The sequence below is a fragment of the Macrotis lagotis genome, chromosome 7, assembly GCF_037893015.1.
Source record: "Macrotis lagotis isolate mMagLag1 chromosome 7, bilby.v1.9.chrom.fasta, whole genome shotgun sequence".
In the NCBI taxonomy this organism is placed as follows: domain Eukaryota; kingdom Metazoa; phylum Chordata; class Mammalia; order Peramelemorphia; family Peramelidae; genus Macrotis; species Macrotis lagotis.
The window spans coordinates 103,298,301-103,363,162 of NC_133664.1; the positions used below are offsets into that span (position 1 = coordinate 103,298,301).

The window sequence follows — 64,862 nt, forward strand, 5'->3', positions numbered from 1 at the left end:
TCGAGCAATGGAGCAAGGGAAAAGGAAGCAAGAAGATGAAAAATGGCATGGTGTGTCATACCCCACTAGGGAACTAAGGTCAATTATGGGGTACTCATGTAGACAGACTGATACAACTCCAGTAGGTTTCATCACTTTTATTCAATGCTGGTTTGGGATTTGAGTGGTTCTAACTTTCCTAAACCCTTCTATTTTTTTATTACCCTAATAGAAAGTTTATGCTGCCACTGTTATCTATTCCCAAATGAAACAGTACTTCTATTTAAAGTAGAAGTTGCTTTTGGAAATAAGAGTTGGTATTTCCATGGTGACAGGCAAGTTGTCTTACCAGCTAGGAAAAAATAGGAGATGGCAGTTAAGTGATATGCTTTAAAGAGATATGGACATAGAATCAGAAATATGTGAGTTCAAATCCAAATTCAGAGATTAGTTGTATGATCTTGGGCAAGTCATTTAATCTTTGTCTGCCTGAGATTCATGTGAAAAATGGGGATAATAATAGGACTTATCTCCCAGAATTGCCATGAGGATCAAATGGACAAATGTTTAGAAGATATTTAACAGACATCAAAACACTGTATAACTGATAGTTATTCCCAAATTTCCACTGATAATTGGACCATAGGGCTGGGATTAGGTTGGACTTTTAAACTTCTATCTCTGGGAAATTAGAGAGAAAAATTTGGTTTGGGTCATAATATATTGTGTGTATTTTCCTTATATTATACTGATTTTCTAATTTAAGTAAATTGTCTAATTGTGTTTTGATTTATTTTAACCAATGCCATGTGATATTAGGTGATCAATAATAAAAGAGCTTATCTGGTCTCAGACACTCAACAATTACCTAGCTGTGTAACTTTGGGCAAGTCACTTAACCCCATTGCCTTACCAAAAAAAAAAAAAGCAAAAAAAATTAAGGTCTTGGCACTTGATCCCATCAATTCCTGGCGAATAGAGGGAGAAGAAATGGAAGCACTGTCAGATTCTATATTCCTAGGCTCAGTTTACCACAGATGGTAACTGTAGTCATGAAATTAAGATGTTTTCTCCTTAGGAAGATTATGACAAATCTGGACAGAACACTATTATAACAGAAATAACATCACTGAGGAAGGTCTGTATAGTCAAACCTTTGGTTTTTTTCTGTGCAAGTTGAACCATAAAGAAAACTGAGGAAAGAATTGACACTTTCAAAGGGTGGTTCTAGAAAAGACATTTGAGAAATCCTTGGTCAGGGAGACTAAATCATTCAATACTTAAGAAAGTTAATCTAGACTATTTCCTGGATGGTCAAATATTGAAACTAAAGCTTAACTTCTTCAGTCACATAATGAGAAGGCAGGAGTCCACGAAAAAGTCCTTGATATTGGGGTAGACTGGAAACAAAAGGAAAAGTGAATGATAGAAAACAATGTGGATAGAAAGTATCATGGAAGCAGTGACCATGAATTTGGACAGCCTTTGGGAAAGAGTAGAGGATACAAGGGCCTGATACTTCTTGTATGGTTGGACATGGTTCAACTACTGAGCAAGAAGACCATACCTTATCCAAGAATTAACCCCATTGCTTTGCAACCCCCCCAAAAAAACCCCAAAACACACAAAAAACAACCCCAAACTAAAGGAACAGAAAAGGAGAGTTCATACTTCCTTCTCCCCTTCCCTAGAGTAAAAAAGAAAAAAAAAAGCAACTACTAATTCATATGTCTACCTTTCATCACTATAAAATATAACAAAAAACTTCAGTTTGTTTATTTTCAATTTAGGTGCCCTAAACCATTCATATACTATAAGTTTCAATAAATATATTTATATTGATATAAAATCAAACTTTAATATTTTAAATATGGTATAATAGAATAATCTGATAAAACAAAATAGTAATTTCCTGATACAGGTTTAAATTTTTAAATTTGTTCTTGGCTTTACCTTTTACCCCACTTAAAACTCCCCAATTCGCATATATGCATTTGCATGTATGGATATGCACATATAGGCAGTCTATCTACTGTGTCTATCCATATATACATTTGTTTGTATGTATGTATGGGCAGCTGGGTGGCATGATGGATAGAGTTCCTGGACTGGAGTCTTAAGGCTCTTCTTCCTGAGTTCAAATCTGGCCTCAGGCAAGTCCCTTAATTCTGGTTATCTTAGTTCCTCATGTATAAATTGAGTTGGAGAAGGAAAAGGCAAACCACTCCAGTATCTTTACCAAGAAAAAACTCAAATGGGATCAGGAGTTAGGTATGACTAAACAACAACAAATACACATACATGTATATGCATATATATATATATATATATATATATATATATATATATATTTCATATGTATATGCATATATGTATAATTCAACTTCACTCATATTTACTTGACTTCATAACTTTTTTGTTTTTACCTTCTGTTCTGGTTTCTGAGGTTTTCTTTTTATGAAATTATCTTAGCAGCAACTGATCTTGGTTTTCTTGCTCAGTGTTGTTTTCTTTCATATCCTTGCCACTCCTCTCATTCCCTTCTCCCTTTCCAAGTGGTAATTGCTAGAAAGTTGCACCTGTGGGACTTTATAGCCCCATGATTTAAAACATACACCAGTGTCCCACATCCATCTCTTACCAAAAGAAAGTATAAAAGAGGGAAGATGCCAGAAGTTTCTGCCCTCAGATAGAAACAAATTATATTCCTTACTTACTAGTGCAGGTCAAGCTTATTTATTAATCTGCTGGTATCTGAATTATCTAGATACATCTATGGATCTCACTTGATCTTATTGATTTAATTTCCCTAGGTTTGATTGCTTCTTTTTTTCTAAATCTATGATAACCACTTAATTCTTCATAGCCCTGCCTCATTCTCAGAAACTTGAACTCATACTTCTGGTATTTGACTGATCCTTTTTGCCTGGCCTTGTACTGGTTCTCTCTCTCTGGACACACTACTAAGATGTTGCCCTCTTACTGACATGGCAGCATCCTAGAATGACCATATCTCATCTATAGCATGGCAGCATAAATATACCACCCCTCTACCATGAACATAGTACCAATACTTGACAAGCAGCCTGCTGAATTTTCATTTAATACCTGAATTAATAGATTCAAGAATCTATTCAAGAATAGATTCAACATACCAGAGAAACTGTCATTTCTAGAACCACTTCAATTTTAACAAATTACTACATTGGGACTACTCTTACCAGAGCCTTACCTTTCAAAGAAGTAATGTCTATTCTGAACTAAATAGATGTGCCATTGAATCACTCACTGGCATATTTGTGATGGAAATACAGTACATTTGAGGTGGCTCTTCTAATTCTTTTATTTCTTCTGAAGAGATAGATATAAACTTCATATGAAAAACACTTTTATATGTCCCTATTTGGCTCACTATACCTCTCACAACATTGGTTCTTCCAAACTCTCTTTTTTTAACTCTTCCATAAAGCTTCCATGGTTGACCTTCCCACCCCCATTTTTCTCAGCTAAGAATTTCAGCTTATACTTTACAGAAAAAAACTGAGTCAATTCACCAAGAGCTTCCTCTTCCCTCCAGCAACTCTCTCCTTCTTCACCCCCATCTCACACTGAGAGATGGCACTTGTTTTTAAGGCAAACTTCTCCAAATGCACAAGTACTGATATTCCATCCCATCTTCTCCAACAGAAGGACCCTTCTCCCATTTAGCATCCTTACTTCAATCTCTCCATGTCTTCTTGTTTTCTACCATTTGCAAATATACCCAAGTTATCCTGAAAAAACAAAACACTTAATACATTCATTCCTGCTAGCTATCATCCCCAACCTCTCTTCACTGTTGTGGCTAAACTTGAGAGGGTGATCATTAAAATGTGCCTTGCTTCCTTTCCCTTCACTCTCTTCTGAAACAATCCACAGTCTGGTTTTGGATCTCATCATTCAAACAAAACTTTTTTTCAAAAGTTCCTGATCTCTTAATTGCCAAATAAAATGTCTTTTTCTTAATTCTTAATCCCTCTTGATAATTTTGCAACATACTGTGGATTGTCTTCTCCTTGATAACTTCTCTCTAGATTTTCATGGCACTTGTTTTTTTGGTTCTCCTTCTACCTCACTCATTGCTCCTTCTCATACTTCTTTCCTGGACATTCATCCAGGTCAAATCATTGACTGGGTATCAAAATAATCTTCCTAAATTGGGGGTTCAACCACCTACTTAATCAAGTCCAGTGGCTATTAACCCTCCCCCCAACTTTAACATTTTAAATTCTCAGGAATTCAAATCCCTTCTACCATTTCTAGTCTTCTTATAAATTTCTTCTTCTCCAAGCACGTATAGTCTTCAATTCAGTGCACTGACCTCATTACTATTTATTCCTTGAATAAAACACACTATCTCTGGGGCATTTTACATTATCTGAAAGTGTATGAACTGAATCCTCATTTCTGCTTCCATTCAAGTTCCATCTAAAATCCTACCTTCTACAGTTAGCCTTCTCTGATTCTTCTAATTTTTGTGTCTTTCCCTGTTATTTACACTTAATTTTGTATATGGGTTGTTTTTACATAGTTGTTTACATGCTGTTTCCCCACATTAGATTGCACATTAGACTGTAAGTTCCTGAGTACAAGGGCTGTCTTTTTACATTTCTCTGCATCGCAAGGGCTTAGCAATGAGCAAGACACAAAGTAAATGTTTAATAAATATTTATTGACTGATAGATATTTGGAATAGCTCACAAATTGGCCTTCTTACTTTTGGTTTCTCTCCTTTTAGTACATTCTGTACATAGATGACAAATTGAAAGACAAACTTCAACTAAGACTATATAATACTCCCTTTTCCAATAACTGTAGATTCCTAGTTAGTACCTATAGAAGAAAACTTAAAATCATCAGCCTGGCATCTAAAGCCTTCAAAGTTTTTGCTCCCACATTTCTATTGTTTTCATTCTTGACTTATTTTGTTCTTCTTCATGCTCTGCTCTCCACACCATGTTCCCTCAGGGATATATATGGACCTCAGAACTTTTGGTATTATCAAGGGTGGTCCTTAAAAAGAAAAAAGAGAATTCAGGGTTTTGTTTCTCCACAGTGGCTCTTTGTATTATTGCCTTTTCTCTGACTTTTCATCTTGTAGTATTCTGCTGCCAATGTCTACTCCCAAAAAAGCACTGTAGGGCTTCTTAATATTCTTTGATGCTCCCCACCTTGATTTTCCTATGGTTCCTTATCTGCTTTAACTGTTAGTAATTATAACTTTCTTTCTGCTTGCTTATTATCCTATCACTCTCTCGGTTTTTTAGTTCCTACCAGACACTGTGGTGTTTCTAGGCACTATCATCTGTGAACATATCCAAGGTTGTATCCCTCTTATCATTGCTTGCATTTTTCTTATAGATACTCTTTTGTCTGTTCCTTCTCTCCAGAAAATAATGCCAACTCCAAAATCAGTGGGTGAAGGAAAAACTCTTTTAATCCTAGGGTGAAAATCCCTTCGGGTTCTTCAAGATTCTCAGTTCTTTCACCTTGATTCCTCAGGTCTACTCGTTCATAGGCAGCTTTCTCCTTAGATACTACTGAAACCTTATCTTGCTTGAATGGCATCAAATAAATTTCTCTTCCACTCTTATGTCAGCTCATAGTGAATTTCTCACATTTGCCTTTTCGCTCTCTCAAAGTTTGATAAATTTATCTCCCATTCATTTGGCAGATACTTTCTGTCTTTATGGAATTTAAAAGGGACTTACCCTCCCTTTTTATTTCTGAGCTTACTTCTTCTGTGGCAGTTGGATAAGGTTTTATAAATTACCTTCTGATTTTGATGGGAGGGGGATCTGCTTGGAAAGAAAGAGTAAAAGATAAATGGATAAGAAAGTGTGACGAAGATTTGGATGCTTTGGTTTTGAAAGGAAATATGGGAAGACATAAAAAGAAGAAAAAAAGAACTTGAGATGAAGGAAAAGAAAGATCTGACCAGGAGTAACCAAGGATAAAGGCTCATGCTGAAGCAGAAGTACCCTAGGAATAGGAAGAGGAGGAGAATAGAGTTTGACTCAAAAACAAGGGAAAGAAAATTGAAATGAAATTGATGAAAGGATAAGATTCATGACTGGAATAGAATTCTGGAAGAGGATATACAGTATTCAGAATGAAAAAGATAGATTAAAAGATAGGGCAATTAAGAAATTAGAATTTTATATTAAAATATACTCTTGTTATGAAATCCAAAAAATGATTGGGAGGTAATCAAGAAGAATGCATATTTGTTGTTTGGTTGAGAGTAGTAGTATCAATTGAGCAAAAATGTAGCAATCATACTCCATTTGGGCAGAAAGGGGAACTACAGGAGGTATAAGGAAAAGTGATCATATAGCTAGTTTAGACACAATATAGGGGTGATGGAGTTTCAATTTTCTGAAAATCTATTGGAGCTAATTTCATCTATCAGAAGCAGAGCTGAAAATAATTTGTCTAATTCTTTTTTTATAATGACTGTTCTCAGAGTTTATTGTTTTAATTTATCCACAGTTAGGCTTCATGCTCATAAAATCAATGTATAGGTCAATGCTAAAGTAAGGCAATACTACAAGTTTCTTCCAAATTAAAGGGATTTACAAAGTTCTTTCCACCCTTTCCTGCACCAGCATTTGCAATTATATTCTTGTAGCTGAAATAAAAGGAGAGGAAAGGAAAGATGATATATTTTGGACATGTTGGTAGTCAGGAATAGAGAATTTCAGATTGGATTCTAGGTTCTATTCTTTTTAATTTCTTATTCAGTATTTTTTTCAGCAGTTATATGCAAAAACAAGTTTTAACATTTTAACTTTGAGTTTGAGTTCTTGCCTTTCCACCCTCACCAACCATGCTGCCATGCAAAAGCATTTCCATAATAATCACATTGTAAAAGAAAATATAAATCAGTAAAAAATTCTAGAAAATATAATTTTGAAAGTATGATTCAATCTGTATTCAGGCTAAGCCTGTAGTTAAAGTGGAAAGTTCTCATTATTATAGTTCTGCAAAAATAAAAAAATTATACTTAGTAATTATTGTTCTGTCTTTTTTTGTTGTTTTTCTTAATAATTCAAGGTATCACCAAATAGCAAGAGAGTTGGGTTTCTCCTTAATGGAGTATTTAAGAAAAATCTAGATGATCACTTGTTGATTCTATCTTAAAGTTAATTGCTATTCAGCTATGGGTTGAAATGGATGCCCTCTGAGTTCTCTTCTAACTGTGAGCTTCTGTGAATCAACGAACTTCTCTAAAACTTCCAGAAGGGAAGGCAAAGGGACAGGATGGGTTCAATTGGTGACAGCTGTTATTCTGCAGTCTTAAATAGGACCAAAATGATATTGCTATGTGGAAGTTTAGGTACAGTATGTCCAACTATGGCTGATAAGACTAATACAAATTTGGAAGACTCTATCACAGGCATAGAACATATAGTAAATATGAAGATATGGAGTGACTGTGTCCCTAAATTTGTGTATCTCATGAAAGATGAAGGTTGGAAGAAATTCTTCTAGACTTTAACACCTTTATTTTCTCTTAAGATTATACCATGTAGTTTAAAAGGAGCCATTTTGCTTTTTGTTTTTCCCAATTCAACATTCTAGACATCTGATATTGAACAGAGTATTCTGACTTATCTGAATCATAGAGTCACATTTTCTGATGCATCAGTTGATAGAAAAGGAAACAAATCCCAAAGAGAGAGTTACACAAAGTCATAAAAGTAGCAATTAGCAGACCCAGATTTTGAACCCAGAGTCACCAAATTCAAACATAATATTATTTCCACCATAATGGCTCTTCCTTTTCCACAATATTTTGTGAAGATTAAATGGAAATGAAAACCAAAGAATTTAGCAGCCATCCTTGTCAACCATCAATAAGATTGCTTCCTAAAGAGAAAAGGAGAATTGAATGAGATTTTCCTTTGCACAACCATATACCTGAGATAGGATCTTAGTAGAAAGTAAGAGCTGACCTTACCATAAGGCTCCTTTGTCATATTGTTCCCTGTGCTTAAAATATTCCCTTGCCTTTCTTTTACTGTTAAAACTTTCTTTTAAGCTAAAGTCAGATGGGACCTTTTTAGGAAGACTTTCCTGATTATCCACCCTCTTCCACAAGGAACCACCTATTCACTCCACCCATAGACCTTGTATTTTGATATTTTTTATAAAACTCAATATTTATTGGGTCTGTATCATTTTTCTACATTCCATTAAAGCACAAACTTCATCTTTTCCAGACTCTATCTCCACCAGTTCCTTGCATATTACTTTGCACACTTTAGGTGAAAAAATTTGGATTGAATTGAGGTCACGTAAATTACTTCACAAATATATGCACACCTCTTTGCAATAACAATGCAAATAGCCAAGGGGGATGTCACTAGAAACCTTTGGGAATGCCCACTAATGAATCTCATGAGGTGAGACAACTTCATAAAGTTTCAAGTGTAGGTGAGGTCTTTAAGTGAGGGAAAGTGACCAAATAAAGTGAGAAGGGAAATAACAGAAATTTAACAGGTTAAAAAAATAATAATAATTGGCCTCTTGAGATTCCATCCCTGAGGTCAAAGAAAGTTGTTTGTTCTTATTTCAAATCTCACATACTGTTTAGTCCTGCCCTTGCTTCTGCTGCACTGGAAGTATCAGTTGTTTTTCAAGATTCATCATATGGCCATGGGGCTTCTTGGCTTACGAGTGCTTTTTTGTGAAAGGTGGTTTTATGGAATCCAATGCTTCTGTCTACTACTGCAAAAATGTCCAAGTTTGGTCTTCAGAGAGACAAGTAACATATTGGATACCTAGTTCTAAAAGATCATGGGTGCTTCTTAAGGCAGATTCTGACTGAAGAAGCAGGAAAAGAGTAGTCAGTTTGGGGGTACTACCAACTCAGTTACTTCTCAATTTGGAACCATGGCTCTATGACAGGAAATCTGCACTTTTGCAGTATGGACCAGATGTCAGCCTTGTGGTCTCAAGTTCCTTCCTAAATGATAAAATGAGAACACTGGCTCAACCAGAGGAAATTTAGTTACCTTTGCTGTACTGGGGGAACCTACTTTGCTGTGAATTGAGGGAGCAAAGGCAGAATCCTTGAACTGTAGTGCTCACCTCAGGAATGATACTTTAAGTGACAATGTTTTTCCTTTTTAACAAGATGTCAGCAGGGAGCTTGTTTCCTTTGCTTTACTTTGAATATTTATTTTTTTGGTAACATACTGATTTTGATTTCAAAATCTTAGTTAGAAGGGACCTCAGTGGCCCTCTAATCCAACCTATACAAAATAAAGAAATCCTTTTTTAAAATAAGGCCCAGAATTGGCCACCCAGCCTTTCCTTGCAGAACTTGAGTTAAGGAAAGCCCACTACTTGTCAAGTCAGCCCATTTCACTTTTGGATAAATCCAATCACTAACAAGGTTTTTCCTTTTGCCTGTTTGCAACTTTATGTCCCCAAAGGGAGTAAAAGGAGATAAGGCACAGAAGATATTAGAGACTCAGTAAAAAATATGGTCAGAGTGAAACTTCAATTAATATTTTAAACCTTGTTTCAGATCTCAACCTTTTTGGAGGAGTTCACAAATAGTGAAATCAGAATAAACATGTCTTCCTCATTTCCTTTTGGCTCCTGTTCTCCCTATACTGATTAGACTCTTCAAATGCAATCAGTTCTGCTGGTACCATAAGTGTGACAGTCACATCATCCAAAATAAAGAACATGGAATAAAACTGATTCAATAAGTAAATACAGTCATGTCATTCAAAACATCAAACTCTGCAAGCAGATGTGCAGTATAAAAAGTAAAGCAGTGACAAGTCCAAGGATCAAATATATTCAGTCTCTTTTATATTCCCTGCATAGTCTTCAGCAAAGTACAAAGCCTCTCTGATCCTGTTTCCTTATCAATGGAAATGAGAGACTGAGACTAGATAGCTCCCAAGGTTACTTTTAGCCCTGTTTGCTACTCCCCCATCCCTGTGTTTGTCACTACATGAGATTTGGATCCATATATACATAAGAGAAATATTTTATAATTAGATGCTAGACTGATGCTTTATCATTGTATTAATTAAAATGTTAATTATATCTTACTCATATAGTATCTAAAATTTTTAGAGTGCTAATATTTTTCACTGAATTCAATTTAATTTATACATAAATTCACTAATAAGTATCCAGTAAATGACTAACTTTTGCCTAGTACTGTGATAATATTAATAATTGATTGATATGCTAAAAGAACAAAATTGATATGCTAAAAGAAGAAAAAAAAAGGAAAAAAGTAAATTCAGGAAAATAACTGAAATAAAAAGTAACTAAACATAGAGAGAAATAGGAAGGGAAATGTGAGATAAAGAGATGGTCTCATCCTTAAAAAATCTGACAAATCAAACATCCATAGCTTCATTTTTCCCTTTCTCTCAATTCCTTAACTCCCACCTATGCTTTTTCACATTATACTTGATGATAAGTTGATACATTCAGCTGAAGGCATTTGTATGAGTGATTTCCTTCTTTCAGACTAAACCATGAAATCAAGACTCCAGTTGTCTTGTGAGTGAAGATTACTCCCCTTTCCATGTAGTCAATAAGCATGGCACTGGGAAGAGTGATCTTTTACCTAACATGCAAAGACCTGTGGAGTATGACCTTTTGAAAAAGTATATTTTGTTAAGTGTATTTCAACATTTGGTTTCTTTTTTAATTCTATGGATTTTATTTTATATATTTAAAATTATATTGAGAAAGAGAGAGGGAGCGAGAGTGAGAGCCAGAGTGAGAAAACTTAAGAAGTAAAAAACAAAATAAAACAAAAAAACTATGTATTAAAGCCCTTCCCAGGACACTAGGAGATTAAATAGTTTCCCTATGGTCCCATAGCTAATATGTTTCCTTTGCAGGAAAAGAATTCAGGTCTTCCAGTCTCTATCCCTTAAACCATGATATCATGTATTATTATCATCATCCTATACCTATTTTTTAAAGATAATAGTCAGTGAATTTTCAAAGATCACATAGCTAATTACATTTAAAGCCAAGTATCCTGATTGAGGCTAGGGTTCTTTTCTCTCTGCCACATAACAAAACAGGTGTATTAACATCTGTACCATAACCCTCATTAGATAGCTCTGAAGAAATTTTTGAAGGAATATAAAACACCATATAAGTTTGTTATTACTACTAGAAGTAGGATAGGAACACATAAAATGACTTCGGGATTATGGCTATATTTTAGGTCTTTCTTATCTTCCTACATTTCTTGTTTGATTCCTTCATTTCCTCTTTCTGCTTTTTTTTCTTTTTCTTGGAAAAATCTCTTTGATTTTTCATTTTCCTTCCTTTTTCTAAAAGTCATCTTTTCATCCTTCCTGTCCACCTGGCCCTCTGCTTTCTGCTCTTCCTACCAAATGCACACTTTACTTGACTTACTTGACTATGTAGACATTCCTTTATCCTTTTCTATGCTCCCATCTCTGCTTTTTTTTTACTCATTCTGTTTCATACATTTTCTGTTCTTTTTATATTTTCTTATTAATATGCATACCATTATCATTTCTGACTGTCTTCTTTGTGCATATTCTGAATTGTCCTGATTCAGTTTAAAAAAAAATTCTTAGAGGCAGGAATTACAAGGGCAATTCATTTAATGAATTTGCTTTGCATTGTGTTAATATGAAAGGTTAGTGGGATATACATGACTATAGGTGTATGTACAGCCTAATATATTTTTATATGTAGATGTTGAATAAATTTATATATATATATATATATATATATATATATATATGGATGTATGTATAGGTATACAAATACAGAATATTAAATGTAGGTAAGTAAGTAGAATCTATCTGTAAGTATGTTTTTAGGTGAAGAGTTTCTATATGAGGACATGTATCTATGACATCCAAGATAGATAGTCTGGCAATTCAGGACCTCCACAGTCTGATCCAAACTGCTTTTTCATGCTTAATCTAGTCTCTTCCTCTCCATGTATTTGGCTGCCTAGCCAACATGGATTTCTGTATTTTCCTCAGTTTTGTTCTACATTCTCCCACCAAAATGCATTTTGAGCATCATCCATTATGTGGATCCATCACTCAATCAATCAATATCATTTATTAAATTTCTAATCTGTGCTAAGCACTGTGATAGGCACTGGGGATATAAAGAAAAAAATAAAATAGTACCTACCCTCAAGGAGCTTACATTCTATCAGGAAGACAATATGCATACATAACCTTCATTTCTACCCAAATGTCCTACCAATGGCCCAGATTCATCATGTCCATCTTCTCTTTCTGATTTCAGTATTTGTGTCTTTGTTCCTACCATTCACTCAACATGCCCTATTTGTAACTTTGGGGTTATATTTGATAATTCACTGCCATCATGTTCCTATATCATCACAGAGTTGCTGTGAGGACCACATAAGAAAGCATGTAAAGTACTTTGCAAACCTTAAATTACCATATAAATATTAGCTATTCATCAGTTAGCAAGTATATTGTTTCCTTTTTCTAAATCTATTTTTTTTTTTTAGATTTTTGCAACACAATGGGGTTAAGTGGCTTGCCCAAGGCCACACAGTTAGGCAATTATTAAGTGTCTGAGGCCAGATTTGAACTCAGGTACTCCTGACTCCAGGGCTGGTGCTCTATCCACTGTGCCACCTAGCCACCCCTCTAAATCTATTTCTAACTCTTCCAACTTCCACTACGCTAAAACAAGTTCTCCCCATTCCCCAACATTGCTTTCATCTTCACTCTTCCTTCAATCCCTCCTAGTTACTATTTATCTCTTCTTTGTAGCAGTGACAAAATATTCTTTTGCATGCATAGATATGGTCATTTCATTCATCTGCTCAAAACACTACTACTATTTGTAAAATGAAAATTTTTCTACTTGGCATTCAGTATCCTAAACTCTCACTTCCCTCCTGCCTTCCATACGCATACAACCTTTTCATTTTATGACCTTATCTGCTGTTTTTCTCTTCCCAATATTTTATATTTTAAATAATATAGGTAACTCATTAATAAAGTTTGATAGGAATGATAGGCTCTCTCTCTCTATATATGTGTATATATATATATATATATATATATGTATTTATATATGTTGGAATTCTTACTAAATTTAACTTGCCTGTTAAAAAGGCTTCATTGAACTGATTTTGATCAATGAAGCCTTCATTTCATTGTGCATGTCATCCCTAGAAAATTTACTAGTGATATTTCTTCCCATGTTTCTCCCCCAAAAAGTTTGAGGATTTTTTCAGAATTTATCATTTAAAATTTTTCTTATAAGGAAAGAGACCTCTCAATGACTTCCAAGTTGAAAGGATGGACAATCAAACTTCCAGATTCTGACATAGAGTAAAGAGAACAATATGAAGTGCTTTGGGTGGCAAGGATGTATTCCATTAGGAATTTGGGTTAGTCTTATAAAAGAGTAGTGGAGACGATGGGATTCCAAGGGGGAAAGAAATAAATATAAAAATCCTACAATGGGACAAAAAGGGTCTTGGAAAAATTTTGAAAATTTACATTTTCACATATTGTCAATGGGAGAAAAATCAATCCTCCCTCCTGCCCCCCCCCCCCCCAAGTGAATGAATACTAGCTAGTAGTGAAAACTTGGGAAGCACTTAAAAATTTTGAGCCTCCATTTTTCTCACCAGTACAAAGGAAATAATAATTGTTTTCTCTTCCTTCTGAAGGTGATGTTATAAGAGAAATAATTTTATACTACCCAAATTGGGTTTTTAAGCTAAAACATGGAAATAATTTCCTTTCTTCTGAAGATATGTATGTATTATTTTTTGGTAATTTACAAGAAAATTTATTTTCTTCTAGAATCAAAGCACTAACATTTCAATATATTGCTCCCATCCTTATAGAACTACCCTCACATGGTCCATAACAACCAATCATGGGTGAATGAGTTCATCCTCTTAGGGCTATCTAATGCCTGGAAGATTTAGATTTGCCTTTTTTGTCCTCTTCCTGGTCATGACTGGTGACTATGCTGGGAAACTTCATTATTAGACTAGATACTCGACTCCACATTCCCATGTACTTCTTTCTCAGTATATTCTCCTTTGTGGATATCTGCTATATGAATAGTATTGTCCCAACAAATGCTCATACATTTCCTGTCTCCAAGGAGGTCCATTCCATTCCATAGCTTTGTCAGTTGTATATCTCTTTAAGATTGACAACAGTCTATGACCACTATGTGACAGTATGCTGTACTCTACACTACAGTCATCATGTATGGAGGGCTGTGCATGGCTCTGACTGCTACCTGTTGGGTTACTGGCTTCCTGAACTCATTTATGGAGACAATCATCACCTTTCAACTTCCCCTGTGTAAGGATATTATCAATCACTTTCCCTGTGAGACACCAGTAGTACTGTGCTTGGCTTGTGTGGACATCAAGATCATTGTGGTCTTCTCAAGTTTATGGTCCTCTTCTATGCTCAGATTGTTAAAGCCATTCTGCATGTCCATTCTACTCAGTAAGGCCTTTGCAACTTTTGCGTCCCATCTCAGTGTGGTTTTCCGTTTTTGTTTTTGTTTTTTTTGCATCCCCAGGCCATCTCCTCAGCTGAACAAGAAAAGATGGTTGCCTTATTCTATACTGCAATGGCTCTGCTGAACTCTATGATCTAAAACCTGAGGAATAATAAAGTAGTGGGTGATATTAGAAGAACCCTGGCAAGAGTCTCTGGAGAAACATGAAAATTCCAAGACTTTCCCATTCTCCTCCCCACCAGTCACAAGAAAGAGAAGATAAGTCAAGGAAGGCTAGAGAACTCTATTTTCTCATCAAAGTGCTCTACATATTTGATACTCTACATTGGTTAAGGTCTCTTATATGTTATTCTTCAGTTCAGAAGGAGGGAGAGGCAAGGTCTTGGGGGGTTGTTGTTGCAGTGCTTGACCATCAATATTGATATGGGCTGGGAAATGGGTTTGAATTTTATGTGCCCTGCAGGTTCTCCCCCACCCCCACCCTCACCTTCGTTTGAAAAGGATAGTAGGGAAAGTTTTCCTCTTCACAGATGTTGTCTGATGTTTATATCAGGGCCTTCTGTAGACCCATGTTTTGGGATATCTCTGATTATAGAATTGAATCATAGCATCAGAGAATCTCAGGGCTGAAAGACCTTGAAAATCCATATATTCCATCCCATACCAGAAATACAACCTTTTCTACAACATTTTATTGTTGAGCTTTTAGTCATATCTGACTCCTCCTGAATTCTTTGGAGGTTTTCTTGACAAAGATACTGGCATTTCCTACTCTGGTTGGTTTTATAATAGAAGAGGAAACTGAGGTGATTTGCCTAGGGTTACATAGCTATCAATCCAATCAGATGTTTAGTCTTTTCTTGGCTCTGTCCATAATATCTCTCATACCCATTCCATTCTCTCTGTTCATAGGGTCATTACCCTAATACATTAGATTCTTATTTCTTGTCAGGACTATTACAATAGCATACTAATTGTTTTTATTCTTCCAGTCTCTCCCTTTTCTAATCCATTCTCCATGTAGTTGATAAAATAATCATTCCAGGTCTTTTTGTATAATTTTCCCATTGAAAAATTTTCAGCAACTCCCCTTTTCCTCTAGGATCAAATACAAACTACTCTAACTGGCATTTGAAGTCCTCCATTTCTTATCATCAATGTACCTTTCCAGGTTTATTTCATATAGGTCCAAAATGAGCATTTATATATAGACACGCATATATAAGATATATGCACACACACACATATATAATATACAACTGTTTGTTATTCCATATCTTGTCTTCATGTATTTGGTCAAATTCTTTAGGACTGAAATAAAAATCCTTATCTCATATCTATATTTTTCTTCAGAACTCAGCTATACAATTAAGTTTCATTTATTTAATACTAATTATTTTAAAATTATCATAGATTTAGAGTTCAAGGTATTTCACAAGTCATCTAGTCCAAACCTCTTGTTTTATAGCAGAGGACATTGTAAACCAGGGAAGTTGATGGAAGTTCTAAGATCACATGAGCAACAGTTTCAGAAATAGGATTTGAATTCAGGTCCTTTGACTCCAATAACAGAATTCTGTTATATGCACCACATTGCCTCCTATGACAATTGAAGCTATTAAAAATGATTTTTAAATGCTAAAAGCTATTAACTCTTCTTCCTCTATTACCCCTCAACATTTGTGTAGAGAATCACAGCTATGAAAAAGGCAGCAATTGCTATGGGGCAGTCATCTTGTTGTACTTACAAAATTTCTTGTCTCTTAGGGGAAAAAACCCCAAAAGAAATAAAGAATTCAATGATTGGATTGATTTTCAAAGTGTAATATTAGTCCATGTGACAAGACCTTTCCCATGAGAACATATCCTCAACTGAAGAGAGAAATAAATTTCATTACAGACTAGATTGCTGCCATACACTGTGCAGCAAAATAAGCAAATAGCCACTAGGAGGCAATAGAGAGTCTAAGTCACAGTCAGCCCAAGGCCAATTCTATTTCCCATGCACCATAAACAATGTGGGGGAACTTGCAGAGAAATACATTTTGGCATAGTATAATGAAATGTTTCTAAGAACCAGAACTACTCAACAATGAACTGGACTGCTTCCTGAGGTGGTGAGTTTTCCATCCAAAGAAATATTCAAGTCTAAGATAGCACAGAGCTTAGCATCCAGGAAAATAGAAGAAAGGTTCTAAAGATCAATAGAATGTTGCAACAAGATGTGCAGTTCTCCTTATAATTGAATTTGGTCATGTGTCTACTTGCTGAATAACTTGAACCTTTTGGTCTCTGACTCTTCCCCTATCCCCCCCACCCCACCCCAATTGCCTTTGGAACCAGAGAATGTGGTGTCCAGGGAAGGGAAGGGAAACATAAGGAGGATTTTAGTGATATAATCATTTAGTAGTCAAGAAGATAGTAAACCCCTTATTCTCTGTATAGTGAGACTACATCTGAACTACAGGGTTCAGGTCTGGTGACCACTTGCATAGGAAAGGCAATGGGGAACTAGAGAATTGTGCTAAAGCACATGTGCAATATAGCTGGTGATATTTGGAGAGCAGTACCAAGGGGAAATTAGATGATGAAATATCATTAGGTAAGTAGATTTCATCATAAGTTCATGTGTTTCACATACATTTATCTACTAAAGAAATTATACTCAGTACTCAAGTGAGGCTAGATAACTATAATCTAGGGAATTAGAGAGAACATTAGACCTGGAATTAGTAGAGACCTAATTTCAAATAAACCTCAGATACTTTTTACCTGACTTAGGCAAGTCACTTAACCTCAGTTTTTTTAATCTGTAAAATGAAGGGAATAATAACACCAAACTCCTGGGTTATTGTGCAGATCTAATCAGTCAACCTCTATTATGGTTTTGCAAACCTTAAAATACCATAGCTGGCTGCTATATAACACTTTAAGGTTTGCAAAGTCTTTTAGAGATCATACTTCAATCACTCCTCAAAACAATGCTAGAAGATGTGTATGACTAACACATCCATTTTGCAGAGGGGGAAACTGAATCAAATAGAAATTAAATGAAAATAGCATTTGAGAAATGAGAAATGGCAAGGGATGGAATGCACCTAATTGGCCAGTAAAATTATTGAGAAGCAATAATGCCACAATGAAAAAAAAAGTTTAGATAAAGCCCCCAAAGTGTGCTACAATGAATAATATCAGATAATTCCTAGGGAAAAACCTAAGGCCCTCCTAGGTTCATAGCTCTAAAATAAGGGTTTTTTTTTTTTTTTGTTCTGTACCTTTGGTAGTCTGGTGAAGACTATGAATCCTTTCTCCAAAAATGATTTTAAATGGCTAAGACAAAATACATAGGATTAAAAAAGAAAACCAATTATGTGAAAAATAGTTTTGAAAATATTTTAAAAAACAAATAGACACCCCCCCACACACATTAAGAATCCCCAATCTAGAAACATTAAGGCTTTATTTTACACTGGGGAAACCTGAATGTCTTTGGCTCCCTGGGTCATAAATTTAGAGTTAGAGGAGATTTTAAAGTTTATCTAGTTTAATACTGGAGTAAGGAGATAATCAGTAATTTTCCCAAGGTAAGATAAGCAATGGCAGAGTCAGAATTTGATTCTAAGTCCTTTGACTCTACTCCTACAACATGGTACTCAGGTTCATTTAATTGGTAAATTGAATGAAGATCTCCCTGACTTTGAGTCTAGTTCTCTATTCACTATGCTTGTATTCTGGCTGATGAACATATAATCAATTTTGCCTTTTGATTATAATTAGCATTGGGTCCTAATCACAATTGTTCATTACTTGTCAGCTCATTCACAACCTCACCACAATCTCATTTGGTCTTGGAGACCAAAATTCATTAAAACAAAGAAAAAACAAGTTTCTGCATGGTGTCTTTTAGTTGTGTACAGACAAGTCAAGACTTTCCAAGACTGGATAATTGGTTGCATTGTGCTCAGGGTCATCATCACCCTCCGAATCTCTCCTTCATGAGGAATAAGACAGGAGTTTAGGTGTTATAATTAACAGCAGAGGGCAGCAGAGGGTTTCATCTGAAACAAACCACAGGGTACTAAAGTGATCGACTTTTGATGAAGGAGAAAGCATGGAGAATGGGAGGGTGAAGCCAGGCAGTAGTTAGGTGGGAATGTAGCCAGACTGAGTCATTCAGAGCATTCCTTTGATAAATCAGACAGAAAGAAAATGATAAGGAAATGTATAGGTTCTGCTATCCACAAAGCATTATCCTAAGCCCTGGGCTACAAAATCAAAAATTTACTATGATTCCCCCCACTCCCCATCTTAAGAAAGCTTGCATTAGAGTTAGGCAATAGCATTATGCACATCTACCATGTCCAGGCACTGTGCTAAGCACTGGGAATGCACAGCAAAAAAAGAAAAGAAAGGAAAGGGAGAGAGAGAGAGAGAGAGAGAGAGAGAGAGAGAGAGAGAGAGAGAGAGAGAGAGAGAGAGAGAAGAGAAAGAAGGACAGAAGAGGAAAAGGAAAAGAAAGTAAAAATAGTCTCTGATCTCTCAAGACTAATCACAGTCCACTGCAGTAAGGGTGGTAAGGAGAACTTATAAACAAGGATCATAGATTTCAAGATGAAAAGATTTCACAGGTCAATTAATACAAACACCTCATTGAAACCAAATTTTTTTCTTAAGTAATTTGCCCAAGGTCACAGAGGTTATGGTGGTGGTTGTTCTTTGAGCTCCAAGAACACCAAAATGATATCACTAGGCCTGGGTCATGGTACAATGTGTCTGACTGTGGCTATTCAGAACAGTACCAGCTCAAGCTGACAAGGCTCTATCTACCAGAGGTCTAGCACAAGTGGTCCATGTGACCATTTGGGAGTAAGATGTCTCTAACTTTATGCATCCCACATTTGTTTTGAGCTTCTGTAATTTTGTTTTATTCATAGAGCTTAGCAAATTCATTGATGTGAGATTTGAACTCTGGTCCAAATCCATGACTCTTTCTACTCTACCACACATATCCACAGAAAAATAAATGCAAAAAAATTTGAATAGGGAGAGACAGCATGAAAATATTGGGAGATCAAATCATAAAGTATATATTATACATACATACATACATACATATATATATATACATATGTAAATACTAGATGTGGCATCATCTTAAATTTAGAGCTGGAAGGAACCTTTGGCTAAACTTCATTATTTTACACATGAGGAAAATGAGGCCTTGAGATAGCTAATGACGTATGCAAGGTCATACAAGTAGTAAAAAGAATTCAAGAGAAACAAAACATTCAAAACAAAACAAAAACATTCAAAAGAACAGTATTGAAACCCAGGTGTTTTGACCATCCAACTAGAGTGCCCTTTCCACACCACTTCTCTGTGCTAACTCCTCCGTCACAGAGAATCCAAGACATCGATTTCTCTCTTTAATCAACATAACAGTGTATTAGCATTTCAGACACTCAGAGAATTCAAATGTGGATCGACTATAACCCAGGTCTTGCCAAAAGTACTTGGAAGAGACTTAGTAAAACATACATTAGCTCTGCATTTTTCTAGGTTTCTAATATCATAGATCTATCCCTGTATTGAGTCAGCTATGTATCTCTATATTATTTTAGCTCCCCACAGAAATAGCTTCCCCAAATTAAGATTTAAAGCTATCCCCTCAGTTTTGAAGGTTGATTTAAGAAACAACTTATATTTGACTAACATTCCTGGATATTTTTTGGCAAAACCACAGTTGAAGAAGTCAGATGTTATCCAATGTCCCTTATAAAAAGACCCACATGATGAATTCTTCTCAGAATTCCATGCCAGGGGGAAATAGTTTATTTTAAGTTGAACTTTTATGCTTAGATTAAAATACAAACAGTACTAGAACCTTAGTGGCCCCATGCCTCTTTCTGGACTAGTGGAAAGAGATCAGGAATGACTAATAATCACTTTGTCCTTAAGATCTTATAATGTAATTTTATTCATCTAAATGTTGGTTATCCTAATTCATGATGCTGTTCAACAACAAAGTTAATACTTATTAGAAGGAATGAAGCACTTCAAGATTAAAATTCTTAATAAAAGCAATAAGCTCTTAAAAAACTTTATATACATACATACATACATACATACACACACACATATGTATAGGTGAGCAACTCTTACTTTCTTCTTGGTGAAGCAAATAGAGAAGTTTTATTTGTGTCCAAAGTCAACAAAAAACATTATTTCATAGGACATTTGGTCACCTTACCTTTCTCAGTTCAAGATGAGAATAAGATAACAAATTACTAAAGATAGTTCATACCATAATACATTTAGAATTAGAAAGAACCCTTCAGATTTTGTAGAAAAGGAAGTCAGGGTTCTATATTGGATATTAGACTTAGCATTACAAAATTCATAAGGATCTGAGGATATATATCTATATATATATATGTGTGTATATATATATAGATAGATAGATAGATATCTCAACCTACATCTTCTCATATGAAATCCAGTAGTCTATCACCCACATGAATCTATCTCTTTTATTATAGCTAAATAGTGGCATAAGAGCTATTTATGTGTCAATAAAAAATTTAAAAAGTAGAAAAAATCTGAGGAAATTGATAAAAATCAGCCAAAGTGAGTCAATGTAAATATTCAGAAATCATAGAATTTTGACAGTTGGAATATATCTCAATGGTCACTAATAAATCTTCCTTACTCCAGGGCCAGCACCTTTATCCATTATACTAACTAGGCATCACCAAGCAGTCCTCCATATCAATACTTATCAATTAATGGAAAATGATTGGTTTTCAATGTGGAACTCATTTAAAAATCAATTAGGCAACTTGGTAGCACAGTAAATAGAGCATGGGTCTATTATTAGGAAGATATGAATCCAAATTTATCCTCAGATATTTGCTAGCTGTGTGACCTTGGATGTCATTTAATCTCTGTCTCAGTATCCTTATCTAAAAAATGGGGATAATAATAATAATAATAATGTCTATCTTCCATTGTTGTGGTGAGAATCAAATGATAGAAGATTTGAAAAGAGTCTGTCACAATATCTGGCACATAGTAAGTGCTAAATAATTGCTCACCAGTCTTATTATTAGCTTTCTCTGAAACATTCCACTTTAGGACCTAGCACGTTAGAAGCATAGATAATTCTATGAAGCTATCACTATGGAGAGAACATTCTTCCTTCATCCAATCTGAGGCAGAAAACAAGGATATATATATACATTTATCCAAGATTTTGCTAGTATTATATACTGGCAAATTCTATATGAAAATCCTATAAGGAAAATTCTATAATGAAATTTCCACATGAATTTTCCATATTTTACATGGAAAATTCAAAGGATTGAGGGAGACCTTGTCAACTGCAAGGTGTAGCTACTGCTGCTGTTTTCAGATGATATTGTACTAAAATCCAGAGCTGTACTGAGTCCCCTCAATGAAATCCATAGTCATTCAGTAGTGGGTTGTCATAATAATAAGTGAATACTTAAACTTAAATACTACTATGTGCCAGTCACTGCATTAATCTCTTTAAAAATATTATCTCAGTGGATATTCACAACTCTAGGAGCTAGGTGCCATTATTATGCCCATTTTACAGATAAGAAAACTGAAATAGAAAAAATTTAAATGATTTGCATGAAGACTCATAGCTGGTGAATGACAGAGATCAAAGGCCTGGTGATCCCCCTAGCTGTTATTATTTTAGTAATCCAGCCTCACTGGGAAAACAAAGGGCATGAAGAATGCAAATTACCTGTACTATGACTAGCAGTTACATGTATGGTATATTATGTTAGTCAAAAAGAATGGTTGCTAGGCATTGATAACTCATAAGATAAAAATATCAACCAGCCATCAGTTCTTCATGAACAGGACCTAATTGCTTTTTGTAGCACTCAGGTAGACAAGATAGATAATGAGTTCAACTCAGTCCCGAATAAGAGACTGAGTCAGTTTTAGACTGATCAGAAAAATGGAAGTTAGGGAAAAGAATACTGGGAAGAGAACCTGGGTTTGATCAAAAGTTATATGGTGTTGAGCAAGTAATTCGACCTTGGAAATGGAGCTTGGGTAGGATACTAATGTAACTTTTAGTTCCAAATGGATGATTCTGTAGTCTTAATCGTGTCAATGACTAAAGAATGAGAGATTATATGTGATTAGGGATTATATGTGATAGACATCAAAATGTAGGGAACAAAGTAAGACTAAGGAGCAAGAGGAAAGACAGACTCCTCCATGTTTACAATTGGGATTCAGTGATGTTCAAGGATTTAAAAAAAACAAAAGAAATCCCTAAATCAGTTTGTTATGTTGCTGCTGGGATTTTGGGGGCCTGAGTATTCCTATCTTGTCTGGTCTGAAAGTGCAATGACCATTCACAGGCCCATTCTCAACATGGAAGTTTTAAACTGCTATATTTTTTCAACCTGGAAAGGTTAATAATTTTTGTCTTTTTTTGTTGTTGTTGTTTTTAGTTTTTGCCAGGCAATGGGGTTAAGTGGCATGCCCAAGGCCACACAGTTAGGTAATTATTAAGTGTCCTAGGCCAGATTTGAGCTCAGGTACTCCTGACTCCAGGGCCTGTGCTCTATCCACTGCGCCACCTAGCTGCCCCTTTTTGTGTTTTTTTAAACCATATTTTAATTTAATTTGTTTTCTTTACAATTCTAAATTTTTTACATCTTTTTTTTTATAGACAATTAGAAGCTGAATTTTAATTCAACTTTTACTGATTCAAGGGTCAGTGCTCTATCAATGTCACCACCTAGCTGCCCCTGGTTGGTCCTTTCTTAATCAGTTTGGAGGTCTTCTCTTCCCAAGGTCTTACTTACCATGTTGATATGTGATAGTGTGAGTATAAAACTGACTTAATCACTATTGAAAGCTCAAGATATCCTCCAGCCTCAACTTCCCCCAAAGCAGAACTTTAGGTATGTGCCATTCATGCCCATGGTCTAGATTAGTTATGAGGAGTCCTCAAAAATTGATTGCGTCAGTAAAGTCCATGGTATGGGACTTTCTCTCTTACATTTATTTAGATAGAAGGACTGATCACTTGGCTTGGAGTCAGGAAGAGATGAATTCAAATCCAGGCTCAAGTATTTTCTAGCTAAGTGATCCTGGACAAGTCACTTAATCTCTTTCTGCTTCAGTGTCCTCATCTGTAAGATGGGGATAAAAACAGTGTTTACTTCTCAAGGTTGTTGAAAGAACCATATGAAATAATATTTATTAAGAAATTAACCAAAGTTTCTGGAATATAGCAGGTATTAATAAATGCTTATTTCCTTCCTTCTCTAGGAATATCAAATATTACAGAGAGTGGCTAAGTACGTTATATAAAGAGCTCAGTTAAGAGATTTTTGCCTTTCTCAGTAGTAGATCCAACCACAATTAAGGAAGCAGTAAGTAAATGAGCACAACTAGCTGCTTCTTCAATCCAAGGAAAAAAGAGAACAAAAAGAAAAAAATCTTGAGATTATTAAAGTTTTAGCCCAACTTTTGCAACCTCCATGTCAGTGTCTGATTGTTTTGCTCCTTTAATTTGTAGAAAGGCCAAGGATATTTAGACATCAGAACCCCCTTATTCCATCTCTAATAAACTATCCTCCCCTTTTCACGTGTTGCACCAGTGAAACATATTTCCCTGATTATGATCTGAAGAAATGCCTTATAACTTCCCAAGTTACAGATAATGGAAATTATTGTTTGTTAAAATGTTCTATCTCATGTGTAAGTAACTAGATCATTTATTTAGGTTAGAAGTTTTTTTTGTCAGGGAAAGAATTAATCTCCTATTTTTTTTAACATTTTAAAGATGCCAGTGATTTTATTTTATCCTTTGACCAGCCAATTCCTCTCCCCAAACACTCTATCTTTTCCCTATCCATTTTGCTAGTTGCTACCCACAAAAATGAACAGAAGTCTGTTTTAAGACTTGAAGGTTCATGTCTCTACACTCCAGGTCAACCTGCCCAGCCCAACCCAGCCCAGCCTAGCCCAACCCAGCTTAAACCTATAATTGTCTCAAATCCTTAAAATGATGCATTTTAAGTTTAAAATACCATATATGAATTGCCTAGTCAAGTAGCTTCCCTATATAATATTGCTACAGAAATAAATGGCCTCTATAATCCTTTTTCAAGTATAATCATATTTTCCTAAAACCCTTCCTGATGGTAGGTAGGTTATTCTAAACAGGACAAAATGAGGGTGTAAGGGCAGAGCATTCAGAGAGTTACGAAGTGACCAAAGTCAATAACTAGGAAGAGATCATGTTCTGGAGGTAAGGAGTTGGAAGGTAAAAAATCTGGAATTAGGGAGAATGAAAAATTTCTTGACACAGTGGAAAAGGCACTGGATTTGAAGTCAGGAGATGTGGGTTTGAATCTTGGCTCTACTATTTGCTCTATTTGAGGGTCATTGTGTCAATCACTTTGCTATCTTGGGTCCTAGTGTCCTCATCTATAAAATGAGGGGGTTGCAGTGAAGGTCTCTTCTCATTTTAAATCTATGACTTTATGAATTTTCATGTTCTACTTAGGAATACAATAGGTGTCCAGCAGCAGTAAGGTACATGGTGGGAGGGCTAGACCCCATCAATTAAGTGCACTTAGGAGGTCTGAGAGTATGATGATGATGATGATGATGATAAGTGAAGGAATACTGTGCTAAGTCACCAGCTTTATTTTCTACTCTGAAGGCAAGGGGGTTCAGTGACTAGATAGGAATCAGGAGGACTTGGAAATGACCCTGAATTCAAGACAATCAGGGTAAAGAGACTTGCTCAAGGTCACACAACTAGTAAGTGTCAAATGTCTGAGACCAAATTTGATCTCAGATCCTTCTGACCCCTGGGCTAGTGCTTTATCTACTGCATCACTAGAATATTAAATTTGTAGTGGACTCAATCAGCATGATTCCACCTTCCAGCATTGCTCAACTGGGGAATAGTGACAGACAGGTTGGGTGTTGAGTTTTACTTGAGATTAGGGAATTTGAAGGTGGAAAAACAGGTTTAGCTGGCAGGATATGACTTTATTAGAAAACTAACAAGAAAATGAATTTGGACTCATGATCAAGAAAATGTCATTGTGGAAGCAATATAGAATAAGTGAGCTTACAATCAGATGCAGAAATTTTCTTTTAAATAAAACTTAAATGATTTAGTGATGAACTTGAGTGTTTTAACAAAAAATTGCCTAGAGACAACAAGCTCAAGTGCAATTAAGGTAGTCAGTAGCAAACATTTAATTTAGAACTCTAAAGAAATTAGGGTGTGTCCCAGAATTGCCTTGGGGGAAAATATGACTAACTGTAAATAAAGTAAGAGCCAGTCTCTTTTCTCACTGCCTTTTAGCTGAAAAAAAAATTGAAAAAGCTGTACAGGTATAACCCGTCCTTCTAGAATTAAAATCATAGCCAAAAATAAATGTTAATTTATTTAAACCATTGTTCTGCTTCTGAATAACATTTCCTTCCTCCAAGTCTTAAAAGATACTTAGGAGTTGGCCTATTTTGACATTAGATTTCACACCCAATTTTACAGATGAAGAAACCAAGGCAGAGAGAAGTTAGTTGACTTGCCAGGAGTTACATAGCTAATAAACGTCCAATGTTTTAAATCCAATTGTCTTCTGATGGTACAACACTGGGATCTCTCCTGAACTTTATTAGTGATAGGTTGGTCTTTAGGTGTGACTTATCATACCCCTCTCTGACCCTCAATGAATGCCAGGTGTTCAATGAGAGAGACAGAGTAGTTTCTTCTTGGCCAGAAAAACATATTCCATATCAATCAGGTGTTCACTGTCTTATTCTCCTCCTGGGCAGATGATGTTGCCCCCACACTGATGAGAGGGAAAGAAAGAACAGAGGGTCATGTCACTGGGGGAAGGTCTATCTGAAGTCTTCTGCTTTCCACTTAAACAAAACCAGGGTTTCCTCTCAGGTAGTTGCCTTGGAGGCTGTGAAGTATCCTCTGTCAATTTGGGAGTAGTTTCTTTACTTAGACTAAAAGATGGAGCTTTTGTCAGGAAAAAAAGAATATTCTACAGATTAATATTAATGATCAAATGATACAACGGTAACAATAATGCTCCCCAATTTGAACTCAGGTCTTCCTGACTCTAAGTCCAACAGTCTATCAACTGTAAAACTTATCTGACTGATCAACAAATTTTGCATTCTGGCCCTGGGAATACAGTACCCTCACCATTCTGGTCTCAGTTTCCAGCATCTTAACTCCAAATAGTTCTTTGTAGAAGTGAACATCAATTCTAATATCTGTCATTACAATCATTCTACTTGGGCACCTTTCCTATTGGTTCTTCCATTTGACCTTGAGGAAATCTGTAAACCTGTCTGTAGTTATGAAATAGATTTCAGCCATATTTGTTGTCTGCTTCTCAGGGAGTTTAGAAAACATCTTGTCACCGTCAGACTAACAGGCCAAATGTCTACCTGGGGTTCTGTAGAACAATTTACAGAATTACATAATATGTAGATGTAGTTTGACCATGTCAGAGTAGAGAAGGAGCATAATGCATCATTGTGGAACTTGAACATCTCTTAATGAAGACTTAGTTTTTTTTCCTTTTTTAGTTGCCATGGCAATGTTAATTCATGTTGAGTTTGCAACCCATTAAAAACCCAAAAGATCTTTTTCTGAAGATCTATCTAGACAAACCTGTCTCATTCTTCATTTTTGAAGTTGATTTTTAGAACCCACATAAAAGACTTTGCATTTATCCAGAATAATTTTTATCTTCTTCATCCAGGTCAATGTTCTAGTCTGTTTATATCTTTTTAGATTCTGATTTTGACAGACATGCCATCTATGCTTTTATCCAGGACACTGAGTAAATGTTGAATAGCATACAATTAGGCTCAGACATATAGTATATAGCTACCAGAAGACTCTTTCTATCAAGAAACCATTAATCATTATTCCTCACAATTGACAATTTGAACCAATTCTGAATCCATACTTTTCTGTTTTTGCTATAAGAACACCAGAGTACAGCATTTCTGAAAGGCTTTACCAGTATCTACATTTAATCTTTCCCTAGATGCAATTAAGAGATGCAATGGATAGAATATTGTGCATGGAAAAGGAACACCTGAGTTCAAATCCAGACATTTGGTAGCTGTGTGACACAGGGGAAATCATTGACTATCCAACTCTTTGTCTAAGTTTCATCAACTATGAAATGGGAATAACAGCAACACCTCCTGGGATTGCTGTGAAGATCAAATGGAATGCTATCTGTTTTGCTCTTAACACAGTGCATATCACTTAGTAGACATTTAATAAATGTTTGTTCCATCTGCTCCTAGAATACCTTGTTGATTTGTGAACTTACTAATTCTATCAGAAAAAAGATATAAAGTTAATCTGGCATAATTTAGTCTTAATGAAACCACACTAGTTCTTTATAGTTATCAATATCATTTCTAGATATTCTTCATCTATATTTGTGAACATATATACTAGCATGCTTTTAATAAAATAGTCTAGAATGCCTAATAGTCTAGGAATTAAAATCAAGGTCACTGACCTAGATAGTAAGTAAACACAAAAATTTTCCTTTTTTCAAACATCAAAATAACATTAGTTCTTATTATGTCCTAAAGGAATCATTCCTGTTCTCCCCACCTTTTGTTCAAAGATCCTTGTCAATAACTCACTCAATCATCATATATTCTGGCATATTTAGTCCTTAGAAGCAAAGTTCGCCCCAGTCTAGTGACTTAAATTCATGAAGAACCCAACTACTATATCTATTTCTCTATTCAATTCTTCTCTGTCCCCTTTCCCAAAATGGACACTGAAGTTTATATGGTAATGATCCTCTGGCTCTCCTTCTAAAGAACTATAATTCATAGATGATGGACTTCAAGTAAACGTCTATCCATAGCATGCCTGTCACTTGATAATACAAAGGAAATTTATTCTTCTCAAAATGCTGAGTTTTAATTCTGTTTCATTTAAGAGAACTGTGTCTAAATTCTTTATTTTTTTAGGGTTTTTTTTGCAAGGCAGTGGGGTTAAGTGGCTTGCCCAAGGTCACACAGCTAGGTAATTATTAAGTGACTGAGGCTGGATTTGAACTCAGGTACTCATGACTCCAGGGCTGGTGCTCTATTCACTTTGCCACCTAGCTGCCCCTAAATTCTTAATACTATTCTTACCATACCCTGATACTCATCAGATTGTAAATAGAATTTTATATACTTTCCTAGAGACCTTGAGGCAGTTTGTATCTCCATAGACATCTGTGAAATACACACTAGCTACACTGGTCATCTGGTTCCTAGGGAAGTTGCACAGAATCTTGGCACATCCATTTTCATTTGACCAGCTCCAACCATGACCCCCCAGTGAATAAGCTCTCACCATTTTTTACAAATTGAATCATCATTTTGGCCAAAGTGATGTCAGAGGCATTCATGTAGTAAACTCCTAGGGAGTCCTCAAGGCTATTCATCATCTTTACTTTCATCCCAAGGACATGGAGAATTCCAGTGATGGAAAATAATATAGAACTATGTCCAAAGAGCAATAAAGCTGTCTGTACCCTTTGACCCAGCAATTCCAATTCTAGGACTATATATCCATAAGAAATTGTTAAAAATGGGAAAAGTCCCACATGTTCCAAAATATTCTTAGCAGCTCTTTTTGTAATGGCAAAGAAGTGGAAATTGAGGGGATGCCCATCAATTGAGGAATGGCTAAACAAGTTGTGGTACATGAATACTATGGAATATTATTGTTCTATAAGAAATTATGAATAGTCGGACTCTAGAGAAGTATGGAATGACTTATGGGATCTGATGCTGAGTGAAAGGAGTAGAGCCAAGAGAAAATTGCACACGTCAACATTATAAGATGGAAGCAACTCCTCTCAACAGTCCAGAGAGTTAGGACAACTGTATTTGACTGATTATGGACTATATTATTCCCAACCAGAGGAAGAAAAACAACACAAAACACACAGAAAAAAAAAACAACCCTTCCAAATCTGATGAACACTTTATAAAAATTTATCTCTAGTGTATCTCTTTCCCTTAATCCTAATTCCTTGTAACAAAAATTACTAATCTGTAAACATGTTTATCAAAATATGTATGTACAATGGTAACCTGATTATTCCCTACTGAGGCAAGGGGTAGGTGGGAAAAGAAGGTGGAGGGAAATTTTGTAATTTGGAAATATGCATGTACAAATGGATGAAAATAAAGAAATTTAAAATTAAAAAAAGAAATACATTTGTGGATTCAAAATACTAGCTTATAAACTTAATTAAAATTCAATATTTTAGAAGAGATAAAAAAAGAAAATGCCAGTGAGAGGTTTCATCGATGTGTGCACCCCTACAGGAGTTCCTAACTACTGCTGAGCCAGTCCCAGCATTGCAAAGAAACTGAGCCAGCATACAGTCTTGCAGGTAGTCTTCATGTGACCCTGCTCATAACAGGAAGCAGCAATTAAGTCTTGATCTTTCTTATTTAATAGTACTGGGAAGGCAGCTTCACCAACTAGGAGCAGTTCATAAGGGACAGTATCATAGGGGAGATTTCAACTGTTCTGTTCTGTTCTGTTCTGTTCTGGCCCTGTAGAGGGCCAGCTCCAGGAGTGATCTTCACATATTTTGGTGACTTTTTCCATCAGAGATATTATTGCTCATTGTATGGATTTGTTGGCTCTCCAGTGAACCCTGACCTGGGATAATCTGTGCCTCCAGAGGTGGTTGTAAAAGGTTTTTCTGATAGAGAAGTATGCAGATTTCTAAGAACAAATATTGTAAATTTACCCAGGAAATTGTGAAACAGGGTCTCCTTTAACTGGTCATTCCTGATATTAGTTTTTTGTTATAAAAAGTCTGAGTTTCCAAAAATAAAGTTGGTAGATTTTCACATCCCAACCTTGAGTGTTTGGGAATATTTTTCTACTCGACCTGACTCTCGGAAGTTCATGTCCAAACTTACACCAGAGCTGTCGTGGGCGATATTCAGCCCTTTTACTAGGACCTCAAAAGCATCTGTTGGAGACATCACCATGGCTTCTTTTTTTCCTGTTGTGGGGACAGAAGCAAAGTTTCAGATTGGTGATATAGCTTTAATCCTGCCCCTCCCTTCATAGATCCTGGTATACATCATTCTGTTTCTTGATGTACCAGTCTAATAATCCTATCAGTAAAGGAAATGAGGTTAATCTGACACAATCTGTTTTTAATGAAACCATACTGGCTTATTTTAGTCATCATTTCAATTCTGAGATATCTACCATTTAAATTTTCTGAACTTTCACTAATGATCCTTTTAATAAAATAATCTAGATTTAGGTGAGAGATTAAAAAGAAAATGGACTATAAAATGATATAATCTATATAATATACAAAATCCATTCACTTTCCTTTTTCTTGAAAATCAGAAAATATAATTCCACCAGTCCTCTTTCTTCAAGTACTGGAGAATTACATCAACTGCCGTCACTCTTGGTTTCCACATAGGCTCATTTGTAGGGCTAAAAGACAGTAATTAATTTCTTCTTTGACCAGGGAATTTCTTCCATTCTGTAAGTGAGAAACCTGAAGCAAGGGGACTCAGTCAAAGTTACATTTAGTCACAGATCAACCTCTTCCATTTTGTTAGTCCATGAAGGAATAGGAGAGGGAAGGGAACAATTATTTATTAAGTACCTATTGGGCATTGAGCATTGGGCCAAATACTTAACAAATAATTAAATTAATCCTTACACCAACCCTGCAAGGGAGATGCTGGTATTATTCTCATTTTATAGATGAAGAAACTAAGGTAAATGCTGACAAGTGACTAATCCAAGAAAATACAGCTATTAAGTCTCTAAGGCTAAATTTGAACTTGGATCTTTGAACTCTAAGTCTCTAAGATTGAATTTGAACTCTAAGATAGGAATTTGAACTAGACCAACAGTCTAGGAATCTAGGAAGTATGTCCAGAGAAGCTTGAGGATGAAGGAAAAGGCAATCAGTTCAGAAAGGTCTCCCACTGGGGCAGCTATGTGGCCCAGTGGATGGAGCACCAGCCCTGGAGTCAGGAGTACTTGAGTTCAAATCCAGCCTCTGACACTTAATAATTACCTAGCTGTGTGGCCTTGGGGAAGCCACTTAACCCCATTGCTTTGCAAAAACTAAAAAAAAAATGTACTAGAATTCCCCAGGAGGAGGAAGATTAGAGAAAACCACTATGCCAGATTCACTTCCCCAGAAGCATCAGAGAGGTGCACATCATATATTACCTTCTACTCCATATTTTCTCTCTCCTTAATTCCCTTCAGTCTGTTTTCTGTCCTACCTGTTCTTCTGAAACTGTGTTCTCTAAGGACATCACTGACCTAATGTTCAAATCTCCTGACCTTTACTCAGTTCTCATTCTCCCTGACCTTTCTGGAACATCTGCTGCTTTTCACCCCATAGACTCCCTGGTACTCCTACCACAGAGACAAATGAAGAGATTGAAACTGCTGCACTAATTCTTTTCTTTTTAAGGTTTGTTTTTTTTTTTGCAAGGCAAATGAGGTTAAGTGGCTTGGCCAAGGCCACACAGCTAGGTAATTATTAAGTGTCTGAGACTGGATTTGAACCCAGGTACTTCCTGACTCCAGGGCCAGTGCTTTATCCACTGAGCCACCTAGCTGCCCCTGGAATAATTCTTAAGAGATCAGAGTCCATTTCTACTCCCTTCTCCTACACTTGGTTCCACTTTACAGATGATGAATGGAGGATGAGAGGAGTTGACTTTGCTCAGACCTCAGAGTAAGGTGAGCTGTCCAGAGGAGCCTATTCACTATGATTGCCAATTAGTCACATCCCCTCATTTTTATAAATAAGAGACTTTCCCAGGGATACAAAGGCATGCGTGAGAGTCATCTTTGTGTGCTCTTCAGCCTGGAAGTCTGAGACTTGTCCCAGGAATTAGTTGAGTGACCAGGTATAGGCCAAAATGATTCTATGACACAGCTTTAAAAGGGGGGGATGTACTTCAGATTCTGAAAGGGTAGTCAATATTTGGTAGGAGCCAGAGACCCTTAGAGTAGTGGGACACATATAAATACATAGAGACCTACCCTAACAATTGTGAGTAGACCTTTTTTGTCATATTTGGGCATGTAGAGATTTTTCATTTATGTACACATCCCATTTGCAAGCCTGTAGATAACCATCTGCACCTAGTAGTAACCTTTCCTTTTCATGTAATGTCCATACCCAGAAAGCCAGGCTATTCTCCTTTGGAGAAGAAGGGAGGGAGAGGATTCTTCTGTCCAAGGCTCAGAGAAAGGAGAAAACTCACATTCCTGTCCTTCAGGTACAGCTCTAGGAACTTTTCCTGAAAAGTGACAAGGAGGAAAAGCGAGAGGAGAGATGTATACAGCAGGAGGGGGTGTGTCTGAAAGCCTCACTCCTCTCTTCTTCCTGGTCAGCTTGGCTAGGGGCCTGAGTAAGGTGGAGCTTGAGGGAAGACAGAACCTGGAAACCCAAGAGGAGCTCAGCTGAGCTCCCTGTGCCTGCGTAGGTCTAGACTTCTGATGTCGCTGAGGGACTGTGGGTTCAAGTACAGTTCTGTTTCATCAGAGGAGAAGAACAGAGAGGGAAGGGGTGAGAAAGGAGGTGAGAAGAAGAGAGGAGAGGGATTGGAGGGAGAATGAGAGGGGGGAAAGGGGGCAAAGAGAAGGGAAGAGGAAAAGGGTAGTGGTAGTGAGAGAGAGAGAGAGAAAGAGAGAGAGAGAGAGAGAGAGAGAGAGAGAGAGAGAGACAGAGAGAGAGAGAGAGACAGAGAGAGAGACAGAGAGACGAGGGGGCTGAAAGGAAAATGGAGAAGGAGAGGGAGCCAAAAAAGGGGGGGGGAGAAGGGGAGGGAAAGGGAGAGTGGAAGAGAGATTAGAATTCTAGAAATCTTAACCTTTTTAGGGGTCATGGAATGGACCCCTGATGGGCTGGAGCCAGTTAGACTTATTGCTAAATTTTTCAGTGTGAACTTTATACTTTGGAAATCAGCAACAACTAATGTTGAGTGATTGTTATTGTATTGAGTGATGCTCTAGATTTAACAAAGAGAAAATGCTAATACAGATTGCATTTAAGAATGTTTCCCCCTGAGAATTGGTTGTTAAATATTTTTCAGCACACTTAGAAAATAATGTTATTAAAAGCATAAAATAAAATATTTGAAGTACAAAAACAAATAATATTTAAGTAGTGTCAAATAGATTAGAAAAGAGCAAAAAGTTTCATGGAACTGAGGTTAGGAAACCCTGAATTAGATGCTCAATTCTGTTATTTATCACCTGAAAAATTAAACTTTTAAAAGTCTCATTAGATAGTTCTACAAAATATTAGTAATGGATTACTATTACTAATAGTAATATTTACTATACAATGTAAAGTATATACAGTATACTTTAAAAAATTTTCATGATAACTTTAATAAATTGAAAAGGAATAACAAATTATACATAAATGTTTACAGTTTCATGTAAAATCATCTTTTTCTTTCTATTCTATGTTATATAAATGCTTTTTCTATTTCTCAAATTTTGAATAAAAATGCAAAAGAAAATTTATTAAGTACTTATTATATATAAAATGCTGGAATACCAAGACAAAAATAAGGTCTGCCTTCAAGGACATTGCATGGGGGAGAAAAAAAAACATGTATATGATAAAATATGCATAGCCCCCTCCTCCATTTCAAAATAGATATAGATAGCATTTGACAGATTTGTGGCATCAGACTCAAATGGAAATTGTTGCCTGCATGTGTGCATATTGACTTAGAAAACCACAAATAAGCATTATTTATATTGTATTTTTATTTATTTTGTTAAAGATTTTCCAATTGCATTTTAATCTGATTGAGCAACACACTCTGGAGTTTTGTTAACCTCACGTTGCACACCTCTGGCAGCCATCCATGATGAGTCTTTATCTTCTGCTGGGTCTGAATGTCATTATTATGCTTAAGAAACTATCCAGGACCATCAGGTCCCATCTTACTGTCAACCTAGAAGTATAAAGACAAGTCTCTAGGCTCTTATAAGGTAAGCTGAGCTCAAGTTCTAGGCCAAGAGAAGAAGGCAAAAAGGGAGAAGGACACTAGGAAAAAATAGTCTCCTTGGCATTGATTGAACCACATTTAGTAGAAATTAAATGTAAAAGCTGAAAAGCAATCCTTGAAAAGGAGTTTCTTGTAAATATCAAAATGACCTCTATGGGTATCATTCCCTAATTTATGATTAAGTATAACTTTTTCCTTTGTGGGTCTAAATCTACTGTTCCACTTTGGATTTATGTTTGTACTTTGTTTTTTTTTTTAAACCTCCCTGAACTTAAGCTTCAAAAATAGAATTGTTTGTTACTCAGGAATCTGAGATGGGGATAGGATCAAAATTCTCAGAAGCCTTGTTCTATTGAGAAGAAAGCCGACCTCAGAATAATGAACATAGAGCAAATCATCAGAAAAAAATAAAGACCTGGAATTGATGAAAGTAGTCAGATCTTGCGACTTCAGCATAGCAATGCCTAACTACCAGCTAAGCTAGGCAAATAAGAACATTGGTATATAATTTTTTTCTCTTTTTAAAATCTTAATAGTATTTTATTTCCCCCCATTTATAAGTAAAGATAAATGATTTGATTCCAATTTTTTCTCCCCCCCCAACTCCCTCTTCAAGACAGCAGACAATCTGATATAGATGACTCTGGATGCAAGGCAATCAGGGTTAAGTGACTCAGTTAGTAAGTGGTGAGTGTCTGAGGCTGCATTGGAACTCCCATCCTTCTGTCTCCAAGGTCAGAGATATCCCCTACATCACCTAAGTGCCCCTAATATTAGTAGTATTACTGGATCAAAGGGTATGCATAGTTTGATTGCCCTTTGGGCGTAGTTCTAAATTGGTTAGATCAGATCACAACTCCACCAACAATGCATTAGTATCCCAGTTTTTCCAAATCCAATATTCATCATTTTCCTTTTTTGTCATATTAACCAATCTGTTAGGTGTGAAGTGGTATCCCAAAGTTGTTACAATTTTCATTTCTCTATTTAAAAAGTGATATAGAATCTCTTTTGGGGGAGTTAAGATAGTGGAGAGAAGTCAGGAACTTCCATAAGTTCTCTTAGGCTTCCCTTAGACACATTGCTTATCAAGACTCTAAATAAATTCTGAAGTGACAGAAACTATAAAAGAACAGAATGTAACATTTTACAGCAAGGTCTGTCTCTCTAGGGTTTGCATATGTTCATATTAGTCATATTGTAAAAAAAGAATTAGAGCTACATGAGAAAGAAAGAAAAAACCATAAAAGAAGTTTTATAAAGGGAATATAGTATGGCTTACTCTGCATTCAGACTCCAGCATTTTTTCTCTGGATGTGGATGGCACTGTCATAACACACCCAGGATTATCCTTGATCTCTGAACTGCTGAGATGAGTTGATCATATAATACTGTTGCTAATGTGTATAATATTCTCTTGGTTCTGTTCATTTCATTCAGCATCAGTTCAAGCAAGTCTTTCTAGGCTTCTCTAAAGTTCAGCTGCTTATGAGTTCCAAAACAATCATATACCATAAATTGTTCAGCCATTCCTCAATTGATGAGCATTCCCTCAATTTTCAATTCTTTGCTACTACAAAAAGAGCTGCTATAAAGATTTTTGAATCTGTGAACCTTTTTCTGCTTTTTTAAATGAATTCTTTGGGATACAGACCTTGTAGTGGTGCTGGACCAAAGGCTATGTACTGGAACTTTAGGCATACTTCCAGATTGCTCTCCATCTGCTCACTTGGGGCATTTATGCTGACTAGCCTCCATGCATGGAACACTCTACTTCTTCCCCTCAACCTCTTATCTTCTCTTGTTACCAACAATTTTCAGTTAAAGTCTCAGCCCTCTTTAATCTTTATAGCCTTAGTCTGTACATACATATATCACTTGTAACTCATTATTTAAATGCTCTTTCTCCCCTTAGCCTGGCCTCCTTGAGAGCAAAAGAGTTTTTCCTTTCTTTGTATCCACAGCACTTAATATAATATCTAGTATATGCAGAATAAATTCTTGTTGATTTGTCTAGATGTAGAATTAATCAACTTATAATTGATTCTTCTACAGAAGTGTGTAGATGTCACCAAAGACTAGAGTTAGAGGGGCTATTAGGATGAGAAATATGGAGGGAATGAGAGGGAAGGAAATGATTATATAGAAATATTTTGATATAGAATAGATGATATAGAAATATTTTGAGGTAAAGAAAAGTGTATGTTATTTTCTGGGTTCTGTCTGTCACTTCAGAATCCATTTAGAGGCTAGATTCATGATTTTCTGAGGGAAGACTAAGAGAACTTAGGGAAGTTCCTGACTTCTCGCCCTATCTTGGCTCCCCCAAAAGACTCTGTAACTTTTCATTAGAAAAATGAAAATTAAAACAATTCTGAGGTGCCACCTTACACCTGTCAGATTAATATGACAGAAGAGAAAATAATAAATGTTGAAGGGAATTTGGGAAAACTAGAACATTAATGCATTTTAGGTGGAGTCATGAATTACATATATATATATATATATATATATATATATATAATTGACATCACATTGCTTGTTTTCTCAATGAGTGGCAGAGGGAAAAAGGGAGGGGAAGAATTTGAAAATAAAAATTTTTAAATATGTTAGGGATAAATGAAATCTAGATAAAGAGATGATTTATCATGTCATTTAAACCTTACAACAACCCTGGAAAGCAGGTGCCATTATAATATCCTCAGATGAGTGAGGCAGACAGAGTTAAGGAACGTGGACAGGGTAACACAGGAAGTATTTGAGGGTCTTCCTGACTCTAATCCTAGCAGTCTATCCATTGTATTAAATAAATCATCCTAGGAACATTCAAGGATGAAAGTAGAATAAGGATGATGAAATAGAAAATGGAAAAGAGCTGTCAAGATTTCCACAGCAACCTATTTTTTTGTGACAAAACACAACCTGTGATATGTGCTACATATGAAAGTATACTGAGAAAAATGAAACAAGGAAGAATAGATAAAATATGCACAAAGAATGTCTACAGGATATGGTATAGTTTTGATAACATTGAGACAATGATTATCAAGATATCTGAAATAGTGAAGGATACCATATGCTTGGGAGAAATTATGAAAATTGCCATTTAAAAGACAATCAAGAAAATATCAAACTATGTACTTGATTTCCATCACTGCAATATCTCTGAGATGAATCTACATATTTTTGAATAGCCACCTTCAGGCACCTATGAAGAAGAAACAGGTAAACTTTCACAAATGTCATTCTATAGAAAATCATATTTTATCATCACATTACTGAAAGAGATGGTAGGGTAAAACATCAACTTAAAATTCTCCTGTAGCAGTTTCTCCTATGTATATATTGAACTAGCTTGTGCTGCCTTGAAAGATACAACATTTATAAGTATTCAATGGCTTATTTTTTATTACTTTCAAAGAAGGAATAAGAAATAGAAGCACATACTCACCAATGGTATTTACCACTGTTATACGTAGCATAGAGTCTACTTCAGAAAGTTTTCCTATAGATGATGAGATCCAAGAAGCTCCTGATTGTAGATGACATTTTGATAATTGTAATAAAACTTAGAATATTATGCTCCTGATATTTATAAACACTGAAATGAATTTGACCTAACTATTCCTTTAGGAAAAATAATGTGGATAAGGAATGCTTATTTTCTAGACAATTATATTTATTTTTTAGTTCTTCAAAGACAGATATAATTGTGTCTCCTGTTATATAGCTATACTGGTCAAATGTTGACAGCTATATGGGGCCTTTGCTTTCACAGAGATCATTCACTAAAAGAACTTAATAATTTCCCAAAGATATTTCAGGCCAGTCTTTTCCTATTTTACTCTAGGCTCAACTCTGGTTCTGTGAAGGTAGTAGATATAGGCCAGAGTAGAAAGAGGATATAGATGTGAGTAATGGAGTCCAGAAGATTTGAGTTCAAAGCTGACCTCAGATACTTCTTAGCTGAGTGGTCCTTGGCAAGTTACTTAAGTTCTCTATATATTTTTAGTTTCTTCATCTATAAAATGAAGCTCATAGTAGAACTTACTTCCTAGGGATGTTGTAGTTGTAAGGATAGAGTGAGAGATGTGTTTTGTATTCCCTAAAGTACTGTATATATATATATATATATATATATATATATATATATATATATATATGCTAGCTGTTAGTATTTTTGCGATTTTGGTTTTGCAATATGGCTATAAATCACAGATAACTAAAATCTATAAGAAGATAAAATCATTCCATTGATACAGGAGAGACATAGAGTGGATATAAACTTGCCATGGAATATGGTTAATGCAATTCAAAAGTATTTATGATATGATGATATGATATAATATGAAATATATCAAGGAGATAAAAATGACCTTAAAAGAAAATGAACTGATCATGTAAGAGCAAGGAACAAGTAGATAGCTCTTAGATCTTTATAACATCAAACTCTCTAGAGGATGGCCCCATCACATTGTGTGGACCTTTTATGGAGAAATTATGGGAGAACATGGGCAACTCTTGCATAGGAGAAAATGTGGATTAGTTTCATTATGAACCATAAGAGGACGTATCTTCAACTATAAGACCAAAGAGTTATCAAACTAGGGATGTCAGAGAATAATTTGTCAATGTCAAATCTGTTGTAATTATTCTCTTAATTCAACTCAATTCAACTCATGTCTATTGATGCCAACTAGGTTTAAGACTTTGTGGTGGGTGGATTCATTTCCTTTCAGGTTTTATCTTTATTATTCATGTCTTTGGTAAACTTTTTTTCATGGAGTATTCAGAAATCTGCTTTAGCTCAGCTCTGGTACTAATTTTGACAAATTTCAAATAGATGGGGTCCATATCTCCCACTAGATCCCACATCTTCTCCCCCTAAACAAGTTTCCCCAAGTCTCATAAGCTCTGCTTTCTTAGTAGACCCCAGAAAGTCTCCAGAACCTATTTTGGTGTTTTATTTCTCCTCCCATTTTGCTCTTTCATAATCAGGAAATATCATGAAGGTTACATTGACAGACTTGGCTGTATTTTCTTAGACATAATATTGTAAACCAGAAAAGAAGGAAGCAACAGAATATGCCAAAAGTATCCAGTTCTCTAGATCTATTAACATTAGGAATTTAAATAATGATGTAATCGAAATTCTTATGAGGGGCAAAAGATTGACAACTGTTGATTGAAAAGCATTCAAAGCAATTGGGAAGATAAATTTAAGTAACGTTAAATTAGTAACTTTATAGGAGTATAATGTATCTATAACATTATATTAGGCATTAATTAATTTTTTATTAAAATTTTTATCCTTTTGTATGGGGGGGGAATCATAAAATCAATGACTGTCCCTGGGCCATGTCCCACCTGGAAACTCACAGCCTGGCTATATTTTAACCTATTCCCCAAGCCAGGATGGAGGAGCAACTAGGTTGCATGATGGATAAGGAATCAGGAGGATGGGAATTTGAAACCAGTCTCATACCCCTGATACTTACTAGCAAGGCACTTTACTCTGCCTCACATCCAGGGTCATCTTCAGTCATCCTGATTCAGTTCTTTCCATTGGATCTAGATGGCTCTGGAAGAAAAGTGAGGCTGGTAATGTAGCACAGCATCTCCCTCACTCATATCCAAGTCATGTGCTTGTCTTGGTATCACTTCCCTGAATGGTTTTCTTTGAGAATAAAGGACAAACTTCATTAAGCCAGGATAGTCTCTGTCTACAGCAATGTAGCAAAGCTCTTTCTTTTATTCATTTTATTCAAGGATTCGAAACCCCTTTTACTACCACCTTTTTGTATCTTTTACCCTCCTCATATTAACTATAATGTTTCCTCCTCAGTTTATCTGCTTATGTGCAAGAGGTCATAGAAACTTCAGGTTGAAAAGAACCTAAAAATCATTTAATTCATCCTCATCACTATACAGATGAGAAAATGATAAGAGATTTAAATGATTTTCTTAAGTCCAAAGGATAGCAAGTGACCCAATTTCAACCCAGGTCTTCTCACTCCAAATGAAATGTCCTTTTAAATGTAAATGATTATATATGTTGAGAATTATGAAAGATATACATTATATGCCACACATAAATGTATGTTCCATCCATGCATAAACTGTCACCCAATACATAGGTGATTTATAGTTATTGTTATTCAAACATATCTCCCACAGTAGTAATAACAATAATAATACGATCTGACACTTTAGTTGACATTATAAATGGTACCATCCTTCGAAGATACCTCAGTGATATCCTTCTTCCACTCCATCCTTCAGACTACAGTTAAAATAATCATTCTTATGCTTGGATATTGTCATCATACCTCTGCTCAGAAAATTTCGATGCAAAACCCTTCATAGAAAACCTTCATAACAATTAGTTCTATACAAAAATGAAGTTGACTCTCTTGAGGTCATCAGATCAAAGCTAGATGATAATTTATTAGAAATATGGTAAAAAGAATTATCAGTTAAGTGTTGGTAGGACTAGAGGTCCCTTTACAACTCCAAGATTTCTAGGATCTAAATATATTTGCGTTTTTTGAAGAATTTTTGGTAGGAGCATGTAGAATGGACTGGAGTGATAAAACACTTATAGTAAGATCAAATAGAAAACTACTGCATGATCTGGGAAGAGTTAATGAGAAGCTGAAATATGAGGGAAGTTGTGAAGAGAGAAATTGAAATTTTTGGACACTAGATATGTGGGGTAAAAGACAGGTAGAAATACAGGATAAATGAAGTTATGAACCTGGGTGATCATAAGTATGGTGGTGTTTTGATAGAAATAGGGAACTTTGGAAGATGGAAGCCATGTTTATACCAAACCAGGATCATGCTGGAGACATTCTTCTCTTTAGTTAGTAGGGACGGTATCCAATGACAAATAAAGCCTTAAAAGCAATGTTTATTAGTACTTTCTGGGGTCTATGATATCTGGTGGTAATTGTTAGAAGATATACAGAACCTCAAGAAATGACCAGAAGAGTCAGAGAAGCCCTGGTGAAGAGCACTTTCTGACATCCCTGGAACCTATTGAACTGTGGGAGGATGGCATCTGCTGCCAGTCCTTCTGGATAGTCACTGAAATATCAAGACTTCAATAACATTTGGAAGACTGCTTTTTGAATAGTATCTTTTTCAAAGAAGTATGTTTTTGGTTTTCATTTTTCCCTTTTCTTTCAACAAAATTTTCCTTGAAAATTTCTTTGAGATTCCTTAATACTCTAGAAAGGTCCGATATCAAATTTCTTCCTTATTCAAATCACCTATTTGCTTACTTTCCATTTAAGTTAATGTTCATCTCTAATATTCAATGTTGGATTGGTGGATAGTTGTTATTTTTACTTTGGGATTGGCTTAGTTGATTCTCCATCACTTTTTTTCTTCCTGATCCTTCAGGTTATCTGACAAACTTCTTATTCAGTAATATGTGGTTGTGATGGATTGAATTTATACTTCTGTAACCATTCTCTAGGGTTACTTTGAAAGTTGAATGATTATCTAATCTTTAAACTACTCTTTATAGGGTAGCTTTACATCAGTCTCTTTTTCATATTTTCTCTCAACCACATGACTCCTTGGTACGACTCATTTCTTTTTCTAATTTTTAAAAAACTTTCTTTAATTTATTTGCACATTACTAAAATATTCTTGTTTAAGAGTAAATATAAAACTCCCTCTCCCCACAAAAACATAAAACCTCATGAGAAATTAAGTAAAAGAAAGAGAAAAAATGTGTTTCAGTCTGTGTTCTGATATCATCTTCTTTGTTTCAGGTGGATCATATTCTTTATCATAAGTCCATCATAGAAATTACTTCCATATTTTTCCACAGTTGCTGTTGCTGATTGTAATTCCCTCCATCCATTCCTCTACCTATCCCACTATTTTCTCTCTCTTTTCACTCTTTCCAGCTTCAAAAAATGTACTGTAGGGCAGCCAAGTGGCACAGTGGACAGAACACTAGCCCTGGGGCCAACCTACATCCCACCCCAGAGACTTCCTTTAGCTCCATTCTACATCTGAAGGCATTGCTTTCCTCAGAGAATTTTCTTATTTCCTTTTCATCTGGCCAATTCTGCTTTTAAAAACATACTTCTCCCCAGTAACTTTTCGAACTGTCTTCTCCATTTGACATAAGCTGGTTTTTAACATGTTCTTTTCTTCAGCATTTTTTTTGGATCTCCTTGTCTAAGCTGCTGACATTGTTTTCTTGTTTTTCCTGCATCTCTCTCACATTTCTTTTTCCAAATTTTTCTTCTATTTCCCTTACTTGATTTTCAAAATCCTTTTTGAGCTCTGTTATAGCCTGAGCTCAACTTCTATATATTTCTTGGAGTCTTTAGATGCAGAATCTTGGACTTTCTCATCTTCTGATTGTGTGGTTTGGTCCTACATGGGACTAAGTAATTGTCTATGGTCAGGTTCCTTTTTCCTGTTTATTCATTTCCCCAGTCTATGCCTGGTTTTGGGGTGCTTCCTGAGCTTTTGAGTATTATTGGGACACCCCCCCCCCCCCAGCAAAGACCTCAGTATGTGAGGCTCTGACTGCTCTCCTGGTCTGTTGAACAACCACAAGTATATCCCTCTGCCCCAGGACTGTGGCGTGGGGGTGGGGATCCTGCTCTATGGGGGGCCTAGACTGTGACCAGACTCTGAATATTGTTAAATCTCCAGAATCCCGTCCTAGGGACAGAGGACAGACCTCAGCAGTTTCCCTCCACTCCCTTACCTTCTGTGGGCTGAGCACTCAGGGAGCAGCTCCAGGGAGGCTGAGCAGCTCCACAGATCTCCTTCCATTTCCTGGAATCTGGGCTGAGCTGAGGGATGCAATCACACTGAGGAGGGCCACACTGGCTTGGACTTCTCTGGCAAATCTCCCTGCTAATCTTCCAAATTCTGCTTGGTGCTCCCTGGGGTGCAGGTCAGGAAACTGCTTCTGCTGCTGGGAGCTGGTGTTCCCAGGTGCCCTGGGGCTGTTCCTGGGAGGCTGAAGTTCCTTTGCTCTGGCACTGCTGCCCCATCCAACCCCATGGAACAGAGCCTTCCCACTATTTTCCAGGTTACCTTGGGCAGGAGAATTGCCTCACTGGATCTTTCTGTAAGTTCTGTCTCTCAAAACTTTAGTTAAAGTCATAATTTTAAGGTTTTCAAAATATTTTGAAGAGAACACCAAAATGAGGCTGCACTCCTTTTGCCGTCTTGGCTCTACCCCAAAAAGGGATTTTTGTTTCTTTGATAGTGAACTCCTGTTTCATAAAATTACTCATATCAACATGAGCTTTTTTGTAATGAGGCCATAGCTAGATAGAAGGTAAAACTTATTTTTCAGAAAAAAATAAGGGTCATGAGTTTCTATGCCTTCTCCATATTAAGACTCTAAACTGATATCAATATTATTCAAATATCATTAGATATGGTATAAAGTCCAATATCCAACTTTGCTATGGGGGAAAAGGAAATCTCATTATCCTCCTAATGCCTAACTGATCACGGTGTACTACCCATTTATTTTTCTTCTAGGTCTATGTCTCATCAATTCATATCTGCTACTTCATAGTCTTCCCTTATGAAACCATATAATTGAACCTATACAATCCAACCACATCCATCTAGGTGCTGAATACATCAAGATATGTGGGCAAGGTGACAAACTGCTAGCAATCAAATAGTGACAAGTGGCAAAGGTGATTTACCCTATGGTTCTTGTTAAAGTAGGAATATAATATTATAAAGTACCTTGGAAAATCATTAACTTCTAGGGTAATAGATTATACATGTAGATAAATAATATTTAAAGCATTTACTTGGAATTTAATATTATTAGCACTTTACTAAGAACAAATACAAGAATAAAGTAAATATTCTCTGTACTCCAGGATAAAGTGAATAGAGTGCTGTCTCAGGAGGAATTTTTAGACTCTTTCAAGGCAATGGGGTTAAGTGGCTTGCCCAAGGCCACATGGCTAGGTGATTATTAAGTGTCTCAGGTCAGATTTGAACCCAGGTACTCCTGACTCCAAGGCCGTTGCTCTATTCACTGCACCACCTAGCCACCCCTCTCGGGAGGATTTGAATTCCAGTCTGGGTTCAGACACTTCAGACACAATAGTTTTGTGACTTCTGGATAAATAATTTAGCTCTGATTGCCTTGTTAAAAAAGGAGGAAGAAGGAGGAGGGGGAAGAAGGGGAAGGATGAGGAAGATGGAAGGGGAAGAGGGAGGAATAAAGGAAGGTGAAGAAGGGGAGGAAGAGGATGAAGGAGAGGAAGGAGAGGAAGGGAAGGAAGAAGGAAAGGGAGAAGAAACAGAAGCTGGAGAAGCAGGAGAAACAGAAGCAGAAGCAGAAAAAGCAGAAGCAGAAGAAGCAGAAGCAGAAGCAAAAGAAGCAGAAGCAGAAGCAGAAGAAGCAGCAAAAGCAGAAGCAGAAGAAGCAGAAGCAGAAGAAGCAGAAACAGAAGCAGAAAAAGCAGAAGCAGAAGAAGCAGAAGCAGAAGAAGAAGAAGAAGAAGAAGAAGAAGAAGAAGAAGAAGAAGAAGAAGAAGAAGAAAAGAAGAAAAGGGAAGAGGGGGAGGAGTAAGGCAGAAGGAAGAGGAGGAGGAGGAGGAGAGGAAGAGAGGAGGAGAAGGAAAAGGAGAATGAGAAGGAGGAGAGGGAGAAGAAGGAGGAGAAGGAGAAGAGGAGGAGGGGAAGGGGATGGGGAAGGGGGTGGGGGAAGGGGAGGAGGAGGGGAAGGGGATGGGGAAGGGGGCGGGGGAAGGGGAGGAGGAGGGGAAGAATAGAGGAAGGCAACTAGCAAGAAGGAAGCTATGTTCTCTGGCTGAGAATCTCAGGGAAATCAGAAGACTTGGCTAATATAAATGTAATCCAATAAGACCTTGAGTTGAACTACTAGATTTCTGTTTTTTGAGTGGATAGACATACTGTATATTTCGTTAGGGCAAGACAAAATATAAAAGGAAATAGAAAGGCAAAGGGAAGGGATGAAAGGAATCTATACAGGGACAATATTGCTGATGAGATACAGAGCTAGTCTAGAGAGGGAGTTGAGCTGGGAGTGAAGTAAACATGCTTAGGGTTCCTCTTGGAAAGTTGATCCCAGAAAGGACTCACCAATGAGATGAGGCTTCTCTCTCTAGGATAGAGGCATCTCCACTGCTGTGAAAAGAAGAGTAGGCTACAGTATTGGTATATGTAAACAAATAATTCCCATTAATGTTCTACATACGATGTGTATTTTGTATATGTAGTATCATGTTTATTATATAGACTATATATTCAAAGTGTGCTCTTTTGTTGCATTAATTATCTTAGTTATATATTATTACTAAATGTGTATTGCAACATTGTATGTACTTTCTTTTGTGACTCTATGTGCTTTAAGTTGCATGTGACCTAAGTATTTTGTCTACAGTATGTTTCTCAAACTTTTTGATCTCATGGCCACTTTAAACTTTTAAAAATTATTGAAATCTCCAAAGTGCTCCTGTTTATTTGGTTAGATTCACTGATATTTACCCCAATAGAAATTTAAACATCATAGTATTTTTAAGAAAATAACTTTGGCTTCCTGGAACCTGAACCTCAGGACCACCAGAGGTCCCAGGATAAAACTTTGAGAATTCTTTATCTAGTGTGCACAAACTCTTTATAGATGCTTTGCTTTATGGGTTATGCATTCTGAATTTCTGAATTGACTCATCCTTACTGCACATAATTCTAATTTGGATATGTTATCTTGTATAAAAATTTATGTTTCTCTGTGTACATATATATGTATTTTGCTTCTGTACATATTCTAGATCTTTGAGATGAATACTAATGAAAATATTGTACCTGAATTTGTAAATTCTTAAGGTTTACATGTACAGAGGTATGTTTACAAGGCACCTTATATCATTTGCTGGACTACAAATATTATACTTGGGGGGAGTTTACAATAGGGTTTGTAATGCTAATAACTTCTTTCATTAATGGTAATTGCTAGTACTGTTTTGATTTGCTCACATATTGTTATGCCTTGCTACTGACTTGGGGATAAAGTCATCTAGCTTTTTGGATTCAAAATGGTTGTCTTTTGATTGAAGAAAATGTTAAGGTTGGTTTGAGCTAGTGAGAAAGAGAAAAGGAAATAAGAAGGTGAAAAATGGTATTGTGTAACATACCCCACCACTAGAGGACTAAGACCTCCTTTGCCAAGGTCAGCTATTGGGTATTCATGAAGTCAAACTGATAGAATTCCAATAGATTTCATCACTCCTATTCATCCCTGGTTTGGTACTTGATATGATCCTCTCCTAGTCCATTCTATCTTTTTTCCTTCCTTGATATGGAGATGATGCAACTATTGTTACCTATTCCCAAATACAGCACTGATTTTAAATCAAGCAGAAATAGCTTCTGGGAATAATATTTCTGAGAAAAATATTTCCCTAGTGAAGGACAAGATTTTAAAATAAGAGTTAGGAGATGGCATCTAAGTGATATACTTGAAAGAAATCTTGATTTGGAATCAGGATGAATTTAAATCTAGATTCAGACACTAATTGTATGATCTTGGGGAAATAATTTAATATTTATCTGCCTTAGTTTCATCTGAAAGTGGGGATAATAACAGGACCTGTCTCCCAGAATTGTGATGAGGATCAAATGAGATAATGTTTATAAAATGCTTCACAAATCTCAACACACTCTATAAATGTTAACTATCCCCAAATTTCCAGTAATAACTAGACCATGGGGGCTGGGATTGGGTGGACTTCTAACTCTGGGAAATTAGAATGAAAAAATTTGGTTTGGATCATTTACTCTCTGTGTGCTTTCTTTACTTTTCACTCTTTTCAATTTTAAGTAACTCATCTTTGTGTGTTCTGTTTTGTTCTGTTTTAACTGCTAGCATGGGATACTGAATAGTCAATAATCAAATAATAAAAATATAATATAATATAAATATAAAAATATAATAAAATAATAAAATAGTTTGTTCCTCTAAGAAAGAAATACAGAAGGATTAGGGGCTTGTAATCTTTAACTTCAAGAGATTAATCCTGAACCAAGCCTTAAAATCTAGGGAGTAATTAGTGAGTGCTATTCTATGATTCCAGGTTATATTTCTGGCTAAAAGGAAAGATGCTTGGCAGAAAATTGGGTTGAACTCCTCTGATATCAAGGTATGATTATCTCTGTTGTACGTTACAGAAAATTGTTATAATTTCAAAATACAGATGGAAGACATCTTCCTCTTTTTTTGAGTAACACTTTGCACAAACAAAAGTTTTTAACATAAAAAAGTAGACATGGTCATATCATATATTCTTAGTTATTTAATCTTTGACCATGTAGATCAAAAAAAATATGTGACAAGTCTGCAAAGTACTAGATCATCTTGTCACCTGAGGAACCTGTATACTGGTCAAAAAGCAACAGTTAGAACTATACATGGAACAAGTGATTAAAGAGAAAATGTTTAAGGATGATGAGGCTGCATAGTGTCTATTTATTTATTATGCAGAGTTTATCATGCAGAGTACATCAGGCAGGACAAATTAAAAGTTAGAATTTAAGTTGCTAGAAGATATATCAACGTTCTCATATGCAGACAATGCCATTCCAATGGCATAAATTGAAGGAAAATAAGGAAGTTTCTTGATGAGAGTGATAGGGAAAAAATTGGCTTGAAGCTTACCTTTAAAAAATTGACATCTTTGCCCTTGGTCCTATAACTTCCTGGTAAATAGAGGGGGGATGAAATGGAAACACTGTCAGATCTTGTATTCTTGAACTCACAGATGGTATCTATAGCCAGGAAATTAAGATGCTTTCTCCTTGTAAGGAAAGCTATGACAAATTTAGACAGTGTACTAAAAAATAGAAATGTCATCTTACTAACAAAGGTAAGCCTAGTCAAACCTTTGATTTTTCCAGTAACAGTGTATAGCTGTGCAGATTGGACTATAAAGAAAACTAAGACTAGAATTAACACATTCGAATGCTGGTGCTAGAAAAGACTTGAGAATTCCTTGAGATTAAATTTGTCAATATTTAAGGAAATTAACTCGGACTATTTACTGGAAGGTCAAATACTGAAGCTAAAGCTTAAATACTTTGGTCACAGAATGAGAAGAAATGACTACTTGCAAAAGTCCCAGGTTTTAGGGTAGATTGGAGGCAAAAGGAAAGGTGGATGGCAGAAAATGATTTAGAAAGTTTCATGAAAGTGATGAACATGAACTTGAATAGACTTTGGGAAAGAGTGGGGGATACAAAGGCCTGATATCTTATGGACTATAGAGTCTCAAAGATTTGAACCAGGTTCAAACACTGAGCAACAATAACAACAAGAATATGCATTATCCAAGAAAGCCTGACTGATTTTTTCTGATTCTTTCATCAAGAATAACCTCATTTTGTGTTCAAAACAAAGGAGCAGAAAAGGAGATTCCATACTTTTTTCTCCCTTTCCCCAGAATAAAAAGAAAAAAAGAAAAAAGTAGCTCCAATTCATATGTCTACCTTTCATCTGTCTTCAATTTAGGTAAACTAAACTGTTTATATGATTTAGTTATTTATAAATACATTTACAGGCATCTGTCTAAACTTTAATATTATATATATATATATATATATATATTATATTATATATTATAGGGCCCTCTCTCCCACCTTGACTGGTATACCATTTTGGTAAGATATCTTAATAAAAACCATTTTAATCACTCTGAAGTATTCAGGAGTCATTTATAACAATTTGGAGGCTCATTAGGATATTAATATAAAATTAATATAAATCCCTTTTCCTGGTATTTTCCCAGAAGAACATAAGAAAATAATACAACCAAATGGCTTGATTTCAAGCCCACTTCCTTGGTATTCTTTGCTCAAGAGATTCCTGGGAAGATTGGCCCACATTTGGAGCTAAGAGTGATTAAAATGTCTGGGAATAGCACCATAATAAAGGGGTGATTTCCAAGGTGATGTTGGTGATCAGAACCACCCTGAGAAGTCCTCCATGTGGAAGATCTGTCCTGAAGGGGAGACCATAGGATAATAGGGTGCCCTGAAGAGGGGGGATTCCCTCTCCAGCAATTTTCACATGGCAGGTAGCTGGAAGCCAAGGAAGCCAGAAGGAAGGAAGTCGATTGGATCCAGTTCTGTACAAGGTCTCAACAAGTCACCATAGTTGGAGAGGACATTTTGGAACTGATTCAAGAGATGCAGAAGGGCACTGGATGTCTCCAGGGGCAAAGAGAAGAGAGAAGGGGAGACACTGGACTAGTTCATCTCCACCATCTCTCCTCCATATGTACATTTTTCTTCTGCAGGTTTAGTGTTGAGAACCATTGTATATGGGAATACTGTAAATTATCATCACTTGGTGCCTTTGATCATCAGAACCTTATTTTGCTAAGTACCATAGGAGTGGGAGTAAGATTAGAGCCTGGAAAGCACTTTTATTCTGGTGAAGAAATGGAGCACTTGGAGACCTTGATGTAATACTTGTCTTCTTTGTAATCTTTGTCTCCTGCCCCTCCAATGCTTGCCTGGGGAAAGAATAAGGGAGTCCAGAAGTGGGACTCAACATTTTAGGAAACCATCTAATCAGAACTACTGCCAGCTTCAAAGAAAAGTCAAAAGTCATCTCAAAGACTCAGAGGAAAGAGGAGTCAAACCAGGGTTCCCAAAGAAAGCAGCATTTGGAAATTGTTGTGTAAAGCCCCACCTGCTCCACCTGTAATTTGTGACCTTGGAAACCAAGTGCCTATTATGGGGCTCTACTTCCTGACCAGAAAAACCCAAGCAGCAACAAAGCAGGATGCCATTGATAATGGGAACCTGTCTATCAAGCTGAGTAACCAGACATGTTGCTAAATAAGTTCCTTCAGTTGACCAGACATCCTTCAACTAAGCTATCCCTCACAGTTTTGCCGAGAACCCTTTCCTTCCTTAGCCCTGAAGTCCAGAAGATTCTAGAAGATTCTAGAGATGCACATTGAAAAAGGAGTGCATTTCCAGAGATGGGGCTTCCCCAAGAGAGTAGAAGAGTCACTCAAACAACTCAGACCAGAACCCCCTATACATTACTACACTGGGAAGCAAATAGGCCCTTTCATCCCAGAGGAGGTCTCATAGAAATGAAGACTACAGTTCCCCATGGGAGGCAGAGCAGCCTAGGCTGTCCTTCTTGTGTTCAGTGGTGCTCCCTGCTGAACTAGAGAGAACTTCTGAAGAGTCCCTAAAACCCATAAACACAGACCTGCCTTCTCCTTCAATCCCAGTCCTGAACAACTTCTGTCCCCTGAATGGGGGGACAAGTGGAGTCAAGACTAGATGTTTACAAGGTACAGCCAATTTTTACAGGGTCTTCCCTCTCTTCATGATTCCATCTCCTCACCCCCACCACCAACAAGCTCTCCCCTCTGGTCAATACTCTCTTCTTCAGTGAACCATCTGCCACATTCTACCACACCTTTTTCATCTACTTCAGTTGGGAGCTTCATCAAAGCCCCTGAAGAGACTCAAATTAGAGTCCCATTTCTCTCTATAGATGAATATGAAACCTTGAAGTGGCATTTACTACAAAGACAGTTCCAGGTGCTGTGGGATCTACCCTCCCTGATGCAAATGTCTCCACTGTCCCAGAACCCCCCTGATCATTAATTTGGTGAAGCAGACAAGGACCTCATTCCTCCTCGGTCCAAAATGAATGTCTCTGTCCTTACTAAGGAGCTTTTGTTCTTCCCAGACCATGCCAGGAAGCTCCTTGAGATCCATTTTCAGAGGCAGCTCCTCCAGCACCAGTTGGAGCTACCTCAGACTATTCAGGACTCTGTGGCCCTGCTTCAGTCCCTGACTAGCCAGCTACAAGTCCCTAAGAACACCTCAACCAAGGTTCAGAAGCAACTTCACCAGAATAAGAATCCCCAACTCAAAAAGGCTCAAGCACCAGCTCCCAAGATGACTTCTCCTTGCATCATGAAGCCTTAAACCTATGCCAAAGCCAAGGAGATTGCACAAATACACATAGAAAAAAATGTCTACAGATGAAACAAGGAATCTTCCCCAATATCATATGTGGTTCATGGGACATTAAAAACCGATTGTCAGCTGAGATCTTCCTACCCAGAGAACTTTGGAAGCTGCTCATTCCAATATGGAGCCAGGAGGTCTGGCTTTCCAGGACACTAATGCAACAGTATGGATGGAGTTGAGCATGGACCAACAGACATTAACACCACTGGGAAAGCCATTCGGCAGTCAGATCAGACTGTGACCCTCCCACAGAGCATGATTGAGAACCTGGAAATGAATTTGGGACATAAGCAGTTGGCCTTCTTATCAGGATTACCTGTTCTTTATTATGTGACTCTCTATAGGAAAATATTACCTTTAGCTATTTTCCAAATTGATATGCTTGACAAGTGGACAGTGGTCATGAAGGAACTGACTGGCCCCAAGAGTTAAAGAGCAGAATTGTTGAAGAGCACGTAATTCTTCCCAAAGCAGAAGTTAATGTTTCCACTATGATTTCTGGGGAAACTAAAAAATGAATTATGAGTTTCACAACAGATAAAAGTCTTAAAGGCAGAACCAGAAAGAGGAAGTGATAAGAAAATTTTAGAGAGAATAAATAAGTAAAGAGAGTTTGACTATCCACAGTGCCCCTATTCACTAAGCAAATCTGTCATCTTGACCAGGATGGATTCCCATCTAAGAAAGAAAATGTTAGAAATAAAGAATGGGCTTCCCTAAAAAGCTTTAGTTTCTGAAGCTCTGGAATCCCCTTAACCTGAGTCTTACTTAGCACATATTCCCAGAATTGTGAGTCCAGAAGTCCCAAAGAACTACAAGAAACTCTCAGTAGTCCAGAGAAACAAGGCATCATCACCTAGATGCTGAGGTTCCAAGTTGGACATGTTTTAAGGCATAGCTCTCCAATGAACTGGAGCTCAGTTTGGTCAGGATTATCAGAAAATAACTTTCAAAGCTGCCCCACAGCCATTCCTCCCAGATTCCAGGTCTTCAGGCTTCCAAAATTAGCCAGCCACACCCCCAAAGGAAGCCCAATGGGGACATGGCTGATGCCCACGAGTGCTGTGTTCACATGGAGCAGAACAGCACAGTCCAGGCCAAGGGGAGTACTGGAATATAGAGCAGCTCAATCCCACACAAGAGAAGGAGGGGATCCCAAAAGGAGAAGATCACGGTGGGGGGGATGCAAGGTAGAGGACCTCTTCTCTTAAAAGGAGCCATGCCATCAAGCCCAGAAGACCTACAAAGTCTTATGATCAGGACTCACAGAATCCCTGTTCTCTAGAAGCTTTCCTAATTTTTTTCTCCAAACCTGAGGATTCGGGGGCAATTTCTGAAGTGCCAGGGAGGAAAAAGACTAAGAAGGACGACTATGAAGGCAGTCAAAGAAAGTTGAAGGACTCATTTCATTCACCAAGGAACCCTAAACTCTCTCAATCTAGGGGCCCTAAAAATCCTATCACAGTGACCCAAAAAGCAACAACTGTGCAGGTCTCAGACAAAGTAATTCTTCCTAGAGTAAACCCCCTTCAGAAAACAGCTTTAGGGAAAAGATAAAACACTCCCTTCACTGGCTCAGCCTCCAGAAAAAAAAATGTAATAGGCAGAACTCATCTCACACTTTCCCTTGGGCTGGAATGACACCAACCAAGTCAATCATGCCCTTCAACTAAAGGCTCCACAAACAAGAAACACAGAAAGCCAAGAAAATATAGAATTCAAGGAGCACTTCTACGCCTTCACAAGAAAGAATCTTCTGACCAGCACTGAGGGTCCTCCAATGCTCCAGGTACACCATCCTGATTGCCACAAGGCCCATCAACACTTCTGGAACTTGGAACTGTACCAGTGTTCCAGTTGCTGTACAGATATGTCCATTCTGCAGGAAAATGACCCTGGTTTCCTCTTGCCTTCTGAGGAAAACTTTTGCTTTCTCAGAAAAACAGTCCATTTCCAAAAGAGAAAGCAAGTTCTTTCTCATGAATGTATAGCCTCTGATAAGAAAATATTCATTTCTATTAAAGAGGTACCACCTTCCTTCCCAAATACATTCTATTCCTAAAAAGTATGATATTAAGGAATACTCTAATAAAACAAAATGACAATTCCTTGGTGCAGTTTTAAATTTTTGTAATTAATTTTAGCTTTATCTTTCCCCTCACTTTAAACTAAATATATATTTGTATATGTATATATATATATGTAAATGTGTGCTAGACACATACATAAGGCACTCTATCTACTGTGTCTATCGATATATGCCTATGTATATATTCATTTATAATATTTATATGTATATATAACATATGAATGCATATATTATGTATATATAATGTATGTATGGAGGCTAGGTAGTGCAGTGGATAGGGCACTGGTCCTGGACTCAGGAGGACCTGAGTTCAAATCCGACCTCAGACACTTAATAATTGCCTAGCTGTGTGACCTTGGGCAAGTCACTTAACCCCACTACCTCAAAATAAAATAGAATAATAAAAATATTACATATGTATTTATGGGCATCTGGGTAATAACAGTGAATGGAGTGCTTGAAATAGAGTCAGAATTTTTCTGAGTTCAAATCTGGCTTCAGGCAAATCATTTAACCCTGTTTGCCTCAGTTCCTCATCTGTAAAATGAACTGGAGAAGGAAATGGGCCACTAAGTATCCTTGCCAAGAAAAGTCCAAATGGGGTCAAAGAGTCAGATGTGAATAAATAATAAATTTACATATATATATGTTTGTGTATATACATATACCTATAAACAGAGAGAGAGAGAGGGAGAAAGAGAGAGGGAGAGAGAGACAGAGACAGAGAGAGACAGAGAGGGAGAGAGAAAGAGGCAGACACAGAGGGAGAGAGAGACACAGAGTGAGACAGAGAGAGACCTGGAAACAGAGAGGGGAAACTGAGAGAGAGACACACAGAGAGGGAGACAGAGATACAGAGAGGGAGACAGATATAGAGAGAAGGAGACAGGCAGGCAAGGAGACAGGCAGGGAGACAAAGACATGACAGGGAGATATGGAAAGGACAGGGAGACAGACAGGGAAACCAGGGAGACAGATCTCTTTACCTCATCCAAATTTTCTTGTCCTCAAAATTTTCTCTTTTGCTTTTACTTTCTGAGTTATTTCTCCTTATGAAATCACTTTAGCAGGGGCTGATCTTGACTTTCTTGCTCAGTCTTGCTCTTTTTCAGATCCTTGCCACTCCTCTCATTCCCTCTACTTTTACTGTTTTAATTGCAAGTAAGCTGCACCAGTGGTACTCTAAAGCTCTGTGACTTAAAGCTTACACACCAGTGTCCCTCATCTATCTTTTCTCACCTCTATAGCCCCAATAGAAGGTAGAAAAGTGCCAAAAGTCTCTATTATCCTGGTATTTGAATTACATCATTGATTCTCACTTGATCCTTATTGCTTTAATTGATTTTCCTAGATTTGGTTACTTCTTTTTCTAAATCTATAACAATCACTTCATTCTTCATAGCTCTGCCTCATTCTTAAAAAACTTGAATGTTACACTTCTGGTATTTGATTGACTCCTGACTAGCCAGATGGCAGTGGATAGAGCACTGACTGTGTAGTAGGAAGACAGGAATTTGAATCCAGTCTCAGACACTTGCCACTTACTAGCTATGTGAACTTGGGCAAGTCACTTAGTTGCCCCGATTCAAATCAGGCCTCTGGACCCAGACGGTTCTGAAGGAGAAAGTGAGACTGATGACAACACAGCATCCTTTCACTCAAATCCAATTCAGGAGCTTGGCATGGCACCACCTCCTGATGTCATAGTCTTCTTTGAGAATGAAGGATAAACATCATTAGCTAGTTTCCTTGTTTTTCTTCTTCCTTTGGATACCCAGCCCAGATGCTTCCTTCTTAAAGGCATGGCAATATCTTAGAATGATTGTCTCATCTATAGCATGCCAGCATCAATATACCATCTCTTCAAATTTGTTCCAAGCCATTACTTGTACTTCCTGACTTGACAGGCAACTTATTGAATTTTCATTTAATGTCATTAGTGTATTCAGGAATATGCCAGATAAACACCTTACCAACTTTAGATTATAAATATGCATTACTATTGATATCATCATGCCCTCCTCTATAAACCAGTCAGATAGGATAGATCTTAAATTGGTACTACTCTTACCAGTACCTTACCTTTCAAACAAATAATATCCATTCTGGACTAAGTAGATCTGTTATTGAATCACTCAACTGGCATATTTGGGAAATACAATATATTTGAGGTGGCTCTACCAATTCTTTTATTTCTTCTGAAGAGACTGACATATACCTCTTGAATGAACAATACTTTTATCTGTTCCTATTTGACTCACTATTCCTCTTACAACCATAATTTCTCCAAAATTCTATTTTACCCTTCCTCAAAACTCCTAAGGCTACCTTTCTAACTCACATTTTCTCTTTTGTTTTATTTTTTATTTTATTTAAGCCAGTGGGGTTAAATGATTTGCCAAAAGTCACATAGCTAGGCAATTATTAAGTGTCTGAGATCAAATCTGTACTCAGTTTCTCCTTACTCCAGGGCTGATGCTTATCCTTTGTGCCACCTAGCTGCCTCCTTAACTCACATTTTCTCAGTTGAGCATTTCACCTCCTATTTTACAGAAAAAGCTGAGTCAATTCATCAAAAGCCTTCTTCCCTCCAGATGCTCTCTGTCACTCCTCCTCCTCCTTCTCTCATGGTAAAAAATGGGGCTTCTCCTTTTCAAGGCAAACTTCTCCACCTGCTCTAGTAATCACATACTAGTCCATCTTCTCCATCAGAGGGACCCCCCTCTCATAACAATTCTTACTTCAATCTCTCCCTGTCTATTGGTTGCTTTCCTCCATTTAAAAATACAACCAAGCTAACTTGAAAAACAAAACAATACATCCATTTCTGCTAGCCATCAGTTCCACTCTCTCCTCCTTTTTGTGACTAAACTGCTTGAGATGGTCATTAATAATATGTGCCTTACTTCCTTTCCCTTTGCTTTCTTGTTACTCAGCTACAGTCTGATTTTTGATCTCATCATTCAACTGAAAGTGCTTTTTCTCTGAAGTTCTTGATCTCTTAATTGACAAATCAAATAAGTTTTTCTCAAATATTCTTCTTCTTAATATTTTCATAATATTATACAGTGTAGACTATCTTCTCCTTGATAACTTCTCTCTAGATTTTCATGACAGTTGTTGTATGGTTCTCCAACGTCACTCAAAGTAGTTGCTTAATAAATAATATTTATTGATGATATTTGGAATAATTCATAAATTGACTTTCTTGTTTTTGGTGTTTCTCCTTTCCATTCCATTCTCTACATAGCTGACAAATTGAAAGACTCAAAACTGAACTATGCTATAATATTTCCCTATTCAATAATTGTGGATTCCTAGTTAGCACCTATTGAAGAAAACTTAAAATCATCAGTGTAGCATCTAAAATCTTCTACATTTTTGCTCCCACATTTCTGGTCTTTTCATTCTTGACTTATTACTTCCCTTCATGCACTGCTCTCCACATCACATTCCCTCTTGAGACAGGTATAGTCCTCAAAAACTTAAAGGACTATCAAGGGTAGGGTCCTGGAAAAGAAAAAAAAAAGAATTCAGGATTCTGTTTCTCCACAATTCTGCTGTCACTGTCTATTCCCAGAAAACATTGTTGTGCTTCTTAATATTCTTTTCTATTCACCTTGATCTTCCTATGGTTCCTTAACAACTTTGACTTGGCCATTATATCATCCTGTTTGCCTTTTGCTTATTAGCCTTCTATCACTCTACTGGTTCTCAGCTCCCAACAGACACTGTGGTTCTTCTACAGTTTCTCTACTTCTAGCCAGGGTTGTATCCTTCTTTCCATTGGTAGAATTTTTCTTATAGATACTCTATTGTTGTTCCCTCTCCCCAGAAAATGATGCCAGCTCCAAAATCAGAGGGTGAAGGGAAAGTTCTTTTAATTCTAGAGTGAAAATGCTTCTGGGTTCTTTAAACTTTCAGCACTTACCTTGGTTCCTCAGGTCAACTTTTCATAGGTAAGTTCTCCTTAGATACTCTTAAAACCATATATTGCATGGATGGCATCAATGAATTCATCTCTTCCACTCTGGGTCAGCTTTTAGTGAATTCCTCACATTTATCTCTTCTTTCTCTCAAAGCTTGGGAAATGTCTCCCATTCTTTCGAAGATGCTCTTCTATCTATATAGAATTTAAAAGGTATTGTCTTTTCTTTTTATTTCTCAGTTTTCTTCTTCTGTGGCATCTAGATGAGTTTTTATAAAATACCTTCTCATTCTGATGGAAAGAGGACCTGCTTGGAAGGAAAGAGATAAGGATAAAATGGTGAAGAAAGTGACAAAGATTTGAATAGCTTTGTTTTGGGAAAAGGAAATAAAGGAAGACTTAAAAAAGAAGAAAAAAAGAACTTGAGATGAAGGAAAAGAATGATTTGAGCAGAAGTAGCTAAGGATAAGGGCTCATGTTGAAACAGAAGTACTCAAGGAAGAGGAAGAGAAAAGAGTGACTCAAAGAGAAGAAGATGTTAAGATAGACAAGGGAAAGGAAATTGAAATGCAATTGATGAAGAGATAAGATCAATGACTGAAATTTGACTCTTGAAGAGGATATATAGTATTCAGAAGGGGGAATAGAACGGAATAAAATTTTATAATAAGATATACTCATAAAATACTGGGACCAAAAGATGAATGGGTAGTATGGATGGAGGCCTAATATTTATTATTTGGTTGATTTTAGGAGAATCACCTGAGCAGAAATGTAGCAATCACAGAGCATTTAAGTAGAAAAGAAACTAGGAGATATTGGGGATAAAGATCACATACCCAGCAAATTTCAAAGGGGTGATGAAGTTTAAATTTTCTGAAAATCTCCCAGAGTTGATTTTATCTGTCAGAAGCAAAGCAAATAATAATTTGTCTAATTCTATTTTTTAATAATGACTATTCTCAGAGTTTATTTGCTTGATTTATCCACAAAGAAGCCTCATGCTCACAGAATCGAAGTATGGGCCAATGCTAAAGGAAGGCAGTATTTCGAGTTTTGTCTGAGTTAAAGGGATTTACAAAGTTCTTTCCGCCTTCCATAATACCAGTTTTTGTTGTTATATGCTTGAAGTTGAAACAAAAGGAAAGGAAGGGAAGGGTTAGGTATATTGGATATACTGGTGGTCATTAATAGAGAATTTTAGGTTGGAATCTAGGTTCTATTATTTTTTATTTAGTATTTTTTCCCAGTTAAAGGTAAAAATAATTTTAACTTGAGTTCCAAATTATCTCCTTTCCCCTCTCACCAGCCCCCTCAATGAAAATGCAAGCAATTTGATATGGATTATACCTGTATAGTCATGAAAAATATTTCTATAATAGCCATGTTGTGAAAAAATAGAGACCACTAAAAAACCCCTCAAGAAAAATAAAGTTAAAAAAGTATGTTTCAATCTATATTCAGTCTGGGTTCAATTCTTTTTGTTTGTTTGTTTGTTTGTTTTTTGCAAGGCAATGGGGTTAAGTGGCTTGCCCAAGGCCACTCAGCTAGGTAATTATTAAGTGTCTGAGCTGGATTTGAACTCAGCTACTCCTGACACCAGGGTTGGTGCTCTATTCACTGTGCCACCTAGCTGCAAGTGTTAAAGTTCTCATTATTACAGACATGCAATGAGAAAATTATATTATATTTACTTATTGTTCTGTCTGTTTTTTACTATCCCCACATAAAATGGGTTATATTGAAGAGAGTTTGTCAGTATTTGAGCAAAATCTAGATTATCATTTGTTGATTCTATTTTAAAGTTAATTCTTATTGAGGGACAGGTTGAAATGGATGCCCTCTGAGTTCTTTTCTAACTATGAACTTCTGTGAGTCAATGAACTAAAACTTCAAAAAAGGAAGGCAAAGTGACAGAACTAATTTTTTTTAAGGACAGGTTCTAGTTTTGGTGGTTGTTGTTCAGTCTTGAAGAGGATCAAAATGGCATCAGTACATTGATGTCAAGGTACAAGGTGTTCAACTATGGCTGATAAGATCAATCAAGCTTGCAAGTTTCTACCACAGGTACAGCACATATATTCCATATGAACATATGGAGTGGATATGTCTCTAAATTTGTGCATCTCACGTTTCCTTTGTCTGACAACAGAGGGAGTGCATGAATGATGAAAGAAATTCTTATAATCTTTACTACCTTTATTTTCTATTTAGTTTATATTATAATCTAAATGGCCCCTTTGCTTCCTTGTTTTTTCTAGTTTCACACTCTAGAATCTAACTATGAACAGTGGACTATAACTTAACTGAATCATAGTTCACTCATTTGTAAAAGTTACCTTTTCTGATCCATCATTTTATAGATAAGAAATAAAATTCCATAGTGACTTACAAAAATGTAGCAAATAGCAGTCAGATTTTGAACCCAGAATCATCCATCAGTCTCAAACATAATATTATTTCCACCATAATGACTCTTCCTATTTCACAATATTTTGTGAAGATTAAATGGGCATGAAGAACCAAAGAGTTTAACAACTTGACAACCATCAGTATGATTGGTTCCTTAAAGAGAAAAGGAAAAATAAAGGGTGGCATTTTCTTTTTGCAACTATATGCCTCTCATTAGAATCTAAATGAAAGCATGAACTGACCTTACCATAAGACTCCTTGGACATACTATATCCTAAATCTAAAATGTTTCTTTCCCTTTATTTTGTTGTTCAATCTTTTTTTATGCTAGGGTGAAATGTGACCTCTTCAGAAAGACTTTCCTGATTACCCACCCTCTTCAAGGTTAGAAATCTCCTGTCTACCCCATCCATGAATCTTGCCTTTTAATATTAACTATAAAATTTCTTCTATATTTTTCTTTAATATTTATTCTATATTTTCTTTAATATTAACTATAAATTTCTTCTATATTTATTGTCTGTATCATTTTTCTTCATTCCATAAAAGCTGGAGCTTCATCTTTTCCAGACTATATTTTCACCAATTCCTTGCATAGAACTCTGAATATTTTAGGTGATTATTAAATTGAATTGAATTGAGTTCACATACATTCCTTCACAAATATATGTATACCCCATTGCAAAAACAATGCAAATATCCAAGATAATGTTACTAGAAACCTTAGGGAACGCCCACTAATGAACCTCATGAGGTAAGGCAGCTACTTCTGGGACAGAGAAAGCAAATATAAAATTTGTAAAGTTTCAAGTGCAGGTGATGTTTTTAGTGAGAAAAAGTGACCAAATAAAATAGGAGGGGAAATAACAGGAATTTAACAAGCAAAAATAATAATAATAATTGGCCTCATGAGATTTCATCCCTGAAGTCAAAGAAAGTTGTTGGTTCTTGTTTCAAAGCCCACAATTTGTTCAGTCCTGCCCTTGCTTCTTTTTCACTGAAGGTGAGTCATTTGTTTTCCTAGATTCATCATATGGCTGTAGGCCTTCATAGCTTAAGAGTGCTTATTGTGAAAGGAAGTTTTCTGAAAGGCATTGGTTCCTTCTGGCTTCCATAATCACTAAAAAAATGACTGAGTTTGTTAATTAGAGAGGCAAGTGACATATTGGATGCCTAATACTAAAATTCCTGGATACCATAGTGCTTACTAAGACTGATTCTGACAAAAGAGGAAGCAGGAGAAAAGCAGCCAGTTTGGTGGTTTCATCAATCAACTCAGCTAATTCTCAACTTGGGACCATGGCTCTATGAAAAAGATCTCCTGACTCTTGCAGTGGATATGGGCTAGATGTCAGCTTTGTGTTCTCTAGCTCCTTCTTAAATGATGAGATGGCAAAACTGACTCAACCAGAGGGAGATTTACTTACCTTTTCCCAGTCTGGGGGAACTTGCTTTGTTATAAATTGAGGGAGAGAAGGCAACATTCTTGGACTGTAGTGCTCATTTCACCAATGATCTTCCAAATGACAATGTTTTTCTTTTTTAGGATGATGTTGGCAGGGAACTTGTTTCCATTGCATTGCTTTGCATATTCATTCTTGGATAACACAAGAGCTTATAAGTAATATTGATTCTGATTTTGAATTTCTAGTTAGGAGGGACTTCAGGGGCTTTCCAATCCAGTTTATAAAAAAGGAGTCCTCTTTGAAACAAGCCCCAGAAGTGACCAACCAGCCTTTCCTTGTAGATCTTGAGCTGTGGAGAACCCACTACTTTCCAAATTAGCCCACTTCACTTTTGGATAATTCTAGTCATTAACAAATTTTCCCTTAAGGCTTCTTTACAACTTGCTTTATATCCCCAAAGGGAAAGGGAGGTAAGGCAAAGATAATATTTTAGATTCTTGGTAAAAATTAGTTTTTTAAACCTTATTTTTAATCTTTACCTTGGAGGAGTTGTCATTCTTCATTTGCTTATGTTCCCATTCTCCCTATCCTAGAGTCTTCAGACCCAAACAACAGAACTGGAACTATGTATGGGAGAATCACATCATCCAAAAAAAAAAATCAGGGAATAAATAGTAAGATAAAGGTCATCCCATGTCATCCAAAACATTAATCTTTACTCACATATGATTTAATAGAATCAGAGATCTGGAGATCAGATAAATTCAATTTCTGCTACATATTTCCTGCATGACCTTGTGCAAAGTACAAAATCTCTCTGGTCCTCAGTTTCCTCATCTACAGAAATGAAAGAATGAGACTACATAGTTCCCAAGTTTACTTCTAGCTCTATTTGTGATCCTGTCACCCTATGTCTGTCACAATATGAGATAGGCATCCATACATACAAAAGAAACATATTTTATAATCAGATGCTGGAATGACATTTTCTTATTATATCAAGTAAAATGTTGATTATACCTGGCTCTTATATAGTATCTAAATTTTTCCGAATGCTCATATTTTTTACTATGCTCATATTTTTCACCTTATTTAATTTCATTTATACATAATTCACTAAAAAGTATCTATTAAACGACTAATGCATGCTTAGTACTATGATAATATATATTGACATGCAAAGAGAAGAAAAGGAGCAAAAAGTAAATTCAGAAAAAAGACTAAAATTAAAAATAGCTAAGGAGAGAGAGGGATAGGAAGGTAAATATAAGATAAGGAGATGGACTCATCAAAAGAAAACTGACCACCAAAAATCCCTAACTTAATTTCTCCCTTTCTCTCAGTTCCTTAGCTCCTGCCTATGTTCTTTGACATAGTATCTGATGATTCGTGGATAAGTACAACTAAAGGCATTTGTGTTGAGTGACTTCCTTCAGTCATACTTAGCCCAGAAGATAAGACTCCAGTTAACTTAAGTGAAGGAAGACTGCTCCCCCTTTTCATGTAAACAATAAACTTATCACTGGGAAGAGACCTTGTAATAACAAAAGACTCTTACCTAGCATAAGTTCCAGATACAGACCTTTAGAGCATGGCCCTTTAAAAAGTATATTTTGGTAAGTGAATTTCAACATTAAGTTTCTTTTTTTAATTCTTTGGATTTTATTTTATATATTTAAAGTTATATTGAGAAAGAGAGGAGAGAGAGGAGGAGGAGGAGGAGGAGGAGGAGGAGGAGGAGGAGGAGGAGGAGAGAGAGAGAGAGAGAGAGAGAGAAATTAAGTTTAAAAAAATCTTTGCCCTACCTGGAACATGAGGAGATTAAATAGTTTCCCTTTCGTCATACCACTAATAAGTTTGTCTCTGTCCCTTAAGCCATGAGTATTGTGTTATATTATAATATATATATATATATATATATATATATATATATTTCTATACTTATTTTTTAAAGATTAGACTAAGTAAATTTTCTAAGATCACATAGCTAATACATTTAAACTCGTTTCCTTACTGAGGTCAGGACTCTTTCCCTATGCTGCATTACAAAATAGGGGAAATAACATCTGTACCACAAACCTTTTAGATAGTTGTGAAGAAATTTTTGGAGGGATTTAAAACACCATATAAATATGTTATTCCTGAATAAAGGATAGGAATATATGAAATTACTTTGGGATTTTGGTTAGGAATTAAGATTTTCTTATCATCTTCTTGTACTCCTCTTTTGACTCCTGCATTTCTTCTTTCTGCCTTTTCCTTTTTCATGGAAACATCTCTTTGATTTCCCATTTTTCTGTCCTTTTTCCAAAAGCCTCATCTTTCGAATTTTCTTGTTCTTCTGACTCTTCTTTCTCCTCTTCCTACCACATTCATACTTTACTTTTCTTATTTGGCTATTTAGGTATCTATTTGGGATTGGGTTTTTTTTTTTTTTTGGCTCTTCTGTTCCATGTGTTTTTGCTAGTTTTTTTATCTTTCTTATTGAGCTACATATTGTCTACCTTTCATGAATGTCTTCTTTGTATATATTCTGAATTTCCCTGATGCAGTTTTTAAAAACAATTTCTTGGAGGCAGGGATTACAAGAGTAATTCATTTAAAGAATTTGGTATGAGTATGTGTAAGTATAAAAGTGTTAGAAGGATATATATGACTATATGTGGTATTTACATTCATATATATGTATGTATATAGTCACATATATGTGGTATGAACAGTCCTGCATATTATTATATAAATATGTAGAATAGATGGATAATTTTGGATGGATGAAGAAGTATATAAATATCTTTACACAATATAAAATGTAGGCAGGTAAGTAAATGGAAATCCACAAGTATGTTTTTAGGTGAAGAATTTCTATATGTGGATTTGTTTCTTTGATATTCAAGGTAGGTAGGTAGGTAGATAGTTTTACAATTCAGGATGTCCACAGTTGCTTTTTCAGTCTTTACTTTTGTCTCTTTTCCTCCATGTTTTTGATTGCTTAGTCAACATGGACTTCTGGATATCCCTCAATTTTTTTCTGCATTCTCCCATCAAAATAAGCATTTCAAACAGGTCATCCACTATGTATGGAAAGGAGACAATAAATCAAGAAACATTTATTAAATTTCTAATATATGCTAAGCATTGTGATAGACACTGAGGATGTAAAGATAAAAATAAAATAGTACCTACCCTCAAGGAGCTTACATTCTATCAGGGAGACAATATGCATATATATACATACCTTTATCTCTATCCAAATGTCCTAATAATGTCCCAAATTCATCATGTCCTCAACTAAATTCATCTTTCTGCTCTAAATCTTCTCTTTCTGACT

The 64,862-nt window shown here is 36.3% G+C and overlaps 2 pseudogenes; both read left to right on the plus strand.

The window, feature by feature from the left end:
* Nucleotides 1-14,028: 14,028 nt before the first annotated feature.
* Nucleotides 14,029-14,679, plus strand: LOC141494100 (olfactory receptor-like protein OLF3; annotated as a pseudogene).
* Nucleotides 14,680-46,533: 31,854 nt separating this feature from the next.
* On the plus strand, nucleotides 46,534-53,761 carry LOC141494101 (protein SPATA31F1-like; annotated as a pseudogene).
* Nucleotides 53,762-64,862: the final 11,101 nt, after the last annotated feature.